The sequence below is a fragment of the Manihot esculenta genome, chromosome 11 (assembly GCF_001659605.2).
Source record: "Manihot esculenta cultivar AM560-2 chromosome 11, M.esculenta_v8, whole genome shotgun sequence".
NCBI classification, from domain to species: Eukaryota; Viridiplantae; Streptophyta; class Magnoliopsida; order Malpighiales; family Euphorbiaceae; genus Manihot; species Manihot esculenta.
Window position 1 is genome coordinate 21,450,085 of NC_035171.2, and position 72,089 is coordinate 21,522,173.

Below are 72,089 nucleotides of genomic sequence, written 5' to 3' on the forward strand. Positions count from 1 at the left end.
AATTTTTTCGAGCTCGAACCAAATTCGAGATTTACTCTTTTCGAACTCGAGCCGAGTATTAAGAAGTTTAAGTTTGATTCGTTTAACTCACGGGATCAAGTCTGTGAGTGCAATTAATATTTAATCATTATAAGTGATGCCAGAATTTAAAATAATTTACGGGACCACAATTGAATATCATAACCCCGTGATTTCCTTTCAGAAGATTTGGAACCTCCGAACATTTTTTTTTTAAAAAAAATATGAGAAATTAGGATAATCTCCATCCACACGAAAATATATCGTTTCTCTGATGAACATGATGTGCCTATTTACCTTAAAAAGTCAAATTTCATGATTTAATATAATTATATTAAACTAATGATAATTTAATTAGAATTAGATTTAATAAAAATATAATTAAAATTTATTAAATTTAAATTCATCATATTTTATTTAATTAGACGATTAAAAAAATCAACTTTTTATTTTTTTTAAAAAAAAAAGATAAAAAGGAACTAAATGTAACCTTATATTAAAAACAAGCTTATATTCAACTATACTTCCATTTTAAAATTAAAATTTAAGGGGAGAAAGTTTACGGCTCTTACCTACTCTTTAGGTTATAATAAAAAAATAATTATCATACCATGTAAGGCGGAGGATACTTCCTCTCAATTTAAATTTTATTTGAATTATAGGTAAAATATATATTTATTTCTTCTACTGATTGAGATTAACTCATATAATTTCTGAATTCAAATCATAATCTATTTATCTTTGAATTTATGAATATTATAATAATTAGATATAAATTAACCATATTTTTCATAATTTATCTAAAAAAAAAATCAGACTTGCTTTTTATATTTATTTTTTTGAAAATATAAAAAAACTTCATTAATTCAAAGAAAAAAGAGAAAAGATATGGATCCAAATTTCTTGATCCGACTAGAATGAGCCGACTGCCATTCATATTTTATTAATTATTGATAATCTCAAGTATATAATTTATAATTCTAGTTGAAAAGAAAAAAAAAAAAACAAAGAGAAAAAGTCATTATTACCCAGACAAGTGGTCCGACAACGAACAAAAAGTAAACCCAATAATGAAACGTCACTGACGCTTAACCGCAGTAATGTATTATTTTACATTATGGTATTTTTTAATGATTATGATTCTGATTTGGATTAACTCTAGTTGAGAACTTCCATTGCCTCGACGCGATTGATTGAGTCCACATGTGAAGATGACGATGGTACGTAAGGAGTAGCAATCAAATCCAAGTTGTTCTTTCTTCCGACAGTTGCCCCAAAGTATTCTGACATGTCTAAATCCTCTGGTCTCATCCCGTTGGGCAATTCCCAATCAAAATGATAAATCAATTTAGCAAGAGGAAGCTCAACGTTAGCTAGCCCAAAAGTCATACCTGGGCAGATTCTTCTTCCAGCTCCAAATGGGATGTAGTTGAAGTTAGTTCCTTTATAATCAATGGAGTTTTCACTGAACCTTTCTGGTATAAATTTCTCTGGATCTTTCCAGTACGAAGGATCTCTTCCTATTGCCCAGGCGTTGACGATGACTTTGGTTTTTTCAGGGATTTCATAGCCATCTATCTCGCAGCTTTCTTTGCTTTCTCTTGGAAGACACAAGGGTACTGGTGGGTGAATCCTCAGAGCTTCTTTGATCACCAACTTTAAGTACTGTAGCCCTTGAATATCTTCTTCGTTAACTGTTTCCTTTCCTTTAAGGGCTTGTCTTATCTCAGCTTGTGCTTTCTTCAGGACTCTTGGGTTCCTAATCATTTCTGATAGAGCCCATTCTGTTGTATTCGATGAAGTATCAGTTCCAGCAACGAACATATCCTGGAGAAAGGAAATAGGGATTACACGACAACAAATTAGACTTTTAATGGGATAAAAATCGATATTAAATTAATAAAATTCGTCATAAAAATATATTATCACTAAAATAGATCGCTACAAAAAATTTAATGGTATTTGTTATATTTAGCAGTGAAATTTTAGTATTTATCTATAAATTCAAATTCATCTTTAGATTTTTTTTTCCATTAAAATTTTATCATAAAAAGTTCAATTTCTTGTAGTGTATCTTGTTAATTATAATCAGTAAAACAATCAGAAACACTGACCCAAATAATAGCTTTAACGTTGTCAGTGGTGATAGGAGTCTCAAGCCTGCCACTTCCCTGAAGCCTGAGAAGAACATCAACTAAAACTTCATCGTCTGCAGGTCCATCTGAGCGAGTTTCCAATTTCTCCTTATGTTCGTTTACGATTCTATCCAAGACCTTGTCCAGTTTGTCACGCATTTTTTCCAACTTGGGCTTCATGTTGGTGATCACATGAAGAAAATTCCTTTTAGGGTATAAATCAGCCAAGTCAAAACCTCCTGATAGAGTTAAACTTTCTCTAGCTATTGTTATAACATCATTTTGATCTTCCCATTTATTGCCAAAAGCTGCTCTGCAAGCTATGACACTTGTCATCCAGAAAATCTTCTCTGTCAAATTGACAGGAGACCCTCTAGCCAACTTGATGGATTCCAGGAGATTTGAAACTTCATCTTCACGAATAGGAGCAAAAGACTTGACCTTCTTCACACCCAAAAGTTCAGTTAAACAAATCTTTCTCATTTGCTTCCAGTATTCTCCTTTAGCGAAGACAAGATCAGTGCTATTATATGACAAAATCTTGGAAGCAATAAGTTCAGGCCTCTGAGCAAACACATGATCATGTGTCTTCATCACCTCCTGAGCCATCTTAGCTGATGAAACGACAACAGCTGGAACTTCACCAAGCTGAAGATGCATGAGTGGGCCATGCTCTTTTGCTAGATCTGTAAGAGTACGGTGGGGAAGTCCGCCTATCAAATTGTGAAGGTTTCCTATAAAAGGCAATTTTGGTGGCCCTGGAGGCAATTTCTTGGTGGTGGTTTCTGCTTCAGTTTTCTGGCAATATACTTTTAGAGGAAGGGCAGAAGGAGCTCTAATGGGGACAGACACAAAAGTTGGAGCTCCCAACTTTGAAGGGGAGAAAGAGAGTGTCATCATCTTCAAGGAAGAAAGCAAAATTCTTGAATTGGATGTGTTTGCTTGGAGCTGCTTCCCATAGGATTGCTTATATAGACTTTTTAATTGGAAAATTAATGAAAAAAAAAATTAAAGAGTTTGAATTTTATGTAAATGCTTGGGAACAAGTGTTAGTTTTTATAATATGGTTATTCAAACGAGTACAATATTGTTTTATTTTAGGGATACTTGTGGAAAAGGGTCCACCAATTACAAGGTAAATACTCCTCACCCATATAAGTATTTAATCTAAAAAATCTAAACACTCAATCAAATATTGTTACTATTTTTTTATTATAAAATTCTTAATCGGATGATTTCATATAATTTTTTTTTTAAAAAATTACTTTTTAATTTCTGAAATATAATCTAATTAAAGAATTTGTTCCATTATTTTTATAACTCAACACTTTCGTTTCTGAGGTTTAATTCTGTCAAAATTAGAGGTCTCTCCATAAAAAATGACGTTAGTGATTGAAAAAATAACTGAACTACCTTTCTAGAACATAACACTTTAATCCTTAAAATTTAATTCCTACAAATTTATAGGTTTTTTTCTCAAAAAATTGAAGAAAAAAATACGTTTTCGTCTCTAAGATATTACATAATTAACAGATTTATCTCTCTATTTTTTAAATTCAACACTTTAGTCCATAAAATTTAATTTCGTCAAAATTTAAAAAAGAAAATCTCAAACTCAATCTCCATAAACAAATAAAATTTCAATAAATTTAATATTTAAATTCAGCAAAGATAATAAAAATCAAAATATATAACATTTAAATTATTAAAAATAAAAAATTAAAATTCAATAGAAATTATTTTTGTGATACCTTTCGTTGTCAATCACTACTCTACATTTGAAATATTTATTAAAACATCACTGATATTTTAAAAAAATTATTAGTTAATTTTTTCATTAATTTTAGTCGTTAAATATTATAAAAAAATCTAAAATACTCCTGATACGGAAAGACTAATTAGTAAACTTTTTAATAATTTGGATAACCAACTAATAATTTTTTCAAAACTATAAGAACTAAATAGTAAAATCTTTAATAACAAAATTAATAGAGAAACTAATTAGTAGATTTTTTAAAATGTCAGGGATATTTTAATATATTTTTCAAAATTAATGGATTAAATAGCGAGTTTTTCTATACTATAGGGACTAAATAATAATTTTTTTATTTTATTATTGATAAGGGTATTTTTGAGATTATATTTATTTTCTTTCCTTTAACCAAGTTGAAATCATTGACTTAACATAAATTTTTAACGGAGAGAACTTAGATTTTGATGGAATTAAAATTCATGGATGAAAGTGTTGAGTTCTAAAAATAGAGAAATAAATTTGTTAATTATGCTATATTTTAAGGACTAAAAAGTAATTTTCTTTTTTTTTTCATAAAAATACTCATATTCATATGTTTTAGATTTACGAACATATAATATTTCATGTATTTTAAATTCCCAATTTCAAATATTTCCCTTTTATTATTTAAATTTAAGGGAAGAAAAGTCAAACAAAAAGGATTTTGGTCCCATCTTCCTCCTCATTTCCCTCCCCTTCTGCTTTCTTTCTTTCTTTCCTTTTCTTTAATCTTTTTTTCCTTTGTTCACCTCCTTAGACAGCCATAGACATAGGTGGGTTTTATCTCCCAAGATCTGTGTACATAAGAACTATGGTCTTAATGTTCTCTCCTTACATCAGTTTCATTTCTCTCCGAGATCCTATTCTTAGTGATGTTTTTTTCTTTTAATTTTTTTATAATTTATTTAACCGTTTGAAATAAAAATAGTTTAATTTCTTTTAAATTTAATAAAAGATTATTGATACAAGAACATGATAAAAAAATTAAAAAAATAAAGAGTTATGGTTGAATTTATTCATGTTTGTAATAAAATTGTGTTGATATATTTATGGAATGTTAATAATCGTCTCGTGTCATGAATTGATTCGTGACATAATTATATCACGATTTGTTATTTAGATCACATGTGGATATATAATTTGTTAATTTATTTTTTTTGTTAATCGTAATTATATTATTAAAAATATATTATCTAATGTAAAATATTTATTTCTTTAATTTCTAATTCATTTATTATAATTTATATTTATTTATATATTTACAAAATAAAAGGATTATGGTAAGTATTAATATTTTTTACTAAATTTCTTAATTATATTATATTTTATGACTTTTTATTATGTTCGTGTTGAATTCGTGCGATTATGAAACACAACTGTGAGCCTAATCTAAAACTCTAGACTTTCAAGTACATGCAACGACTTTTAATAATGGATGATGGTTTAGACTGATTTGCATGTGACAAATATAGCAAATTTAATATTGCATAAAATTTCTTTATTTGTCTAAATGGAAAACGACTACTAACTACAAAGAAGATATTTCCCCTACATTCATATCATCTTCACCACATAAAGCCTAATAGATTTTTTTATTATTTATTAAATTATTTATTTAAATAAAAAAATTAATAATTTCAACTAAAAATATATATATTTAATTTAATAATTGAATATTGCTAATAGTTGGTTGATGATAACTGATTAATAAGAGAAGCAAACTCATTTAGTATTACAAATCAATAACAGACTACCCTTTTGTCTTTTTACTTTCATTTTTAATTTTTTTTTATTAAATAAATGATTTTTTATAATTTTAATATTTTATTAAATATTATTTTTATAAAATATTTTTAAAATATTCTCCCTGTAGTATAAATTTTTATTTACTTTACTTTTTTATAAATATTCAGTTTATTAATTTTTTTAATTATATTCATTTTAAATATATAAAATTTTTAAATATTAAGATATATTTTAAACAAATTTTTTAAAAAAATTAAATTAAATAGAGTTGTAATAGTTAATTTATATGTTATTATAGTTTTAAAAAAAGCAAATGAAGAATAATTTTAAGATAATAAAAAAATTATAGAAAAAAAATAATTAATTTTACTGCATTTATAGATATTTTTATTAAAGAATAATATATTTTTTAATAATGAATAAAAAATAAAAGCTTTTAATGTTTGAAATTTTCAGAGAAAGAGGAAAAGTCGTATAGGTTTGAAATTTTCAGAGATTTTAATGTTCATTTATGTGGTCAATTTTTAATTTATAATGATTTTCTGGGCAGACAAATCTCCATTTAAAAAAAAAAGACAATTTGACAAAGCAAAAATAAAAAATAAAAAATACATGACGCATTTGGTTTTGATGGAATTGCATTTTTTTTAATTACTTTTTTTTAATTAATTACAGTATCCATTTTCTTAGCATTTATTCATTTGACAATTATTAATTAAAATTTTATTTTAATTCATATAGTCAAAATTTAAATCATGATCGAGTCTTGAGTTTGACTTATTATTTTATTTTAATTTAAAATTTTTAAAATTTACTTAAATATATATATTACTTATTAAAATTATGAGTTCATTTCACACTATCTTATGATTTATACTTAAATAAATACCATCCCCCGGTTGGTAATCTCCAGCCGCCAAAAAATTCAAAGGGCTTCTTGCATTCCTCGCAAATCCCTACTATAAAATAAATTTAAACTGTAAATCGATATTATTTAATATATTTAAATTATAATAATAAATTAATTATATTAATTTAAAATTTTTTATATTGCCTCTGTTGTTATAATATAAAATAAATTATTATTTAATAAATTAATGTGATCATATTGCATTAAATTATAACACCAAATAAAAATGGTTAGAAATAAACTTCGTAGAACTTTCAGATTAGGTTGGTGGGAGACAGCCATTATTGACGAAAAATTTTGGGTTCCCTTCTCTTTTTTTTTTTTTTTTTTTTATACACACTTCATTATTTTTTTCTCATTAGATAATAATTATTGTTAATTCATCCAACAATAGAAATCTATGAAATAATATGTATTTCATTAAAATAAGACAGATGTATAATTTTCTTACTTTTGTCTTATTGAAGAAGTAGCGATGATACTTCAGTGTGAATCTTATTGGATGATTATTATATACTATCCTAAAAATAATTATTTAAATTTCATAAAAAATTTTAATTAATATTGTTTGATTAAAATGATATAAAAAAAAAATAAAATAAAAAATAAAAAATTTTATTAAAATTTTATAAAAATTAAAAAGCAAGTATAACCATTTATAATAAAAAAAAATTAATATATAAAATTATAAATATATTTAAAAATAATTAAAATATAAAATTAACCATTAAATAATGAAATTTTCATATTAAACTTTATAATCAGGCTTGCTCCCCTTTTATCACATTTTTAAAAATCGTGCGTTTCGAAATTTTCATTTCGATAAATTATTATGAATTTTTATCGAATATCGATAATAAAAGTTAAATTCGGTCTAAATTTATAGTAAAATTTGATATTAATCGTTCCATGTCATTAGGTAATATAAAGAAATTAATAAAAAATTTTATTTATTTTATTAATTAATGTTTAAAAATAATCAAAATTTTAAAAAGTAAAATTTTAGAAAATCACTCACAAATAATTTTTCTTTCAAATTGTTTTTAAAATTATGAATTATCTTTTAAAAGCTAAAAATATACATATAATATGTTTGAACATTGTTTCTTCAAAACAGTTTCTGAGAATTTTTTTTCATTATTAAAATATTTGATTTTTTTTTAAAAAATTTTGCTAGATTTAACAATTGATTAATGAAAAAATAGAGCAACTAAATGTTTAATTTATTAAATCAAACATAAACAAATAGTTAATTTAATTTTTCAAAGTTTATTTTTTATAATAATTTATATAATTCATTTAATTTTTATAATTTTATTATTGTAATAATTTAAATTATAAAATTTGAATTCAACGTAAATTTAATAAAAAATATTTTATTAATAAACTAAAAAATCAGTAATTAAATATATACTATAGATTCATTAAATGTCACACGATCTCCAGCATTACATTACCTAAAATATATAAATCAGATAATAGGAAAAAGCCAACCAGCCTCCAGGATCAAGCAATTCTTCCCTTCTCCTTCCTCGCACCACCCTTCATTAAAATAATACTTCCCTTCTCCTTTTTCCTTGACTGCAATTTGCAATTCATATATATTTTATATGAATTGGAAAAGATTTGCTCTTCCCGAAGAAAAGCCAAAAGAGAAAGAGAGAGGGAAAGTGTAAAAGGAAGAGCGTTAAGAATTTTTTTTTTTTTTAAAAATCATGTACAAATTAAAAAGTAAATGTAAATTATGGATATTTAAAAAAGTATTATCCAAATCATGGTGGATCAAAACTGACGGTTGAATAAGCGTGTTCAACAACCACTACAATAAATAATTTAAAAACGGTATTAATTTTGTTGTTATATTTTTTTGTAAGATATGATTATTGCTATAAAATCGTGGTTATAGATATTTTGCAATAAAATTATAGTTGCTGTAAAAAAAAATATTAGTAATAATAAATATTACTGTTAAAAATAATATTTTATTAATATTTATAATTTTTATTTATTATTATAGTTTTTTATGCACCAATCGTGATGATCTGAAATTCAGAAAATAGGGTTTTACAAGCGTTATGTAAACTTAGCCAAAAGTCTTGTCTAGAGGAGGTCAATCCTCTTTTTATTCTTTTCCTTTTGTCTGTTAGTAACGTATAACGAAATTCCCGTCATTGGGCCACGTGTCTCTGCCATTCGGATATGGACGTACAAGAAAATCAGATTTCTGCTACATGCGTAACGGCTATTTAATTCTTACTTGGTATGCCAGCGAGTGGACCTACCAGTCGGACGGGTTGGCCCCTTTCCCTCTTCCGGACCGGGCTGGAAGATGGGGTTAAAGCTGAGCCTAGTGGAGGACTGGTTATTGGGCCAGAAGGTTGGGCCGACCAGGTAAATAAATTTTGGTAAACTCCGGTCCTTCAACTGTATTCATGGACCTGGCCTTAGTTCGGAGTGAAGAAATCCAGCGGTTATCAAATAGCAACAACTATTAATGTTGTTGTCATATTAGATCATAGTAGCAAAATTAATACCACCGTAAAACTTTATTGCTGTCAATTTTAATGTTTATTGCAGTGAATTTAACTATCGAACATATAGCTTGTTCGACAGTAAAACTGTCGAACAAATGGATTCCAATGCGTTCCGTGCACGTCCACATTACATGAGATGATCTAGCAGTATTCAACCTTAAAGTGTTGATTATATTCTCTGTATCTAGCTTAAATGATTCATCAATCAACGGGTGTCAAACAAAATATTCTCATTAGGGGTATAGAAACTCGCTAAATCTGTGAATAACCAACGTATTATTTAACATTATTAATGTCGAACAAGATCCTACAGTCACCAATTTATTTATTTCCCTCGATTACTCCCCTATTTAAACCCACAACTATCTACTTCTTTTATTTTATGTAACTGCAACTATTTGCTTCTTTTATTTTTTGTTCAGAGAAATTTTAGGTGAATGATAGAAATTTTATAAAAACAAGAGAAACTTTGCAAGAGGGTTGGGAATAAAATTTTAATGTTCAGTTTTTATAAAAAAAAATTAGAAATTAATTTAGTCCATTTAATATTTTTTTTCCACTACAATTAAGGAAAAACTTTGATAAGGTATGTTTTATTTTCATTAAATAAAATTTTTATTATAGTTCCTTTAGTATTAAAGTTAAAATATTAAAAAATAAATATTTAACAATAAATTATTGTTTATAAAAAAAATTAATAAATTCCACTTTATGGATTGAATCTATTGAAAAAATTATCTAATGATTCATTTGAAAGGTAAGTATATTGAAAATTACAAATTTTTAAAATACATGTACCTTATTTACTTTGATTAGTTAAGTTTGCATCATTTTTATTTTATTTATTTAATTAAGTTTTGAATGGAATTATATCCGATTTATTTTTAAATATAGGCAAACTTCGTTATTTAAATATTCATAGCTCCCTCTCTTTAACTATTTTTGGGAGTGGTAACTAAAAATATTACATTTATATATTATTTAAATTTAAATTCAATTACATATATATTATACTTAAATTGATGGTTTATTTAAAAAATAATGTATAAAATTATTGTTTTAAAAAAACTAATAGTTGTTTAATTTTTTATTTTACTTAGTTGCTAATCTATTTATCTGATTGAAATTATATTTAAACTTCCTAAACTTAGAGAAATAAATTTTAAAATTTTAGAAATAAAAGTGTTTTATTAGTAATATTAGATGATTTAATGGGTTTCATAGACTATCTAAAATTACAAAAATAAAATATAAGTTTAATATGTAATAAAATTTAAATTTAAAAAATTTTAAATAAAAACAAGTGTTATTTTTATGTCTAATAGATTAGACTATTCAAATTTAGGAAAAATAAAATTAAAAATATTGTTATTACGGGTAATGGGTTAGAATATTTAAATTTAGGGAAATTAAATTTTAATATTAAATTATTATGTTATTTTAATAATATTTTTTTTATGTGTTTGCATGCTACCAACTACGGGAGAAAAAACTTTTTCCATAGTAAATATTATTAACAATAAACTGGATAAGATGATTTAAAACAGAGTTGAAATCTTATGTCGTGTTTTTCTTGCTTCAAATTGATTGAGAGGTGTTTAATATTGAGTTTGAGGGTTCCAAAAGTCTTTTTCGAAAAAGCATCATCTTAGATGACGTTGAAAAAAAATACTGTGAGAAAAAATGTTGTCATTATTAAATTATATCAAAAATAATTTTAGATTATTTTTTAATATTTGTTAAATAATATTTTATATTGTATAATAATTTTTAAAGTAAATCATGTGTTGGCATTTAGAGACAAGATTACGTGGTAAGAATCTAATTAGAGTATATTCGATCTCATTGATAAAAAAAATTCAAACACTTCATATTTCAGCAAGACTCACTCTCTCAATTACGGATCGAGACTCCATTAGAAATTACCGTTAAAGAGCACAAATTTAGTAAATCCCTAGAATTTCCTATCAATTAGTTGGTACTGATCGGACTTTTAAGAATTACGATAATTAACTTCTTTTTCTTACAATATAAAAATTAATAGTCACATAGATTAAAATACATAATTCTTACATAATTACTTTTAAATTTTAAATAATTTCTTATTTTCACCATTTTCTTTAATTTATTGATTTGAGCGTTGAAATGACCGGTATAAATGTCAACAACCCCACTTTCTATTCCTTGTAAATTGGCCAATAATATTTAAAAAAAAAATTGTATTTTTCAACAGCAGCTCTAATAGTAATGCCAAATAATATTAGCATTCAATTCATGAAATCCAACTAATCCAATCCAACAAACTTAATTGGTTAAATAATTATATTAGATTATTTGGATATTTTATCCAATTTATATAGTTTTTTATTGGTTAACCAACAAATAACCATTTTATTCAATTATACAACCGAATTCTAACTTTTATCTTCTCTTCCTTAATTGTATTTGGTTTGAATGTAATACTAATTAGATTTTTGTATTTCTATTATTATTAGAAATATAATATTTCAATTCAATTATTTTTATTTTTATTTTTAGTTTTAATCTTAAAAATTTAAAATTAGTCATATTTTTATACTTGTAGTATATTTTATAAATAAATTATTTTATTTTTCTGCAATTATTTCAAGTGCAATAATTTTTTAATTTCTGTAAAATTAAAATTAATCACATTTTTAAAAAAAATTAAAATATTACACATAATTTTTTTTGTTTCTGGAAAATTAAAATTAGTTATATTTCTAAAAAAATTAAATTAATATATAGAAAATTATTTTAATTTTTTAATTATATAAAATTTAAAAATATTTACGTTTCTTAAAAAAGTTAAAATAATATGTAAAATATATTTTATTTTTTAATTTTTATAAAATTAAAATTAATCATATTTCTGAAAAAATTAAAATAATATACAGAAAGTATTTTAATTGTTTACTCTAATTTCTAAAAAATTAAAATTAAAGTTATAATTTTTATTTTGAAATTAACCTTTTTTAGTTCATAAGTTTTAAAAATGCATAATTTATAAAATTAATTAGATAGTTTTTGCTTTTTTATTATTTGAAATGTAATATTTCAATTATTTATTTTATTTTTATTTAATTATTTTGATTTAATTTTGATTATACTTTTTAATTTATATTTTTTATTGTATTTTATTATATTAATAAATTTGCAATTAAAATATGAATAATTTTTTTATTATATTTCATAATTAGTATAATATTAATTAGTAAAATTTATTTTAATAATTGATAAATATGAGAGTATTAAATATTTTGAATAATTAATTAATAAATAAAATATATAAATTTAATTATAAAATAAAATAATTGTATATTATAATGAACGAAAATTATTTAAATCTAAATTTAATATAAACTGACTATTCTAACACCCCTACCAAATAGGTCTCTCATGCAATTCAATAGAATCTTTTACAAATCTAACATTAAAAGTTTTTTTTAATTATGATTTATATTTAATTAAAATTTTGTTTTTTTAATATTAAAATGTGGTGAATTTATATAAAATTATTTTAATTAAATAAAATAATATTAAAAAAAGTTGAAATCTTGTGATAGGTGCGCCGTCCCTTAATTTCAAACAAATTTAAATGCAGTCCAATGGAATCTTTTACACGTCAACACATTTATTTTCGTCTGTTGAATACTGCAATAAAATATCAGTGTTTGAAATTGTGGGTTTCTATGAATAGACTTCACAATAATTTACTATAATTTCAAATCTTTGATTACTCTTCACATAGAAATAAAGAAAAGTATTACTCCTATTTCATCATAAAGATAGCCTTATTCTTCACATCCACTTCTTTTTTATTAAAAAATTTATATAAAAAAATAATTTATTTCAATTATTTAATATAATATTGAAAAATAAAAAATAATAGAGGTTAATATTATATGTAAAATTATGTTAATGAAAAGTCTTGTTGAAGATATATAATTTATTATGATATTTTAGATATAACTGATGAATTTTATTTTAGATTTCATATATTTTACTTATTAATGTAATTAATTTCTTTGATTAGAAAAGAACATAAAGGCATTTAATTGATTTTCAAAATTTAATATTCTTGTTTGAAATTACTTTGGAAATTTATGAATGTGATGAATATTATTCTCAATAAAATAATTTTAAAATATGTACTACTATCATTTTTTTTCCCAATAACACATCATGTTTGGTTATTAACAGTAATATATGGCTTCGATTTTTTTTTTTTGAGTTAATAAACAATATTAATGGAAATATTAAGTGTAATATTGATATTTTATAACCAAAATTATTTAAAAATTATTAAATTCATATCCTACAATTATTTTAAAAAGTACATTATTATTAATGTTGTCAGCTACATCTCTTATATAGATGCAGAATATATATTTTTTAAAATAAAAATTTACGATTAATATGAAATTTTTCAGATCTATTTAGATACACGTACCGCCAGATTAAGTCTGTGAGTGTATACATATATATATATACTTTTAAATTTTATTAAAATAATTTTTTAACATATTAAAATTTTGAAATCATTTCATACCTGAAACATATAAAAATGAAATTAAAATGATTTTGGAATCTCAATTGGAACGTAACATAAATTTGAAACTATTTCATAACAAGTTGAAATATATAAAAATGGAATTAAAATCTTTTACAATATTTTTTTTTTATTGATTTGAATATAAAGATCAATATACTTTTTAGCCTAGAAAATTTAGAATGAGTTTCAATTTTGAAATTTGTGTATTGTGTATGATTATTATAATTTTATTATAGAAATAAGTCCAATTAAGTTTTTAAATTTTTTAAATACAATTGAATTTTTTTACCAATTAAGTTTCAATATTTTTCCTCAATGGCCAAATATGCTTTGATATAATTTTAAATATAAAAATTTAGTATTTTAAATAACATAGAAATTTAAAAAAATACATGAAAATAGTGAATAATTTTTAAAATTATAAAAAATAAAAATTTATTGTAAAAAAATTTTATTACTAGAAAATAATTATGTTAGAAGGGGACTTATTTGGCTTTTGAATAGAAATACATAAAATTAAAAAAATAAATTGAGTTTATTTGACTTTTAAATAAAAATAAAAATATTTAATTGGACTTATTTTCATTTATTATTAACTGTAGAATTAATTTAGGTAATAATTTAGGACTTATGGTTATATAAAGTATATTTATAGTTCATATCACCCTTTAATAAACTTGTGATTTTATATGTGATGTGAAACAATTAGTTTTAAATTTTATAAAAGATTTGAACTGGACTTAATTTCTGTTTATAATGTTTGTTGGTGGTTAAAGTAGTTTTTCGGAAAGAGAATTTTGAAACGTATGATTTTTAGAGATATGAAAAAGACCATAAGTCTGGTAACAAAATTTAATGTCTAAATTCCATCGTTTAAGGGTTAATTTTACATTTTAATTATTTTTAAATTATTTTCATATTTTTTTTGCATTAGGTTTTACCATTATAAATAGTCTTTTTCTTGACCGTCTGTCACATTTTTCAATTTTTGAGAATTCAATAAGAAATTTCAACTTTTTTCTTTTTGAATTTCTTCCTAATAAAAAAATATTAGTTAAAACTCCTAACGGAATCTAAATAGTCTTGTTTCAGTTGATACCCAAGCAAAGTTCATCCATGGTTGACAATGAAAAGGCGCAACTCGCTACAATTGAGGCATCCTTGAAAGAATTAAGAGAGATGATCGGACAGCTAACCCTATAATGGGTAACAACTAATCCGTCGCAGCCGAACGCCCACAGCCAGTTCCAAATCCTATGCTCGCAAGTCCTGTGGTCACAAATCTTATGGTTGCAAATCCCTAACAAGATTATCACGAAGGTTACAAGATAAAGATAAGCCTTCAAAACTTTTTTGGTTTGTTGGATGTAGAATCTGTCCCTAATTGGTTAGTAGAGGTTGATCAGTTTTTTGAAGTTATGAATGTGGAAGAGGATCGAAAGGTTCCGATTGTGGCTTATAAATTAAAGGGTGGTGCAGCAGCATGGTAGAATTCTGTTCAAAACGAATGCTATCGCAGGAGGCTTGAACCTATACGAAACTAGCTATTGATGAAACAAATGATTGAACAGCGATTTTTGCCTAGTGATCACGCTTAGGTTTTATATAATCATTATCATAACTGTATTCAAGGGGGTCAAAGGGTGGATGAATATACAGGTTAATGTGGTTAGGGAGGTTATTGAATTAGAGGAGGAAGTGGATGAAGATGATGGGTCTATTGCTGGTTTTGAAGATGGGAAGTCACCTATGCGGTAAAAAGAAATTTATGCTCGATGAAACAGGAGGACGAGACGCAAAGGAGGAAGATTTTTTAAGTCGAGTGGGAGAAGCGATTTGCAGGCTAATTTTAAATAGTTGCAGTTATGAGAATTTGATAGCTAAGCAATTGGTGGAGAAATTGCAGTTGCCTACGCAGCTTCACCCTTCGCCATACAAAGTTGGATGGATTAAGGAAGGTCCGACAATTGAAGTCAACAGAATCTGCAGTGTGTCTATTTCTATTGGTAAATCTTACACTGAATTTGTTAACTATGACGTTGTGGATATGGATTGTTGTGAAATTTTGTTAGTTGGTTGTTTGATGTTGATGCTTTGAATAAGGGAAAGAAGAATTCATACATGTTTATATAGAATAGAAAAAAGATTACTATTTTGAGTTTTGGTTCTATGAAACATTCTAAAGTGGAAGGGAAAACTATTATTGTTATTTCTACAGGAGTGCAAAAGTTATTAGGCATACTAGCTTTATTGATTAGAGCAAAAGGTGAAGTGGAGGATGCACTATCTTTACTACCATCCGTCAAAGAGCTGTTGAAGGAGTTTTCTAGGGTAGTAGAGTCTTCAAAGCTTCCACCTTTATGGGATATTCAACATCATATTGATCTCATTTTTAGATCCAAATCACCGAACCTGCCTCATTACAAGATGAGTCCAAAGGAGAGCGAAATCCTTTAAGAATAGGTTGAAGAGTTATTGACGAAGGGGCACATTCGGGAAAATATTAGTCCTTGTGGAGTCCCTGTCTTATTGGTCCCAAAGAAAGATGGAACTCGGAGAATGTGCATGGATAGCAGAGCCATAATAAGATTACGGTTTAGTATCGATTTCCTATTCCTTGCTTGGATGACATGCTAGATCAGTTATTAGGGTCTAAAGTCTTCTCAAAGATCAACCTTAAAAGTGGCTACCATCAAGCTCAAATTAAAGAGGGATATGAATAGAATACAACCTTTAAAACTAAGGAAGGTTTGTATGAGTGGCTAGTTATACCGTTTGGATGGGCAAATGCACCTAGCACGTTTATGCGACTTATAAACTAGGTTTTGCGCCCTTTTTTATGCAAATTTGTAGTTATTTATTTTGATAATATTTTGAATTTTAGTTACAGTGAAGAACATTTACGACACATCTGTCAAGTCATGACAGCCTTGTAAAAAATGAGCTAGTTATTAATTTAAAAATATATATTTATATGATGGAGTGCATTATGTTTCTTGGATATATTGTTATTGAAAAAGGGATATATGTTGATGAGAAGAAGGTAGAAGCAATTCGAAATTGGCTCATTCCCAAAAATATTTTAAAAGTTTGCAGTTTTCATAGACTTGCTACTTTCTATCGCCGGTTTATCAGAAATTTCAGCAGCATTGTTGCCCCTATCACAGATTGTTTGAAGAAAGAGAGAGTGCAGAAGTTAATTGGACTAAAACTGCCAACAAAAGTTTTGAGGAGATTAAAGATAAGCTTAATTTTGCCCCTATTCTTACTCTGCCTGATTTTGATAAACTGTTTGAGGTGAAATGTGATGCTTGTGGAGTTGGAATTGGCGGTGTGTTATCGTAGTTTAGTAGACCTATTGCCTTATTTAGTGAGAAATTTAATAATACTAGGAAGAAGTGATCTACTTATGAGTAGAAATTATATGCAGTGTTACAGGCCTTTAAGACTTGAAAACAATATTTGATGGGGCGGGAGTTTATTATTCACACAAATCATCAATCTTTGATTCATTTTAAGACTTAAAAACATGTGAATAAGATGCATGCTCAATGGACACCTTATTTTGGAGCTTTTCATTATGTTATAAAATATAAGGCTGACCATAGTAACAAGGTAGTAGATGCTTTGAGTAGGAGGACTACTTTGTTGATTACAGTTAGTCAGGAGGTCGTGGATTTTGAATTTCTGAAAAATTTGTATACTGTAGATGATGATTTTGCTCTTCGCCTCAGGCTCGTCAACATGTTGATGGATTTTTTATACATGATGGATTTCTTTTTAAAGAGAATAATTTATGCATTTCTCGTTCTTCTCTGCGAGAAAAATTGATTCGAGAGGTCCATGGTAGAGGTTTGAGTGGTCATTTGGGGCGTGATATCACAATTGAAAAAAAATACAGGTCAGATGGTATAGAAGTGCCCAATTTGTCAAACTCAGAAGGGTCATTCGCAGAATATAGGCTTATACACTCCATTACCTATTTCAAAATACCCTTGGGAGGACTTATCTATGGATTTTATTCTTGGTCTTTCACGCACTCAATATGAATTTGATTTCATTTTTGTTGTAATTGATAGGTTCTCCAAAATTGCACATTTCATCCCTTCCAAGAAAATTAATGATACTTCTCATATTGCAAAATTATTTTTCCACGAGGTTGTTCATTTATATAGCATTTCTAAGACCATTATTTTTTACAGAGATGTGAAGTTTCTAGCTTACTTTTGGGTGATTTTATGAAAGTATTTCAGGACTGAACTTCGATACAGTAGTGTTGCTCATTCTCAAACTGATGGCCAAACTGAAGTGGTGAACCGCACTCTTGGCAATCTTTTACGTTGCATCTACAGTGATAAGAAAACTGCTTGGGGTCTTGCTCTTGTTCAAATAGAATTTGTTTACAACAATTCTGTCCACAACTCTATAAAAATGTCACCATTTGCAGCTGTGTGCATGAAAATTTCAGCGCATACAGTTGACCTTATTGTTCTTCCTACAGGTTTTTTAATGCGAAATCCAAGATCAACATGTGATAAAAAATCTCATCACATAACTTGACAAAGAACAAGACAAAGATATCATCCAGAAGATTGCTCTACTACATCCCTAACTAATGAATATGATTAGAAACATAGATAATGGAACGAAGGTTGCTTTACCACATCCCTAACCAACCACTGTGATTAGAAATATAGATAATCAAGTGAAGGTTGCTCTACTATACCCCTAACCAACCAATGTGGTTAGAAACATAGATAATCAAGCAATTTCAGCTTGGAGAACGCCACAAGAAATTCTTGATAAGTTAACTAAATATGGAGAATATCCATATTAGAATGCCATAAGACGTCATTTTCATAACAACATTATAGCAAATAACTTGGCAGATCAACATGTGAACGTTTTCAAAATGTCTTATGGAAGCCAATGACAAGTATAAAATTGCAGCAAATAAATATAGGTGTTTCAAGTCCTTTAATATCGATGATTAAGTTATGATGTATTTATGCAAGGAATGTGGTGGAGAATAAAAAAGTTTGACCCAAAAAAGATAAGTCCATTTCGGATTGTTCAAAAGACTACTGATAATGTATATATTATTGATCTCCCAGATTATATGAAAATTTTTAAAACGTTTAACGTAGCGGATCTATTTCAGTTCTACTCTGCTAATAACAATTTGAGATCGAGTTCTTTACAAGTGAAAAGGAATGATGCAGAGCAATTAGCCTTAAATTTTATAGAAAGCTTGAATCAAACTTAACTTTTGCTTACGACGTCCAATAGAGGCCAATGATAGCTTTTTGAAAAAAAAAATTCGAGACAGATGACTTTAAAAAATGTAATGATGGCAACAAGTCAGTCATAAAGCTCAAAATCTAAATTCTATCGCTTAGAGAGTCAATTTTAAATTTTAATTATTTTTAATCGATTAAATTAATTAATGAAGGGAATAAAACGAAGAAGAAAAGGGAAATTATTTTTAATTTTTAATTATTAGTTAGTTGACAGCTGTTATTATATTGACTGTAGTCACCAAATGATTTAAATTTCGGGCTCCATTTTATCGTATTTTATAATAAAAACAAAAAATTATAATAAAAAAATTATTTTTTTATAAATCGCGAAATATAATGCCAATTACGTTTTTTTCTCTTCCAATTTGTCGAACATCATCTATCTATCAAATTGTAAAACATAATGTCGACATTTCTTTTTGAATATATAATTTCAGCACAGACTTTAATCAATTAGCATCTTAAATTTTTTATTATTAACCTTTAACACTTAATCTTTATAAAAATATAACTATTTGATCCCATATGATTTACATATATTTTAAATTTTTAAAAATTAAATAGTTATATTTTATAAAATTTAGAAATTAAATAAATAAATTTTATAAAAATTAGATATTAAAAATTAAACAACAAATCAAGTTTCCAACTAATTTTTTTCGCATAAAATTAGGATTTTTTGAAAAAGTCATACACCAACTAAAGAATATTGAGTAGCAATCTGCCATTAAAGCTGGAAAGCAAGCCAATCCCAAACAAGAATACCCCGCCGTAATTTTGTAAGCTCATATGCGTCAGAAGAAGAAAAAGAAAGTTACATACATGAGCCTTGTGTTATTGTCAACCATCTAAAGTAAAATCAGAAACTATTGATATTTAAATATGAAAAAAAATAATTAAGACGCCAAATAATTTTTTACATAAAAATTATACGCTAAATCATATATTTAGCTTAAAAAAATACATTTATTATTGATTGTATTCTAAATTCATTAATTATATTTTCAATTTTCATGAAATAGCAAAATTAAACCTATTTTTGAAAAATAATTTTATCATTTTATAAAAGTTTACAACATAATCAATAATTAAAAATGACGTAGTGCAATATTTGACTAAATAAACCAGTTGGAATAGATAATAGAGTGATTGATGAGGCGCCTAATAAAAACAAATATGTAATTAGAAAATGAATCCATTATGTCATTTGCTGTTGAAAAATCAAAAGAGGTTTTTGTTTTTGAAGTCAGTGCTGATAATTCTTTGTGTGGAAAATAAGCCAAATGCTTCCTAATTAATGATGATTGATGCCCTTTTTCCCCAAGTAAGAACCCCTTGTACATATGATTTTTTTATTTGAAATTTAATTGTCAGATTTATTATAATTTTAATTAATATATTAATTTAATTATAATGTATTAAAAAAATAATTTTATTGTCTAAAATTATAAAGTTAAGTTATAATGTGAAATATAAATTAGTAGTTTGACTACATTTTTACAAAAAAAAAATCATTACTAATAAAATTATAATTCTGTTAAATATAAATTAATCTATTTATTAAAATTTAGTTATCATATATAATAAAAAATTTAAATTAATTTTAAAATAATTTTAAATTATTGTTAAACTATTCCGTTGCTATGTTGGATATGTGTGTGTAAGACAACATAATAATTGTAAAATAAAGTTGATTTGATCTCTTGCTTTCCAATTCTAGACATCACGTGGAATTTGAAGTCATGTAATTTAATGGAAATATGAATTTTAAATAAAAAAAATTAGATAAAGATATTAAATGTATTTTTCTATATGCTGTCTCTTTTTCTCGTATAAGACAGTTTCAATCCAACCCAGCGAAAAAAATTAAACAATAATTTTTTTTCATCAACATAAATTATATTTAAATAAAGAAAATAATAATATTTTAAAAAATAAATATCTTTTATTTTTTTTATGGTACAATACGACATCGTTACTTTTATTAGATTGTCACAAATTACAAACAGTTCAAGTGTTCGATATCCACGATTTCTATATAGAATGACAATAGAAAAACCTTATAATCATTTTAAGGGATTGAGAAGAGAAAGATTTTTAGTGCTAACTTTTTGTCTTTCTTACAAATATTTTAAAAACTCAATCTCTCATAAGGTTTTTGTCAGGAGTTGCACAACCTCTCATACACACAAGTTATTTTTCATATAAATAAAATTTTCAAACGAGTCAGTTCAGTGCACTTATTTATATAATAAGCACCTATATATTAGTTCTAGATATCTCACATATTTCAATCTATAAAATCCGTTACTTCTTTTAATAGAAAAGAATATAATATATATCAGTTTCAACAGTTCTAATTATTATCCAATCATGATTGTATAATTTAGTTTATTATTCATATAAACACTATTTGATTTTTATATGTTTGAGACTTAAAAAATAAATATATAATTTAATTTGCAACTTATTAAACTCATTTTTTCTAGATTTATTTTTTTAAATCTAAATTGTTTATGAAAGCTATTAAATAGTTTAATCATTACTTAAAATCCTTCTTTTTCTAAAAATTTAAAATTTATTTTTATAAATTTAATTAAATAGTTTTAACATATAATTTCAATTGTATAAATAGAGGTAAACAAAACTACTATTTTTTAATAATAAAAAGTGATTGTATAAAAAGATAAATTAAATAATAAATGAATAGCTTATCTTATAAATATTTGAAAAGAAATAAAATAATTAAGATTCTTGAAGTTGAAATCTTAAAGATTAGAAGCAAATTTTTTAGATTTGAAAATAATAACAATAATATTTGAGGTTGTGATTTTTATATGAGAAGATTATTATAAATTCCTAACCTGTTATAAAATTTACTAGTTTGTTTCTATATCAGAATCACTTGAGTAAATCATGTTTTATTTTATAAAATTAAATTATTTAATAATTTGTTAAAAAATTATTATCAATTTATTTAAATTTAAATTAGATAAATTAACATGTATTTATTTTTAAATTTATAAATATTAAATAATATGTATAATTAAAATTATATGAATTAAATAATATAAATATTTAAGATAATTTAATAAATTTTTTGATAAAAAAAATTAAAGAATTTGATTTTATGAAGTATAAAAAGACATTTTAAATTATATAATTTTCATATAAGGACGAACTAATAATTTTTAAAAATTTAGAAACTTAATAGTAATTTTTCTCTTATTTATTTATAATTGAGATAAAATTACTTAATAGTCCTAGAAAATTAAAAAGTTAGAGGGCCATAGTCCCCTTTGTGTCAAAGACCTAGAGTTTTAGGATACCAAAATGTAATTTTCTTAATATAATTTTCGAGAAACAATATTGGGGAAAGTAAGTATAAAATAGTAGTATCAAAAGAGTTGCGACAGTGTTTTATAATTTATTTATTAAAGGGATATTATCTCAAACATATTGATGTCTCTTACCACAATTTTATTTGTTCTTAAGTCTTTTTAAGAGGGAGTGACTGGTTGGTCACTAGTGAAAACTATGCCCAGCTGGCAATTGTGGGCTTAAAGTGTTGTCGAGTTGTAACTCTACTCCTTGTAAATCATTCCTCTTGTCTACAAGCGATGTGAGGATTACTATAACAGTTGTATTGATGTGAATGTATAATTATGATTTTGCTTTTGGAAAAAAAATAAGTTGTCTGATCATGAGTTTTCATGATCAGTTCTTTTCTCTTATAGCTGTTGTGAAGCTTGCGACTGTATATCGCCTGAGAGCTTCATTGGAATCTTACATAACCTTGATGATCGAGATTGTTTGAAATTACATATTATCGAGTGATTCTTAAGGCTGGCTTGGTTTGAAGGCGTTCAAATCAAATGTCGAATGATCCCAAATGGGTGTTAAAATACGGGTCCGTAACATTTGATATCAAAGTAAAGTTTCGATCAGCAAACAATTGGAATAATAGGATGAGATCCTACTGGAATGTCTATTACCCAAGAGAAAAGGGTTGAGGAGCTTCGTGCTTGGGTCAGTGAATGTCCCACCTTAAATAGGCTAACATGAGAGGTGGAGTCGGTCCTTTTCATCCTAGAAAAAAAATATATGATGAGATACGCACAGTGTGGCGTTAAGAAGGGGTGTGTGCATTTGGCTATGGTGAACATGTCAACCAGAGGTGCTGCACGCTCCACTGTGTACACTAATTGGAGAAAGAGTAATGATCTAGTTCTGCAGAGTCCATTTGATCCGTCTTTTGGAGAGGGGGTAATGACTAGGTGCTGCATACTCCTTTTAAAGGCCTTTGGAGAGAGAGTAATGACCTTGCGATATAAAAATAAAGGTGAGAATGAACCAAGAGAGCTTGATGCCATCTAACGGTCCCAAGTTCAGCACCTTCAAGAATGGAGGCAGTGGCCTCCTCTAATAAAATTAAGACAAAAGCCTCCTGTGTTAAAATTAAGGCAGAGGCCTCCTTGTTAAAATTGAGACAGAGGCCTCCTGAGATGAAATTAAGGTAGAGACCTATTGAGAATGAATCGAGGCAGAGACCTCCTATGTGTTTTGCAGGAGTTGTGCAGAGAGGTTGAATGTGATAGAAGGGAGACTATGTTCATTACTCTAAAAGTGATGGAGGACCAAGTATCAATGGAAAGAATTACAAGCTAATTCCTATGAGAAGGCCCATGAAGTGGGCAAGGCTGAAATAAATGGGTGCTGCTAGTTAATTCCAATGTGGATGCCTATGAAGTAGACAATGTTCGAACTTAGAAAAATAAATTTTACTATGGTACTTGTGACGTGGTGGAGGAAAATGATTTCCTCTTCACTATAAATTTATTTTTTGATATTATTTAAAAAAAATATTATTGTAAAGACAGGTTGAGAATAGTATTTGTGTGTTTGATCAACAATGCTAAAACTGTGATGGGAAGTTGAAAGAAAGATTCTATAGATAGGGGAGTTCAACTCATTCCCATGAGATAGTGAAGAGAGAATTGAAAGTCAATTTTATTTTGCGAATGTAGCATTTGACTCGAAAAAGTTTAGGGGAGTGCTGATAACAAATTCAAGATACATGATGAAGCTTAAAACCTTTCTAAAAAAGGTTAAAACCTAAGAGAATACAATGTGGAGCAAGGGGTGACCAAGATTTAATGGGTTACACTAACAAAGAGATTGAAAGAAGTATAACTCTCCATATCGTATAAACAGTCGGCCCAAAACAAATAAGCCAAAAGCATTAAATGGAGGAGTAAACAGAAGTGGTAGATATTACCATAATAGTAATGATGTGTTAAATGCAAGTCTTGGAAAAAATAGTGAAAAAATGCATGGAAGTCAAGTAATCTAATAATTGTGCAGTTGAGCACAATGTGATGTTATCCGCATGAAAGGCCCCATCAGGTGTTGCAAGATGTTAAAGGAATGAAGGAGATAAATTTTGATGATGACAACACAAACTATTTCTAAGGTGATGGGTGGAGATGGAGCTTCAAAGTGATACACTTGCGAGATAGAGTATGAGAGGAGACCCTCTCAAGTCAATCTAAATCAAGTCCAATTTCAGCTATATGGTTGAGTAGAAAAGCAATCTTAGGAGCCAAATAATTGAGAGGAGGATGATAGCAAAAGGAATACTAGTATGTACGTTAGAGAGGGGACTTGAGATCGAGGCAGTGAAATGCTACGACGTTGGTAGCATCCCAATGAGAGTACCCTTCCGTAATCTATTATTATGGCACCAATATAATGTTAACATTTGTTTCTTGTGTAATTTATTGTAATAAGTTATTTTGAGTATAACCTTGCTACTACAAGTTCCTTATGCATATGTTGCAGATTAATAGCCTTGATATCTTATGTGTAGTGTGAGTCTTATACAAGCAGATATAATAACCTTATGGTTTGGTAAGGAATAGAAGGAGAAAATGAGTACAAGTCAAAGCTAAGTAGAGTTAGGCAAGTCATTTGTGCAGCAACGCCACCATTTTTCAATGAAGATTCAATCAGTTTCTTTGTAAGCAAATCAAAGTTCCTTGATTGGTTTCCATTTACACAACTACTTGTGTGAACAGGTTGGAGCAATATGCCATTTGTCGAGGAGGAATTCTACAAAGCTATCATCACTCGGAAGTAGCGGTCGACATAGAGGACAAAAGAAACACACCAACCAACAAACAAGTTCGTGACGAAAACTGAAATGCCAACCTCAAGTCACATTTGCAGAAGATTGAAGATTTCTAATACCTTAGTTAACAAGATAAACGATTCAACAAGTACAAGACTTTTGATATGAGTATTCGAGTAAACAAATTTTATGCAAAGAAATAGCAGCGATCCTCATAGAGCTAGTCAAAATGAGGAAAAGAATCAAATATCCAAACAAGTAAATGAAGATCCCGGATGAGCTCAATCAACGAGGATGTCGACCATTTAAGTGGGGAGTGGGCCTAGAGTTTTGGGTACTAAAATGTAATTTTTTTCAATAATGTAATTTTCAAAATGCAATGTTAGGGAAATTAAGTATGAAATAATAGTATTAAAAGGGCCGCAACAGTTCTTTGTTATTCTTTTTTATTTATTTATTAAAAGGAGTAGCATCTCAAACATATTGATATCTCTTCCTACCATAATTCTATTTGTTCGTTCTCAATACTCTTTAGAGGAGAGTGACTAGCTGGCTACCAGTGAGAAGAATTGCGCCCAACTGGCCATCATGGACTTAAAGTGTTGTCAAATTGTGACTCTACTCTTGTAGATCATCCCCTGTCTATAAATTATGTGAGGATTATTATAACAGTTATATTGATATGAATATATAATTATGATTTTGCCCTCATAATTAGCCTGTTGAGTTTTCATGATCTGTTCTTTTCTCCCTCTGCCTATTGTGAAGCTCCGGGGTGAGCATTCGGTCGGTTCGGTTCAAAACCGAACCGAACCGAATAAACCGAAAATCGAAATTTTAGTTTTTATGAAAACCGAACCGAACCGATTTTGGTCAGAAATCGAATCGAACCGAACCGGTCTGATTCGATTCGGTTCGGTTTGATCGATTTTGATTTTTAATATTTTTTTAATTTTTTACACTTTATTTTTAGTATTTTAAAATTTAATTAAAATATTTTAATTTTAATATAATTTAATTTCTCTATATTATTGAAAAAACATATTATTATCCCTAATCGGTTCGATTCGATTTTTTCGGTTTTTTTCTGATTAAAACCGAACCGAACCGAAATAACTAAAATTTCTGAAATTTAAAACCGAACCGAACCGAAATATATAAAAAACCGAATCAAATTTTCAAATCGGTTCGGTTCGGTCGGTTTTTTCGGTTTGAACCGGATTCTGCTCAGCCCTATTGAAGCTTGCTACTATATATTGCCTAAGGGCTTCATTGGAGTCTTATGTAACCTTAACGATGGAGATTGTCTAAAATCACACTGTATTGAGTGATTCTTAAGGTTGTCTTATTTTAAAGGCTTTCAAATCATGTGCCGCCGCACAGTCTCAAATGGATGCTAAAACACAGGCCCGTGATACTTTGTACCTAACGTGACTCCGCACCGGCAATGGCTCTTGGTCCATTTGGAACGCAATGCTGGCTCTGACGGTTCTTTACTTACTGTCATTGTGGGACTGGAGGTTTTTTTTTTTTATTCGACATGCAAAAGCTTAGTGTTGCAAAACTAGATATGTCTTGTGTTTTCTAACTATTGCAAGGTTCAATAGTGTAGCCAAACCGAAGGCTACCCCAAAGTAAATCGATTCAGTTCAGTTCAAGAACTCAGTTCTCTTCATATCTCAAGATTTCTTGTTAAGCCTCAATTCACAGTTAGAAATATATTAAAAAATAAAGGAAAACAAAAGGGGCAAGTGGTGCTTCAGGTGTTCTTTGGGTCTGCAGGCTATTGGCTGTTCTTCAACCGTAAAGAGCGTGAGGCTATTGTGGTGCTGTGGAGCGGGCGAGACAGTTGTGGACTGTGCCGTGGTGGAGCGCGCAGCTGCTGCTACGGGCAAGATTGTCTTGCAACCAACATTCACCGGGAGGACAATGGTAAGGAGAAGATCATAGAGGAAAAGATGGATAGAGATGGAGAGAAAATAAATAAAATTGATAAAAGGAAGATGGTATAGGGAGAAGAAAGATGGGTGGCGGCAAAAGATGGAAAAAGAAAAGAGTGGAGAAGAAAGATGGGCTTTAGGGTTTTGTGAAATGATTGCTTAGATCAAGAGTAAATGGATGGTCAGACCTTGAAAGGGTTACTGCCCTTAATCCATTGTACCTTTGAGTTTAGATTGATATGACTTTTTTTTTTTTTAATTGAATTGAATTAAATTAAATGGTATATTAAATATTTTAATAAAATTAAATAAAATTTTTTTAAAAATTAAATTGAAGATTTAAATTTAATAAATTCAGTTGATTTTTTTAATTTAAATTGAATATTATTGGTGTTATGCAGTGACACGTTGGGCTTCGTTTATTTATTGGCAATTTTCGTTTGTGAGCTTCAGATTTTCTTTTATACTATCTACAACTTTCTCTTTGTATTAGATTACACCAAACCCGTTAGGCCTTTTGATACAAAAACTTTTGCATTATCAAAAAGAAAAAATAGTGGACAAACCCAAACCTAATTTATTCTAAAAATGGGAAAAATGTTTTTAATTTAGAGAAGAAATTATTCTAACATAAAAAAAATATTCACAAACATTGTAAGAAAATAAAATTAAATAAGGAAAGAAAATTATACCTACATGGAAAGAAAATAATTCAAATATAACATATATAAATTAAAATATGACGAGATAAATTAAAATTAACAAGAATAAAATTAAATAAAACAAGAAATAATAAAAATAAGCTAAATTATAGCAATTAACAAATCCATTCAGATATGAAACTTATAAAAATTAAATCTACAACACCAAAAAAGGAAGTAAGATTTCTCATAATTTAGAGATGCATAATTCAACTAACTCTAGCCTTCAATGAAGAATCCTTGCTGCGTCTATTCTAACACTTGATAAGTTAATAATATGAAATCAAAAATCAAAGCACAAAAAATTAGAAAAAATAGTAAAAACACAAAAATACGAAAATTGCACTTACAAAAATTAAAATTAAAATTTCAAAATTACCTCTGTAATTTTAAAAATTTATAAATAATTCAATATAACTCAGAAAAATAAAAATAATATATAAATTGATTCTCCATGAAAAAAATATTTAGATAACCATAATTCTTTCTAATAAACATACAAAACCCGAATAGATATGATTGTTCACATAGTTTCATGCGAAAATTTGTATTACTCTTAAATTTCACATCAATAAAAGGTTCACAATATACTCAAATCAATTCAAATACATATAAAGAAAATATTTTTATATCATATAATAATTTATTTTAGTAGATTACCCTAAAATGAATAAAAGAAGAAGAAGAATACAGAGGTTAGCGGTTTGAGGCTTAAATAGGGAGGCCTTTTGATCTTTGTTAGAGTAATTGAGAGAATTTTAAGAGCTTTTAGGAGAGGGAAATTTGGAGGCAAGAGGTTGTAAGAGAGAAAAAAAGAAATTATTGCTTCGAGTTTTAGGAGAGAAAAATAAGTTTAAATAGGTGAGAAAGTGAAAGAGGAAACAAATCTCCCTTTTATTTTTTTATTATTTTTAGTTTTTTATTTTATTATTTTATTTTATTATTTTTTTCACGACTATTCTCTAACCTATAATGATGGGTGTACCTGTAGTTAAGGTTTAGACACAATAGCAAATCTCAACATTGAGCTATCTCAAATTGGCTATAATAATTGACATAGCATAGTGCTTTAACAGAAATTATATTAACTAAAATGCAATCAATTTGGCAAGACCTTTAGTAACCAATATCATTATTTTATGACTTTCAATGGAAATAATTTTTACCAATTTATGGTTTACAAACCAATACAGATCTCACTAGTATGCCAGTATTCTACTCTGAGTATATGCAATCAATTTGGCAAGACCTTTAGTAACCAATATCATTATTTTATGACTTTCAATGGAAATAATTTTTACCAATTTATGGTTTACAAACCAATACAGATCTCACTAGTATGCCAGTATTCTACTCTGAGTTTCATTTTGGAACATTTACAAGACACTCACAGCAAAAGTACTAAGCACCAAGTACTAAGAAATAAACAAGAGAAATATTATAAGTGCAGTACAATTTACAGCAAAGTAACTAAAATGTATGGTAGAATTTCTTCCAAGTGCCCATGACCAACAAATGTGAAACTAATTTGCAAACTATCAATTCACTTCACCATTAATAATACCTAAAAGCAAAAATTTAGAATCTTAACCACTAAGATCCAGCTTACAACAACTAAAATAGAACGTTGTAGGGTTAATTAAGGAATAATCAAAATAAGAAAAATCATAAATTGAAATATAGAAAATATTGGGTATGGAGAAAAAAAAAATGAAAATTACCAATATTAGCCACTTACAAACCGATTATCACCTGCAAGAATGAAGGAAGGAATGAGTTTTAGTCTGATTTAAGCTTTTACACAGAGAGAATGTCGGTGAAAAGAGAATGAAGCAAATGGGTCTCAATCAGTGCTTTGGAGTCAGAAAGAGAGAGCAACTTGTGATCTGCAACACGACAATAGCAAATGGAGAGGAGATGTGAGAGACGAGCAAATGGGTTTTGAGCTTCTTGTGCATACAGAAAAAAGACGGTGAGGGAGCTACCATCGCTAATGGAACCAGATGGGTATATAGAGGGAGGAGCAATTTTTCAAAAATGTACAGGTCAAGAAGATCTGGCTGGATTTTGAGATAAAAATTCAAAGAAAAAAGAAGAGGGGTGTTTTGGTGGCCATGGCAATTTATTTTGCCCATTTTCCCTCTCTGTTTCCTAATTCTTCCTTTCCCCAAATTCTCCTCTCTTTTGTTTTTAATCCCCCAGGCGGCGATGATGCCATTCTATGGGAGAGGAACTGATGCCATTCTATCTTCTTTTTTTTTGTAATTACATTTTAATCCCTCCGCTCTAAACCAAAAATCAATTCAGTATTTCTTTTTTTTTTTTCAAACTTTTATTATTAAGTTAGGTGCTATGATTTTTATTTGATTTTATTATTATTTTTTCTTTTTATTTTTTTATTTTTTTATACCATAAAATATTCTTTTATAATTTTAAAAATTAATTTTAAGCTTAATGAAATTGTAATGTGATTTTCATCACCGCGACTTTACACATGATATAAAAAATAGAGATTTTTTTTTTAACTAGAAATTAAATGAATGGTATCTTATAAAATCTAATATTTTATGAATTTATGTTATGATATATAGAATATTAATATTGTTATAATTTTAAAATTTCAAATAAAAGTCAATTTATAATGAAACTGAAAGCGACATCGAATCAAAATAGTTTTAAAATGAAACTACTCCAAATTATAAAGTTAGACAGACAAGGGTTCTCGCTTAAAAAGTGAAACTGACTAGCTATCATATCTAACTACAACCTTTTAGTCACATCATTACGTTACCTAGCAAAAGTTATTGCAATCACCGTTGCTATCATCACTATAGCCACCATCAATATTATAATTTATTATTATTAATATTATTTATGCCATATTTATTTACTTATAAATCTATAAAATAAAAAAGAAAATCGAGTGGGTTGGTTTAACAACCTCTTCGATGTTTAAATTAATATGAGTACTCAATAAATAATCTAAGTATTAATATTTAGAGAATAACATATCTGATTATAGAGGTTGTAAACTACTTTTACAGTGTATTGGATAGAGTTTTGATATTGTTAGAAGTGTATGAGATGATAGAATTATATATACATTCTATATAAGATAGGATAAGAAATCCTAAATAAGATAAGATAATGAATCATATATAAGATAGGCTATGGAATCCTATCGGATAATAATAATATTCTGATATAGATAATATCTTATTGTAATTTCTACCACTTTAGGACTTTGACGTGATTTGGGTTACTGAGACCCTACATATTTTAATATTGATCTACATCAGTAATCTTCTCTTTAGTTTTTGAATCTTTAGGTCCGATACTAGATGGTGCCCTTTAATGAACTTGTTGTTAAATGCCTCAGTGGTTCCATTTGACGAACTAGTCATTGTAACGACCCGAAAATCGGACCGCTACCGGCGCTAGGATTCAGGTCGACTTAAGGCCGCCGGGACCCGTAGCAAGCCAAACATACATCCTGTGAACCTGCTTAATCCCATACATGATCAACCACATATATAAAAATTAAAACTTTTCTTTCATTCATTTTCTCATACACCAAACTCAACCTATGCATGTACTGAACATAGCCATAATCATAAACTTAACCCCTCTGTGGGATCTCATCAATGCCCCCAATGGGTGGCATAACATGTGTTGAGTTGGCTAAACATAGTCATCAATAAACATTAAGATCATGTATCAAAAGGGATTATAATGTAATACCCGGCTAGAGTCAGACATCGGAAGTCCTACCGTCCGGTGGACTTCGAGGATGTCAGAGGTCTCTGGAAGGGTAAGAGAACGTTTTTCTAAAATGTTTTCAAGTGTGTTACAGGTTTAGAATGGAAAGGGATTGAGTTTTGAAGAGACAAGGCCAAGGAGGCATTTAGCCATGTTCGGCCGCCGAAGGTAAAGTTCGGCCGCCGAAAGTGCCCAATGTTCGGCTCCCGAAGTTCAAGTTCGGCCCCCGAATGTTGCATGGGTTTGCATGCGATTCGGCAGCCGAAGTTGAGTTGGTCAGCCAGCTATTGTGCACTCATCAGTCGACGACATGGCCAGGTGTTACCTCCAGATCATTGCCAGAGGGTTAGGCCACGTCTCCCATGAGTCATCTGCAGGGTTTTATCAACTTATGCAGAGGTTTGGTTGTGTTTAAGTGGTTTTGAAGGTTTTTGAGAGAAAAGGTGAAGGTTGGTGGTTTGGAGAGATTGAAGGGAAGTTGGTGCATATCCTTAGGTTCAGATCATTCCTCTTCTGGTTTCAAGAGGTAAGGGAAGCGTTTAAACTTGTTTTCATGATTTATACCAGCTTTTAAAGAGGTTAAGGGTAGAGTTTCATATATCGGTTTAAAGTTGAGTTTTTGATGTTTTAATGGTGTAAGTATGTTATGTATTATGATATGTTGTTGTGTTGGGTTTTTTAGGTAGTTTTGGACCCCTTTGTTCATATACTTGAGTATATGTGAGTTGAGGAGTTGATTTATGCATGTTTAGAGAGGTGGGAAGGATGAAGGAGGAAGGTTGCTGGTGAAACTGAGTTCTTGAAGAACTCAGGTTCGGCAGCCGAAGGAGCATTCGACCGCCGAACCCCTTGGATGGTGGCTTTGGCTGCCACAGCTTGCCCCTGAGAGTTTTTGAGGTTCGGCTCTGGAAGGGGGATTCGGCCGCCGAAGGTGTCGCCGAAGGGTAGAGACTTTCGTCTCTAGAGTGTGTTTCAGTCCCCGAACCTTGCCCCCGAAAGGGTTCGGCAGCCGAAAGTAGAGATTCGGCCGCCGAAGGTGCTTGAGTTTCAGCTCTGGAGAGGACATTCGGCCGCCGAACCTACCGCCGAAAGTGTTCTGTCCAGCCTTCTTTTGCATGCTTTGTGTGTGATTGTTCTAGGATGTTTTAGGGGGTATTTGGGGCGTTATTAATCAGTTGTATAGAGGTTATTTGGTGCCTCATTTGCATCCTCCATTGTAGGATTGGACCCGAGGACCCGAAGAGTTTAGCAGTAGTAGCTGCTTCAGAGTTAGAGTTGGCCCAGAGGTAGCCAAGCAGAGGCTACAGGTGAGTGGAACTAAACCTAATATTTGATCTTGAGAAATGACACGATTCTAGCATGATCCATGCATCATAAACTGCCATGTTATGTATTAGGTTGTGTTGCATTAGAAGTCACGAATATGATGCATTGCATATGTTGTTGTTCCTATGGATGAATGTTGGATGATCCTTAGCCCTTGATAGAGATCAGATACAGAGTTATGGCATGAGATAGCCATACCAGGTCGCCCCTGGATAGGCCAGGTCGCTCCTGGTACTATGAGTGAGACAGCTAGGCTGTCAGATCAGAGTTAAGTGTAGACCAGGTGAGGCCTCGTCTCCTTGGCACAGTTGGTCATGTTATGATATCAGAGAGATAAGTGTAGACCAGGTGATGACATAGTCTCCTTGGCACAGTTGGTATTAGTATAACATGTGGTTGAGGGCTATTGGTGACAAATTCATCCTTGAGATGATATGTTTGTGATGTGATGCATTTCATGAGAGCATGTAATTAATGAACTGTTTTTATTATTCCTCCTCACTGGGCTCTAGAGCTCATCCCACTCCCTTTAACCCCAGTTTTGCAGGGTCCGAGGTCGCTATGGGAAGTCAGAAGTCCGAGTCAGCAAGAGTATAGAGGAAAAATATGCATGAATGTATGGTTGTAAGAGAATAGTGGACGTGATGTAATTAAAAGCTTGGTTGTAATGTAACGTATAGATATGTACTGTCATATACTGGATAGACTTGTGCTTTCCCTAGTGTCTTTGCTGTCGTGTGGTGTATGATTACTCCCTTTGTACATGAATCCTGTTTTACGTTTCTTGATGAGAAATGTGTGAGTTAGGCTTAATGTATGGCTTCAATGAGATACCAGTGGGATGTGTTACAGATTAAAAGGGTTTTAATCCCTTGAACCACAGCAGATAGTAGTCCCTGGTATAGGCCCTGAGGGCCATTTCAGATTGACATATCTGAGTAGCAGTAGTTAAGCCTACAGAGTTTTACAGGATTGTTGAGTCGTTTTGTATCATGTATGGGATTTATCAGTTACGCAGAGAGTATAGTTGGCTTGCTACGGGTCCCGGCGGCCTTAAGCCGATCTGGATCCTAGTGCCGGTGATGGTTCGGGCCGTTACAGAGGGGTACCGGTTTCCGAATCGTTACAACAATATCCATAGGGTCAAGCACAACTTCTAAACCTCAATCTCATAATCAACATATACATGACATAACTATTCATAACTTTTACATCATCTTACAATGTATCATGTCCACTTTCTAACTATTACAATTACAAGACTTTACTCTTCTTGACTTCTCTGTCTAGCCCGTACCTGCAATCCTGGGGGATTAGGGAAAAGGGGTGAGCTACTAGAGCCCAGTGAGCAGAATAATAAAACATTTGAAACATATGATAACATGAAATGCATCACATCACAGCTAATCACATCAAGGATGAATTTGTCACCAATAGTCCTCTACATGTTCCAACTGTGCCAGGGGCGTAGAATGGGCCTCACTGGTCTTTCTCTTACATAATCATAACATAGCATGACATAACATTCCATAATGCCAGTGGCGTAGAATGGGCCTCACTGGTCTTTCTCTTACATAGTGCCAGGGGCGTAGAATGGGCCTCACTGGTCTTTCGTACCGTATCATCATCATATCATAACACACGAGGACTAAAGGATCATTCAACATTCATCCACATCATCAACATATTATGCAATGCAACATATTTATGATTTCTAATGCAAACAACCTAAATATCTCATGTCATTCGTGATGCGTGAATCATGCTAAAACGGGTTTATTATTTAAAAGCATAAGAGTTATTCTACTCACCTCTAGCTGAAGCTCTACTGACTCAGAAGCAGCTGAACTCACTGCTAGGGTCCTCGGTTCCTCGGGTCCGAACCTACACAGGTGGACTCAAATGAGGGACCAACCAAACATGAACATAACTCTAAACTACTCCCCAAAAACCCCCTGAAACATCATGAAACAATCATGCAAAACATGCAAAAGAAGGCTGGACAGGGCACTTTCGGCGGCAGGTTCGGCGGCCGAAAGTCCCTCCAGAGCCGAAAGTCAGGCAGGTTCGGCGGCACCTTCGGCGGCCGAAACTCCCAGACAGAGGCGAAACTCATGCATGTTCGGCGGCATCTTCGGCGGCCGAAACTCCCAGACAGAGACTATAACGATCCGAAAATCGGACCGCTACCGGCGCTAGGATCCAAGTCGGCTTAAGGCCGCCGGGACCCGTAGCAAGCCTAACATACATCCTGAAAACCTGTTTAATCCCATACATGATCGACAACATACATAAAAATTTAAAACTTTTCCTTCAAACATCCAACTCAACCTGAACATACATGTACATAGTCATGATCATAATCGTGATCCCTCTGTGGGATCTCATCAATGCCCCAACGGGCGATACAACATGAGATGAGTTGGCTTTCATGAACATTATAAAACATTTTTGATCATGTAATAAAAGGGATACCTCATACACAATGTCAAGCACAATATCTAATCCTCAATATCAATACATGACTGAAACTATACTTTTACATAACATTAATACATTTATCATGTCCACACTATCTATTACATAAACCAGACTTCATTACTCTTGTAAACCTCATGGTCTACCCTGTACCTGCAAACCTGGGAAAATGGGAGAGGGGTGAGCTACTAGAGCCCAGTGAGCAGAAAATAAAAACATTTAAATCATATGGATCATGGAATGCATCACATCACAGCTAATCACATCAAGGATGAATTTGTCACCAATAGCCCTCTACATGGTCCAACTGTTCCAGAACGTAGAATGGGTCCTGGTCTTTCCCTTACATAACATATCATAACATAACAGTGTCCAACTGTGCCAGAACGTAGAATGGGTCCTGGTCTTTCCCTTACATAGTGCAAGCGAACGTAGAATGGGTCCCACTGGTCTTACTTTCCGTACCGTACATATCACATCGTCATATCATAGATCGAGGGCTATGGATCATCCAACATTCATCCACATCAACATAAAAATATGCAATGCAACATATTCGTGAATTCTAATGTAAGCAACCTAATTCATCACATGGCATTCATGATGCGTGAAACATGCTGAAAAGTTCATTCTTTGCTTTAAAACATAATAAGTTATTCCACTCACCTCTGGATAGCTCTGACCAGACACTGGGGCAACAGACTCACTGCTGGGGTCCTCGGTTCCTCGGGTCCGAACCTACACAGGTGGACTCAAATGAGGGACCAAACATACCTGAATATAACTCTAAACTATTCCCCAAAAACCCCCTAAAACATCATGGAATAATCATAGAAAAACATGCAAGAAATGGCTGAACAGGGCACTTTCGGCCGCAGGTTCGGCGGCCGAAAGTCCCTCCAGAGCCGAAAGTCAGGCAAGTTCGGCGGCACCTTCGGCGGCCGAAAGTCCCAGACAGAGACAAAAGTCTCCTTTCGGGGGCAACTTCGGCAGCCGAAAGGCCTGCCTCCCCAGCCATGTTCGGCGGCCGAAAGTTCCTTCGGCTGCCGAACCTGGTTTCTGCCAAAGGGCAGAAACTTGGCTCCCTTATGCATTTATGCCTCCAATCTCATCCAAACATGCATAAACCTATTCTACAACATTTCCAACCATACACAAGCAAACATACAAGTTCCTAGGGGGCATCAAACCAACAAAACCCCAACTACAACACACAAGCAACTCACATTATTCAAAAATCATACCAAAAACCCATAAACACAACTATGACCTAACATGCATTTTCTACCCCCATGAACTTCATAAAACTTACTTAAAACATAATGTAAGCTAGAGATCGACTCTTACCTCTTGAAGATCGAGGGTGGAGGCGATCTAACTTGAAGTTGGGAGAGATTTGAGTTCTTGAACCTCAAAGCTCCAAAACTTTGCTCAAAAGCTCAAATATTCAAAATGAAGTTAAAACAAGTGAAAAACTTGAAAGATCTAGAGGAAAAATATCAAAGATCGGTGAGGGGCGGCGGAAAGCTCACCTTGGCCGAAAATGGGGAAAAGCTCGCCCGTTTTATGCTAAGGGACCCTTTTATAGTGGCTGGCCAGGCCACGTTCGGGGGCCGAATGTGCCTCCGCATGCATGCCATGTTCGGTGGCCGAACCTGGGCTTTCCTCACTTATGCTTTCGGGGGCCTAAAGGTGCTCCCGAAGGCATGCATGTTCGGCGGCCAAACTTGAGGTTCGGCGGCCGAACCTGAGTTTTCCTCCAAGGTTATTTTAATGCAAAAACTCATTTCCATTTTACTTAAAACCATGAAATACCTTAAAACATTTTATGAAAACATGATTCTACCCTACTAGAGGCTTCCGACATCCGAGATTCCATCGGACGGTAGAAATTCCGATACCGGAGTCTAGTCGGGTATTACAGAGACGAAAGTCTCCTTTCGGGGGCAAGCTTCGGCAGCCGAAGGCTGCCTCCACAAGAGGGTTCGGCGGCCGAAAGTCCTTTCGGCTGCCAAACCTGGTTTCTCCCGAAGGGCAGAAACTTGGTTCAAACATGCACAAATGCCTCAAACTCATGCCATTATGCATTTAGCTCAACCAAAGCATGCATACAAGCTCCTAGGGGTCTCAAACTACCTTAAACCCCAACTACAACACATCAAGCAACACAAATCCAACATACATTGCTCAAAACATAACATAAACTCAAAAACCTAACTATAAGCTAAACATGCATTCTACCCCAAAGATCTTCATAAAACTAACTTTAAACATGAAATGAGCTTAAGATCGGCTCTTACCTCTTGAAGATCGAGAGAGAGACGACCTAAAACTCGGAGGTGAGAGAGAGTGGGTTCTTGAACCTCCAAGCTCCAAAACTTTGCTCAAAAGCTCAAATCTTCAAAACAAAGTTAAAACAGATGAAAATCTTGAAAGATCTAGAGGAAAAACATCAAAGATTGGTGAGGGACGGCGGAGAGCTCACCTTGGCCGAAAATGGGGAAAAAGCTCGCCCGTTTTCGGCTAAGGGACCCTTTTATAGTGGCTGGCCAGGCCACGTTCGGGGGCCGAACGTGCCTCCGCATGCATGCCATGTTCGGCGGCCGAACTTGAGGTTCGGTGGCCGAACCTGGACTTCCCTCACTTATGCCTTCGGGGGCCTAAAGCACACCCGAAATGCATGCATGTTCGGCGGCCGAACTTGAGTTTCGGCGGCCGAACCTGAGTTTTCCTCCATGGGTGTTTTTATTCAAAAACTCATTTCCTCTTTACTTAATATCATAAAAAACATTAAAACATTTCCTGAAAACATGGTTTTACCCTTCTATAGGTCTCCGACATCCGAGATTCCACCGGACGGTAGGAATTCCGATACCGGAGTCTAGCCGGGTATTACATTCTCCCCCCTTAAGAACATTCGTCCCCGAATGTTCCTCAACTAGCACATGCAAGGTACATAACATAACGTACACATAAAACATATGAAACATATAAGAAACTAACCTTAGAAAAGATAAGGGTATTGCTGGAGCACGGACTCCTGTGTCTCCCAAGTGCATTCTTCCATATTGTGGTGGTTCCACAAGACTTTCACCATCGGGATTTCCTTGTTCCTTAGCTTTCTGATCTGGGTGTCTATGATCCGCACTGGCTGCTCAACATAGGTGAGATCCTTTTGGATCTCCACATCAGGCTCACTAAGAACCTTGTCCGTGTAATGACCCGAAAATCGGACCGCTACCGGCGCTAGGATCCAGATCGGCTTAAGGCCGCCGGGACCCGTAGCAAGCCTGACATATAACCTGTAAACCTGTATAATCCCATACATGATCAACAACATACATAAAAATTAACACTTTTCTTTCCATATACATCAACCAAACTCAACCTGTGCATAAACATAAACATAACTTTGATCCCTCTGTGGGATCTCATCTGTGCCCTCAATGGGTGACATACATACGTTGAGTTGGTTTACATAAATGACATAAAATAACCAAGATCATGTATAAAAAGGGATACAACATTCTATGGTCAAGCACACACTAATCATCCATAAACCTCATTACATAACTATACTGTACTTTTACATTACAATTTGATCATGTCCATTGCTAGCTATTACATAATCATGACTTCTTTACTCTATCCGGACTCCCGCACTATACTGTACCTGCAAGCCTGGGGGTAAAGGGAGAGGGGTGAGCTAAAAGCCCAGTGAGCTGAACTATAAAACATATTAACACTATGCTTTAATGAAATGCATCATAACACAGACAATTCACATAAGGGTTGGGTGAACTTGTCACCAATTAGTCCAAGCTAACATAGTGCCAGGCCGTAGCATGGGGTCCTGGTCTTCCTGTCATACATACATTACTTACCATTATTCCAGGGCCTCCTCTGGGCTCCTGGTCTTCGAGTCCACAATCGTGCCAGGCCGTAGAATGGGGTCCTGGTCTTTCATTTCCGTGCCAGGCCGTAGAATGGGGTCCTGGTCTTCCTGTCATGGACTAATTGGGTCATCCAACATTCACCCACATCAACAACACATGATGCAATGCGGCATATTCGTGAAACTAATGCAATCACCCTATTGCATAATCATGATGCATGAAACATGATAAAACATTTAATTTAAAAGATTAAGTTTAGTTCCACTCACCTCTGGCTGACTCTGACAACACCGAAGCAGCTGAACTCACTGCTGGGGTCCTCGGTTCCTCGGGTCCGAACCTACACAGGTGGACTCAAATGAGGGACCAAACATACTAGAACATAACTATAAACTACTCCTCAAAAACCCCCCTAAACATCAAGAAAACATCGCATAAAAACATGTAAGAAATGGCTGAACAGGGCACTTTCGGCGGCAGGTTCGGCGGCCGAAAGTCCCTCCAGAGCCGAAAGTCAGGCAGGTTCGGCGGCACCTTCGGCGGCCGAAACTCCCAGACAGAGACGAAACTCATGCATGTTCGGCGGCACTTTCGGCGGCCGAAACTGCCCGACAGAGACGAAAGTCTCCCTTTCAGGGGCAAGCTTCGGCAGCCGAAAGGCTGCCTTCCCAGCCATGTTCGGCGGCCGAAAGTCCTTCGGCTGCCGAACCTGGTTTCTGCCAAAGGGCAGAAACTTGGCTTCCAATGCACATTTCGCCTCCAAACTTATCAAACATGCATCAAACCTATTCTACAACACAGAAACACAAGCATACATGTTCCTAGGGGTCTCAAACAGGCATATACCCCAACTACAACACTTCAAACACACAAAAATCAGCATACATTGTTCATCAAAACATCAAAACCCATAAACTCATCAACAAGCCTAAGCATGCATCTCTACCCATAAAACAACTTAATGCTTGTTTAAAACACATAACAAGGGTGGATCCGAGCTTACCTCTTGAAGAAACGAGAGGAAAGGCGATCCTAGCTTGGAGGTGGAGAGATTGAGCTCTTTGAACCTCCAAGTACCCAAAACTTGCTATTTACTCACAGATCTTCAAAACAGAAGTTAAAACCCGTGAAAATCATGGAAGATCTAAGGAAAACACTCAAGATCGAGGGAGGGGTGGCGGAGACTCACCTTGGCCGACAACGGGGGAGAAAAAGCTCGCCCGTGTGGACCTAAGTGACCCTTTTATAGGTGGCTGGCCAGGCCACGTTCGGGGGCCGAATGTGCCTCCGCATGCATGCCATGTTCGGCGGCCGAACCTGGACTTCCCTCACTCATGCTTTCGGGGGCCTAACGTGCCTCCAAAACGCATGCATGTTCGGCGGCCGAACTTGACTTTCGGCGGCCGAACCTGGGTTTTCCTCCAAGGACTTTTCATGCAAACACTCATTTAATTCATACTTAAAACCGTTAAAAACATGAAAACATTTTACAAAAACATGATTTTACCCTTCTAGAGGTCTCCGACATCCGAGATTCCACCGGACGGTAGGAATTCCGATACCGGAGTCTAGCCGGGTATTACAGTCCGGATCTGACACAAACTTCCTCAACATTGAAACATGGAAAACCGGATGGATTCTTGCCATTGAAGCAGGCAAATCTAGCTTGTACGACACATTCCCAATCTTCTGCAAGATTTCAAAGGGTCCGATGTATCGTGGGGCTAGTTTACCTTTCTTCCCGAAGCGAACCACTCCTTTCATTGGAGACACCTTGAGCAATACCAGATCCCCCTCCTGAAACTCTACTTGCCGTCTGCGGATGTCTGCATAACTCTTCTGTCTGCTTGCAGCAGTCTTGATTCTCTCTCTGATTATGGGTACCACCCTGCTGGTAATCTCTACTAGCTCAGGCCCTGCCAAGGCCTTTTCTCCAACTTCTTCCCAGCAAACAGGTGACCTGCACTTCCTTCCATATAAAGCTTCATATGGAGCCATCCCGATGCTAGCATGATGGCTGTTATTGTAGGCAAACTCCACCAAAGGTAGATGCTGTCTCCAAGAACCGCCAAAGTCCAGCACGCACATTCTAAGCATATCCTCGATAGTCTGGATGGTCCTTTCGGACTGTCCGTCCGTCTGGGGGTGGAAGGCAGTACTGAAATCCAACCTAGTACCCATGGCATTCTGCAGGCTCCGCCAAAACCTGGAGGTGAATTGGGGCCCTCTATCAGACACTATTGAAACAGGAACCCCATGCAGCCTGACGATCTCATCAACATACACCTGCGCCAACTTATCCACAGAGTAGCCACTCCTGACAGGGATGAAGTGAGCAGATTTGGTGAGTCTGTCCACAATCACCCATATGGAGTCCAATCTGTTGGACGTCGCCGGTAACCCCACTACGAAGTCCATAGCTATATTCTCCTATTTCCATTCTGGAATAGGTAGCGGGTTAAGCATTCCAGCCGGCTTCTGATGTTCCAGCTTCACCTTCTGACACACTTCGCAGGCTGACACAAACTGTGCCACTTCTTTCTTCATCGCTGGCCACCAATAAACTTTCTTCAGATCTTGATACATCTTGGTGGCTCCGGGGTGAACGCTGTATCTTGCATTATGAGCCTCCCTCATAATGTCTCCTTTTAGCCCTATGTCAGCTGGTACACATAGTCGACTCCCATAGCGAAGGATCCCCTTGTTGTCAAATCTGAACTCACTATCTTTGCCTGACTAAACAGTCCTGGCAATTTTCACTAACTCTGGGTCCTCATGCTGTTTCTGAGCCACTTGCTCCAGAAACACAGGTGTCACTCTCATCTGGGCCACTAAAGCACCTGTACCAGACAACTCCAACTGTAGACCTTCCTCAACGAGCTTGTAAAACTCCTTCACCACTGGCCTCCTCTCTGCCGATATGTGGGATAAACTGCCTAGTGACTTCCGGCTTAGGGCATCTGCCACAACATTCGCCTTACCCGGATGATACTGAATCTTGCAATCGTAGTCACTCAGCAGCTCTACCCATCTCCTCTGTCTCAAATTCAAATCTCTTTGACTCAGGATGTACTGCAGGCTTTTATGATCTGTAAAGATCTCACATTTTACCCCATAGAGGTAGTGCCTCCACATCTTGAGTGCAAAGATTAATGCTGCCATCTCAAGGTCATGTGTGGGGTAATTCAACTCATGCTTCTTTAGCTGCCTAGAAGCATAAGCAATCACCCTCTCATTCTGCATTAGTACACAACCCAGTCCCACACGGGACGCATCACAAAAGACTGTAAAGTCCTCATCACTAGATGGCAGAGCTAACACTGGTGCTGAAGTCAACCTCTTCTTAAGCTCTTCAAAACTCTCTTCGCACTGGTCGGTCCACACAAACTTCTGATTCTTCCTGGTCAACCTGGTTAGAGGAGCTGCAATCTTCGAGAAGTCCTGAACGAACCTCCTGTAGTAACCTGCCAAACCCAAGAAACTTCTGATCTCTATCACTGAAGTGGGTCTAGGCCAGTTAGCCACAGTTTCTGTCTTCTTGGGGTCCACCTCTATTCCATTTTCTGACACTACATGCCCCAAGAACGAAATGCTCCTCAGCCAGAACTCACACTTAGAGAACTTGGCATACAAGCCATGTTCCCTCAAGGTCTGCAAAACCAACCGCAGATGATGGGCATGTTCCTCTGCATTCCTGGAATACACTAAGATATCATCTATGAAGACAATAACGAAGTGATCCAGGTACTGGCTAAACACTCTGTTCATAAGATCCATGAATGCTGCAGGGGCGTTGGTTAACCCGAACGGCATTACCAGGAACTCAAAATGCCCATATCTGGTCCTGAAATCTGTCTTTGGCACATCATCTTCTCTGATCCTCAACTGATGGTACCCCGATCTCAGATCTATTTTGGAGAAACAACCTGCTCCAGCTAGCTGGTCAAATAGATCGTCGATCCTTGGCAATGGGTACTTATTCTTGGTAGTGACTTTGTTCAACTGCCTATAGTCGATACAAAGCCTAAGGGATCCATCCTTCTTTCTGACAAACAAGACTGGTGCACCCCAAGGTGAAGTGCTCGGTCGGATGAAGCCCTTTTCTACCAGCTCTTGCAACTGTTCTTTCAATTCCTTCAACTCAGTTGGAGCCATCCTGTAGGGAGGGACAGAGATCGGTCGGGTTCCAGGCATCAATTCTATCTCGAACTCTATCTCCCTAGCAGGTGGTAAACATGGCAGCTCGTCTGGGAAGACGTCTAGAAACTCTCTAACCACTGGCACCGAGGCGGGCTCTCTAACCTGACTGCTAAGCTCTCTCACATGAGCCAAATACCCCTGACATCCCTTCCTAAGCAACCTACGAGCCTGAAGAGCTGATATCAGACCTCTAGGTGTACCCCTCTTGTCTCCCCTGAAGACAACCTCTGACCCATCCTGACCTCTGAACCTGACTACCTTGTCCCTGCAGTCCAAGGTAGCACTATGGGTAGATAACTAGTCCATCCCTAGAATGACGTCAAAATCCGTCAAATCTAGAACCACAAGGTCGGCGGAAAGGCATCTTCCCTCAACAAAGACTGGACTGCACTGGCAGACTGACTCTGCCACTAATGGGTCACACTTGGGTCCACTGACCCAGAGAGGACACTCTAACTCAGAGATCATCAACCCCAACCTCTGAACGGCTCTCGGAGCAATAAAAGAATGAGATGCACCAGGGTCCATCAAGGCATACATATCTGAACAACCAATGACTAAGTTACCTGCCACCACGGTGTTAGATGCATCTGCCTCCTGTTGAGTCATTGTGAAGATCCGTGCTAGAGCTGATGGACCTTCACCTCTGAAACCCGCTGAAGAAGAGGTTGTCCCTCTCCCTCTGCCTCTGCCACTGGCCTGAGTCATGGCTGGAGCTGCTGGCTGAGCTACACTACCTGAAGCTGTCTGCTGAGACTGTGCTCCAAAAGCTGCCATAGGACACTCCCGAGCCATGTGTCCCTCCTGCCCACATTTGAAGCAGGCTGTCGTCCCAACCAGACATACTCCCTTGTGCGGTCTCCCACACTTCTTGCATACAGCATTATTCGCACCAGAACTCGTGCCACTCCCCAGTCCCAGACTGGACTTGACCTTGTTCCAAAACTTATTCTTCTTCGACTTCTTGGTGGTACTGCTCCACCTCTTGCTGCCTGAAGCTGCTGCACTAAAAGAAGAAGAGCCTGAGGTCTTAGAACTAGAAGGCTGTACCACTGACTGCTTAACTGTCCCCTGAACGATGGCACTGGCCTCCATTTTCCGGGCCATATCCACTATGGCATGGAAGCTCTCCCTATCTGCTGACTAGATCAAGGAGGAATATCTGGAGTGGAGTTTCATGATATACCTCCTTGACCTTTTCTGATCCGAGTCAAGATTTTGCCCTGCAAATGGCAACAGCTCCAAGAATCTGTCTGTGAACTCCTCTACACTCATATCATCGGTTTGCCTCAACTGCTCAAACTCTATCATCTTCAGCTCCCTTGAACTATCGGGAAAAGCCCATCCTGCAAACTCGTTTGCAAACTCTTCCCAAGACATGCTGTCTACCCTCGGGTTCACATAGTTCTTGAACCACTCTCGTGCCTTCTTGCACTTAAGAGTGAACCCAGCCATCTGAATGGCTCTACTGTCATCAGCCCCAATCTCATCTGTGATCACCTTTACCCTTTCAAGATACACAAATGGGTCATCCCCTTTTTCATACTGAGGAGCACCCAATTTTATGTAGTCGGTCATCTTGACCTTACTCCCACTGGCTGGGCTAGGTCTAGAAGGTTGGGTAGCTGGGGCTGCTGGTTCTGTAGGTGGTGGAGGTGGTGCAACATTTTCTGAGGTAGGGTTTGCTGGATTTGGATAGTAAGGTGGGGGTGGATACATTGGGTATTGTGAATATGGTGGGTAGTAGGGTGGGTATGGCATCTGTGTGGGATAAGGGGTGAAGCTAGGGTAATCCGATGTACCTCCCATCAAATATCCGGGATCTTGTGAGAAGGGTGGGTAGTAAGGTGGCTGAACAAATCCCGAGGCCTGAGTGCCTCCTTGGGATTCCCCCATTCCCTCTTCTGACATGCTAACTCCCAAATTGCCATCCCTCCTCTGCTCTACATCCATATCATCCCCCATGTCTTCTGACATTCCTCCCTGAACTGTTCCCCTCACTGATCTGCCCCTACCCAGATCCAGAGACCTTCTAGGGTCTCTTACTGCACTTTCTCTGTTAGACCTACTAGACATTGCCTAGGAGGACGGGCGCTCATGCCCTCATCCTCAGGTGGCACTCCAGTCAATCGTGCAGATCGACGAGTTCCTCTCATCCTGTTTTCTGAAAGTAGCACATAACAAGCAAACATCAGCATCATATGGTTCATGTGGGCACACATGAACCCGCATCACACATCATAGCATATCATTAATGCACATGCATATAATCATGGCATTTCACATCATCAAACAAGACAGGACTCCACATCCTATCCTAGTGGACATGATCTTCCTATTGTGCTTGACCTTCTATAACATCTATGAGCCCGACACTCTAGGTCCGACCATATGAACCTAGGGCTCTGATACCATTCTATAATGACCCAAAAATCGGACCGCTACCGGCGCTAGGATCCAGGTCGACTTAAGGCCGCCGGGACCCGTAGCAAGCCAAACATACATCCTGTGAACCTGCTTAATCCCATACATGATCAACCACATATATAAAAATTAAAACTTTTCTTTCATTCATTTTCTCATACACCAAACTCAACCTGTGCATGCACTGAACATAGCCATAATCATAAACTTAACCCCTCTGTGGGATCTCATCAATGCCCCCAATGGGTGGCATAACATGTGTTGAGTTGGCTAAACATAGTCATCAATAAACATTAAGATCATGTATCAAAAGGGATTACAATATCCATAGGGTCAAGCACAACTTCTAAACCTCAATCTCATAATCAACATATACATGACATAACTATTCATAACTTTTACATCATCTTACAATGTATCATGTCCACTTTCTAACTATTACAATTACAAGACTTTACTCTTCTTGACTTCTCTTTCTAGCCCGTACCTGCAATCCTGGGGGATTAGGGAAAAGGGGTGAGCTACTAGAGCCCAGTGAGCAGAATAATAAAACATTTGAAACATATGATAACATGAAATGCATCACATCACAGCTAATCACATCAAGGATGAATTTGTCACCAATAGTCCTCTACATGTTCCAACTGTGCCAGGGGCGTAGAATGGGTCTCACTGGTCTTTCTCTTACATAATCATAACATAGCATGACATAACATTCCATAATGCCAGGGGCGTAGAATGGGCCTCACTGGTCTTTCTCTTACATAGTGCCAGGGGCGTAGAATGGGCCTCACTGGTCTTTCGTACCGTATCATCATCATATCATAACACACGAGGACTAAAGGATCATTCAACATTCATCCACATCATCAACATATTATGCAATGCAACATATTCGTGATTTCTAATGCAAACAACCTAAATATCTCATGTCATTCGTGATGCGTGAATCATGCTAAAACGGGTTTATTATTTAAAAGCATAAGAGTTATTCTACTCACCTCTAGCTGAAGCTCTACTGACTCAGAAGCAGCTAAACTCACTGCTGGGGTCCTCGGTTCCTCGGGTCCGAACCTACACAGGTGGACTCAAATGAGGGACCAACCAAACATGAACATAACTCTAAACTACTCCCCAAAAACCCCCTGAAACATCATGAAACAATCATGCAAAACATGCAAAAGAAGGCTGGACATGGCACTTTCGGCGGCAGGTTCGGCAGCCGAAAGTCCCTCCAGAGCCGAAAGTCAGGCAGGTTCGGCGGCACCTTCGGCGGCCGAAACTCCCAGACAGAGACGAAAGTCTCCTTTCGGGGGCAAGCTTCGGCAGCCGAAGGCTACCTCCACAAGAGGGTTCGGCGGCCGAAAGTCCTTTCGGCTGCCGAACCTGGTTTCTCCCGAAGGGCAGAAACTTGGTTCAAACATGCACAAATGCCTCAAACTCATGCCATTATGCATTTAGCTCAACCAAAGCATGCATACAAGCTCCTAGGGGTCTCAAACTACCTTAAACCCCAACTACAACACATCAAGCAACACAAATCCAACATACATTGCTCAAAACATAACATAAACTCAAAAACCTAACTATAAGCTAAACATGCATTCTACCCCAAAGATCTTCATAAAACTAACTTTAAACATGAAATGAGCTTAAGATCGGCTCTTACCTCTTGAAGATCGAGAGAGAGACGACCTAAAACTCGGAGGTGAGAGAGAGTGGGTTCTTGAACCTCCAAGCTCCAAAACTTTGCTCAAAAGCTCAAATCTTCAAAACAAAGTTAAAACAGATGAAAATATTGAAAGATCTAGAGGAAAAACATCAAAGATTGGTGAGGGACGGCGGAGAGCTCACCTTGGCTGAGAATGGGGAAAAAGCTCGCCCGTTTTCGGCTAAGGGACCCTTTTATAGTGGCTGGCCAGGCCACGTTCGGGGGCCGAACGTGCCTCCGCATGCATGCCATGTTCGGCGGCCGAACTTGAGGTTCGGCGGCCGAACCTGGACTTCCCTCACTTATGCCTTCGGGGGCCTAAAGCACACCCGAAATGCATGCATGTTCGGCGGCCGAACTTGAGTTTCGGCGGCCGAACTTGAGTTTTCCTCCAGGGGTGTTTTTATTCAAAAACTCATTTCCTCTTTACTTAATATCGTAAAAAACATTAAAACATTTCCTGAAAATATGGTTTTACCCTTCTAGAGGTCTCCGACATCCGAGATTCCACCGGACGATAGGAATTCCGATACCGGAGTCTAGCCGGGTATTACAGTCACCTTGCAGGATTTTAGTGACGAAACGCTTAAGTGATTCCTTTTGATGAATTTTTCACCTTGTAGGATTCTAACAATGAAACTTCTTAGTGGTTTTTTATGACGAACTTGTCGTCTTGTAGGATTTTAGCGATGAATTGCCTTGACAAGCCTATCGCCTCAGTAGATTTCTGGTGATGATTTGGCTTGATTTTTCCCTTAACGAACCTATAGCTTTGTGGAATTCTGGTAATAAGTTGCCTTGATTTTTCGCTTAATGAACTTGTCGCCTTGTAGACTTGGCAACAAATTGCCTTTCAAGTTGTCCTTAGCGATCACGTCGCCTTACAAACTTATCCTTGATGATCCTGTCAGACTTGGCAATGAATTGCCTTTCAAGTTGTCCTTAGCGATCACGTTGCCTTTTGGACTTGTCCTTAATAATCTTGGCACCAAATTGCCTTTCAAGTTGTCCTTGATGATCATGTTGCCTCGTGGACTTGGTAACAAAATGGCTTTCAAGTTATCCTTGATAATCCTGTCGCCTTGCGGACTTGTCCTTGATGATCCTGTCGCCTTGCGGACTTGTCCTTGATGAACATGTCGCCTTGCGAAATTAAGAATGTATTAAATATTAAATCGGGATATTTGTGATGAAATGATATTAATTATACTGATAAACTATATACTAAAAAGTTAAGTCAAACCACTTTTGACATTCTAAATATTTGGATAGTCTTGACATATTGTTAGAGAATGTTCTTAACTTTCAAATTAATTAATTAGTTAATGATATTTATTGTCAATATATTTTGAATTTAATGGGTTACACATATAAAGTATTGTATGAGAAAATAAAGCGAGAAATTAAATCAAGTAATACTTGATTGCATATAAATTAACATTGGAATAAAATTTTAATTTGAAAGAAATATGATTTTTATTTAATTAATTAAGTAGGAACTTAATTAAAATTGTTTAAAATTTATGTGGTCTGTTTATTAAAGTTCTGGATTATAGTTGTAATTTATTTATTAAATTAATTTAATACATAAATAAATAAATATTATTATAATCAAACCCTATTATTACTTTCTTCGTTTACACGTGATCCACGGTGATGAAAAGTTCTATTTTTTTATTTCTTCTACTGCGTTTAATCAGATAGAAAATCCAACAATTTATTCATAGTAACCAACCACCATAGGAATCCATTATGTAGCTTCAACTATCCCTTTAGTATAGTCAGTTAATGTGGGAAAAATTTCAACATAAATATATCCATCACCACCATCAGATTATAAATGAGCCCAAAATGTTTGCATGCACCTTGAATGTCTTTGACCACAAGTTCATAATGGAGGAGTAACACGAGCATACCTGTTACAAGATTCACGTGGATTGTTGGGTGATTGAGGGAATGAGAGATGTGAGAAGGAAGAAGATAGAAAGAGAATTGACTCCATATTTATAAGAGGTAAAACTCGATATGTATTTACAGAACCTTAATTATGCGATTGTGTAAGTAGTAGAGTGAGTTAGACCATGGGTTTTTATTTATTAATATGCTAAAAAGTATAATTTTGAATGGATGTCATCTTTGATTAACATAAGTTAATTATAAAGATATTTTAATTCAATTTACAAAATATAAAAACATTTTAATTAGTTAGATAGGAACACATTAGTAATTATCCTTAATTTTATAACAAAAATAAATTGAATATGGAAAAATTAATGGTAAATTATAATATAATTGTTAAAATTTTATTTTAATAAAATGTAATTTTTTTAATTTAAATTTTATATTGAAAATAAATATACTTAATACAAATGCATGAATTTTTTTATCGGCTATATTAAAATAAATTAATCTAAATAATTTAAATGTTTTGGTCAAATCACATTTTTATTTTAAACTTTTAATTTTGGATAATTAAACCAAAGGTTTAAGATTTGTAATAATTTTATTCATGATCCCAAATTAATTTTGATTAAAAATTGAGATTGCCACTTGTTATCCTACTTGATATTTTTATTATTTTTTTTAATTTATATTTTTTACTTATTGGCTAAAGTAATTCAAATTTTTTTTTTATAAATCTACCTTTATATCTTAACTTTTTGGTTTGTTAGACAAAATAATTCAAACTTTTTAGAAAAATTATATTTATATTATAATTTTTTAATATTGAATAATTACAAAAATAATTATGAAGATACCAGAAAATTAGTGGTCGCATCCTTAGGCAAGGTACTAATAGAGAAAGAAAAACCAAATTGCTCAGTGAACTTTTTCGCTGTTTTGATGGTAATGGAGATGATAGAACCTAAATGAATGGCAATGAAAGGAAGAGTAATGAGTAAAAGAGATTAGTTTGGAGAAGAAAACGGTTAAGAAGAGATAAATAATTGTTTTGCTCTCCAAACTAATATTCCTTATCTATTATTTTTTTCTTTATTTTCACTCTATTTATTTATATTTTATCATCTCTCTTGTAACTAGAGCTGCAAAGAAAACCGCTGACCAATTTAATTTTGTTTTTAATATTTTAATAATTATATTCCAACTCTTCTTCAAGGTTTAATATTAGGATATAAATATAAATTTGTAAAAATATTTAATTTATTTTATCCAATAAATAAAAAGATTAGGATACAACTGTGATGTTAAAAAATATTTAGATTATTTCATCTAAAAAACTAAAATTTTAGTTAATTAAAAAATAATAAAAAATTATATGGGATGATATATGATATTTTTAAATTCTAGATAAAATTTACTTGAGTTTATGGATAAAATCGTAATAAATATTAAAGATTTAGATTAAGTGTCGAAAATTGAAAATATAAATTTGACGAAAGTGTTTGAATTATTTGAATTAATCCGTAAAAATAAAAACTACCATTATTTTACATATGTATTTTTTTTTACTATTAAGCATAGAACGTAATAGTTGATAGCACCATAGAACTTTTTAGTCACCATCGTCACAACTACGAAGCCAAAACTATCAACATTAGTGTTGCTGCTACCATTATAACCACCGTCAAATCACTATAATAATATTACTTACTTTTACCATCACAAGTAAACTATATAATAAAGGCATACTGAATAATAAAAAAATCTAACTTTTTATCTTAATTTAAATTTATATATAGGATTTTTAAATTTTGGATTGAATAATAAAATTAAATATTTTTTATTTATATCAATTATAATTAAGAGGATTAAATTGAATTTAAAAAGTTAATGATAAATTACAATTTAATCCCTAAAGTTTTTTTATTAATGAACCATATATATAGTCTTTTAATTTAAAATTTGTATTCAAGTAAAAATATTTATATTTATCATATATAATAATATATTATATGTAAAACATAATAGTTGATGCACCATCTTCCCCAAATTGAAAATGAAAGCCCATCATAGCAGCCATTGCTATAGAAATAAAATAAAATCAACTAAGGAAACTAACTTAATGACTATGGATGGAAGAAACTTGGAGTTGCGAATAAAGGGAAGGCCTCAATGACATGATGGACTTCTCCAACGTATCTTACAGTGTTGGCGGCTAAAGCTAGCCTCTAATAGAATATATTTCCATTCCTTGTAGGTTCTCTCTTTACCAGAGTTAGTATGAGCCATCATCACCATGTCCAGCATCAGTCTAACCAACTCAAGCTTGTTGTCTTTCTCTTCGCCCACCTCAATTTCAACTATTATCACCTTTCCTTTGTCCTTTGAAATTGCTTCTTTGCATCTCTTTAGGATTTAAATGCATTCCTCGTCGTTCCAATCGTGTAGAACCCATTCACACAAGTAAATGAAACTTCTCAATAACTATTTTTAAAATTATCAAACATGGAGTCAAGTTATTATCCAATTAAAAGCTAAGTAGATGAAATACTTACCATGAAGAATGCAGCATCAGCCTTTGGAACATTCTTAAACATGTCCCCACCAACGTGTCTAACGCCATCACATTCTCTTGCAATGGAGATCACATGAGGGAGATCAAAGTTAATGCCTTGAATCCAAGGAAAAGCTTTAACCAACATGCTCAGAATAGTCCCACTACCCCTATCAACATCCACCAGAGTATTTACAGTTGGTTGATTAAGGTATAAAACAGACAGAATATTTAATCATAAACAAATAAGGAAAATAGAGGCAATACATAATAAATTAATAAAGATAATGTCCTTAAAAATTTATAAATGATAAAAATTTAATTATCCGCTAATAATAATAATATAAAACTATGAATTAAATATTTAAATAAATTTAATTTGATACGATTCAATTCCTAATTTCTAATTCTTTTCAATTTCAATTCAAGTTTTTTGAATTAAATTCAAGATTTCAAAAAGGGGAAAAAATCCTATGATAATCTTGTTGACAATGTTATGACCACTATTATTACCACTTAGTTATTGTAACCATCAATTATCACTATTAATTATTATAGTATAAATAAATTTAATAGTAAAATAAAAATTTTTACTGTATTATATTACTTATATTTTATTTTACAAATTATATTATATTATATGATTAATTATTTTACATTTCATTACATTGTATCAAACATTATCTTAGAATTTTTCGCGTTATTTGGATAAAGAAGAGGACAAAAATAAAAAGGAAAATAAATTTTATTTTTCCTTTTGTTTTTCTATCTAATCTTAGAATTTTTCGCGTTATTTGGATAAAGAAGAGGACAAAAATAAAAAGGAAAATAAATTTTATTTTTCCTTTTGTTTTTCTATGTTTAGATAAATAAAAAATAAAGAATAAAGAATAAAGGTGAATCGGTTCAGAAAAAAAATGAATGAAAAGAAAATAAGTGAAAATACAACTTTATTCTTATTCTATAAATTATATTTACACAATAAATTTTAAAAATTAAATAATAATTTGCACTCAAGAAATTTAATTTAATATTAAATATATTTAAATAAATTTAAGAGATTTTAAATTTTACTCCACTAATTATAATATCATTTTATGAGAAAAAATAATGCTACCCAACCTATTAAATATTAAATCTAACGTAAAAGGTAATTCTTATATAAAATTATTTAACGAAAAATAGAACTACTATGGCCTTTGGAAAGAGAAAAAGAAAGTAAAAAAAATCATTAATGCAAGAATATCAAATTATTTAAAAAGATTCAAGTGATGAGAAATAAAAGGACAAGGAAACCTAATAACTCAGTTTGTCCTCGAACTGATTGTGGGCCAAAAGCTAGAATAAATATTTGAAGTGAAATAATATTTTAATATTTATATTATTATAAAAATTATAATATATATTTATAATTTAGTTTTATAATAAGACATTAAAATTATAGTATTATGATATTATATATGAAAATTTAAAATATATAACTAACACAATTAATTTTTAATTTATTATTTACATATATAAACTAAATTAGAAAATGAAATTAAAAAATATAAATTAAAATAGAGAAAACTATTTCAAATGTAGTATAAAATTATATTATAAAAATATTTTAATGTTTATATTTTTATTATAAAAATCATAATATATATTTTATAATTTAGTTTTTCATTTCTATGTACACTGATGAACACTACACCTAACACTTTTTTCATTTCAAGAAAAAATTATTTTTTAGTTTCTAATTTTTTATATAATTAACTGTTTCTATAATTTTAGAAATAAGCATTTTAGTCTTGAAATTAAAATGATATAGAAGGCTTAGGATTTCTTTGGATCATGATAACATAATTTGGTGAGAAAATGAAAAAAAAATTAGGAATTTGAAGGATTTTCTTTTTGTCGGGTACAGATTTTTTACCAAGTCATATACTTTACTTTAATAAACGATGTATAAAATCTTTGCAAACATAGTGTTGTGAGGACACCTTTTTATATGGTATAAGAGTATTACCTTTTCCCATAGTATCCTTTAGTCGTTTGAACCTTGCATGATTACAAAATTTGTATCTGTTTAGTTCTATATCAATTCCCCAATAAATCATACACTCATTAATACAACAATGTATCTTTTTTATTGGAAGTTTCAATCCTTGCATTAGTTTATTTGTTAAGTAAAAATTGTCCGTCATGACATTATCACTCGGTAACATCTCCTTGATAAGTTCATAAATCTGATCAAAATACCGATATGAGAAATGATGTTCTGCTTTCAGATTTAGCAAATGTGAAACCGCTGATAATTGAAAGTGACTTTCACATTCAGCCCATAGTTCTTGCTTAACTGCATTTAAAATATCATACAGTTTTTGAGCAGTGAAATTTGGCATCTCACACGTCTCATTATTTATTACATGACAACATGTTGCATTCATGACCATATCCTCCAACCGATTAAAATTTGGATGATTAACACTATTAGAACCATGAGATATGTGTAATAGTGCATCATCAGAACCGTCATGCACTTCAGTTTCACTGTGCAAGTACCAAATAAGGTAATTTTGCACAAAACCATGCCTCATTAAATGATATTTGACTATATTTTTATCTTGAAAGTTACGGTTTTGACACTTAAATCGATTGCAAGGACAACGAATTTGATCACCATTTAAATAATCTGGACAATTCTTAGATTTCTCTATAAATTCATTTATTCCCTCTAAAAATTTGTGGTTCAGTAAACCCTCTCTAAGACGGGCATGTTAATTATGTAATGCCTTTTCCTCAAGAAAATTAAAGCCTGCAATTGAAAGTAGCACCCAAAATTTCCCAAGCCATGATTCCTCAAGCAGTGTGCTAGCAGACACATAGGGCATATTAATAAAATTTCCCATATTTATGTAACTATTTTAAGATTGAAACATAGAAATTGATTTTAAGAACTTGCTCTATTAAGGGGTTTTAAAATTGATTTTAAGAAGTTCGTAGTAAAAAAAAAAAAATTCTTAACAATCTAATAGGACAAAATCTATCTCTTTTAAACAAAAAGCAGTCCTAAGTTATAGGTCAAAGTCAAATACCCATAACTAGAAGTAGACATGTTCTTTTATTGACTTGCCTTATTAAAGGGTTTTAAAATTGATTTTAAGAAGTGTGTGGTAAAAAAAAAAAAAATTTAACAATATAGTGGGATAAAACTTATCCTTTTAGACAAAAAGCAGTCTAAAGTCATAAGTATAGGGATGTAAACGGGTAGGTATCCATAAAATTGATAGGACTTAAATCCGAACTTCATTATATATAAAATTTTTGAATTCGAATCCAATTATATATAAAGTGGAATATCTATAATTAAGTATATTGATCACGTTTCTGACTATAAATTAACTTAAAATTAAATTAATTAAGTCTGCAATTAGATTCATCAATCAATTTTAATTTCTAAATCAAATCAGAATTTTAAATTAGAGACTCAATTATGGTTTTTCCTATTGTGAATTAGAATTGAAATTGAACCAAAAATTGATATGTTGGAATTCACAATTCAATTTGATTTCGATTTGATTTTTTATTTTTAAATGAATCATTTAAAAAATTTTGTCACTTGTATAAAAACATTAAATTATCAAATACTTAAGTTTACATTTATTTTTAACTTGTAAATAATATTGTTTATATAAAAATATAGTTTTATTTTATTTTTATATTATATGTATATTATTTTATTTTTTATATCATGTAAATGAATACATTTTGCAATTTATTTATTTAATAAAATACATATTTAATAATATTTAAAATTATGTTTATTTCTTTACATTTTATTTAAATTTTTATTTTTAATTTTTTAAATTAAAATTAAATTAACCGTTTATAATTTAAATTTAATTGAAATTAAAATTAAAACTCATAAAAAACTGAAATTATAATCACTTTAAAATTGAATCAAATATTAAAAAACTTATATTATTTTGAACCATTTTAATTTGAGTTGAATTCGGTTTAATTAAACCGTGGATTCTGAATTGAAACCGGCTCATGGCTATGTCTAAACCAAATCCCATTATAATAACATATATTATTACCCAAGCTAAATGGAAAACGAGAAAAGAGGCCCAGTTAAACAAATGCTACCAATCAATAGCTCAGATGGAAATTTTAGCCCATAAGATCTTATCTCCTTTGAGCAGTTAGCCCAGATTGCCTTTTGTCTAAAAACATAAAAATAGAAAATAAAAAGGATGCTCAAGAGCTTCCAAGAGACGAAGCACAAAAATGCTTGGAAGCACTTAGCGAGAGCCAAAAACCAATCACACTCCTATGTGATTATTTAGACTGGCATAAAAACTTAGATCGGCATGTGACTTCCGAACTCATAATTGGCTTTATTATTAATTAGATTTAAAATTCAGCCCAACTTAATTAATAAAATAAATGCAAATAAAATTAATTAAAATTATACAAAATATTATTAATTAAATATTATAATTTACGGAGTTCCACTAAATCTAATATACCACTCAACAGTGAAGGGAGCCTAACTTAATTTTATTATCCATTATATTCATAAATTAAAATGATATTTTAATTTTATTAGTGCCCATTTGTCCATGTGAGCTATATATATATATATATATATATATAGCCTACTGTGATACATTCTAATAAATCATTATCACTAATACACCATCATGATGTCATAATTTATTTTATCAAATGGCAGTTGCATCATCTTTTGAGAAGACTATTTTAGTATTTGCAAAAGAGTTTATGAGGTTTTTCAATCCAAAGAATTATTAAGGCACACTAAATCTTCTCTTACTATTATTATTAAATCAGGTAAATTTATCTCTTATTTAATCTCTTCTTCTATATTTTAGAATGTAAGTCGAGTCAGTTTGCTGAATAGAATCATTTATCTTTTATAACTATAATCAATAAACGAACATACTGCTACTAAATCAGGTAAACCCACCTCTTATCTAATTTCTTCTTCTACATAGTATTAAAGCTCATTAATGTAAAATTTAGAATGTAAGCTGTGTCAGCTTGCTGAATATCATCATCTACCTTCTATAACTAGAATCAATAAACGAACATCATCTAATTTTAAGCTAATACATTCTGATTTTTGGGGTGTGTGTCTTGTTTTTAAATATTTTATTGTTTTTATTGATGATTATTCTAGTGTTACCTAAATTATATTTGATGAATAATTGTTCAGAATTATTTTCTATATTTTGTACCTTTTATTCTGAAATTAAAATCTAGTTCAATATTCTTGTATGAGTATTACGAAGTGATAGTGCCAAAAAATATTTTTTTTAGAAACCTTTCAAACCTTCATGACACAAAATAAAATTTTGTATCAACCTTCTTACGTGGATTCATCATCTCAAAATAATGTTACCAAAAAAATTAGCATCTTCTTGAAGTAGTTCGATCTCTTCTGCTTCAAAGAAAGTTTCAAAAAATTTATGGGTAAATGTAGTTTTTATAATTTATTTTTTAATTAATTGATACTATATATCTTATGTACTTCATAATGATATTTATATTCTATTTTATTCTCGTCTAAATTATTATTTCATGTTAAACCTTATACAATTTGTTGTGTGTGTTTTATATGAGGTGTTTGTTCACAGATCACTAAATTAGATTCTAAATCTCTTAAATGTATCTTTCTTGGTTATTCTACACTTAAAAAAGGTATAATTATCTCTTTCTAATTTTTCATCGTTATTTTATTACTACAAGAAAATAAAAAGTAATGACAAAATTTATCGATCAAATTAAAGAAAAAGTTTATGCTAAAGTAAATTACTGGCCATTTATTGACTATTTAAAATACCAATGATGAAATTACTAACGGTTGACTGATGAAAACTCATAGCTATATTTCATTTTCTTGTAATATATATCCGTTGATATTATATTCTAAGTTCAATCCCTGTTTTTCTCTATCTCTCATTAGTGAAAGTCAGGAGAAGGAAGATGATTTACTACTATATTTTGTTAAATAAGTGTCTATTCCTCAACATCCTGTAGGCCCTTCTGTCCTATAATTGTTTGTCCCCCTATTGTTTAAAGTAATTCTAAAAGTTTAGAGACTATTGACTCAGACCATCAATCAATAGTTACCATTATAGCTCCTAATTTTGATTTAGACCTGCCTATTACTGTTAATAAAGGTAAATGTGTATGTATTTATCTCATCTCATCTTTTGTGTCTTATAATTATTTTTCTTCCTCATCTCGTTGCTTTATCACTGCTCTAGAATTTGTTCTATTCCTAAAATTGTTTAGGAAGTCTTATCTCATATTAGGTGGTGTGCTGCACTACAAGAGAAAATGATGGCCTTAAAATTATGGGTGTGAGGGGGGTGTGTTGAATCTCACATCGGTTGTGAAAAGGGATAATATGCCCCTTATATGGACCATAGGCACTCCTTTCTCTTGAGCTAGCTTTTGGTGTGAGTTAGGCCTCACCCAAATTTAACAATAACTTTACCACTAGGAACACTGCGTAGTGAGTTCGCGACAGGGGTGGCTCTCCTAGTGTGAGGGCTACTTTTATCTTACTTTCCACTGCAATCAGGTGTCCCCTATCCTTTTGACTGGGGCTTGGTCCCTGACGAGCTACTCTTTGGGTATTTCCATCTGTTGGAAAACTTGGTAGGATAATAGGTTCACCTTACTTGTAACGACCCGAAAATCGGACCGCTACCGGCGCTAGGATCTAGGTCGGCTTAAGGCCGCCGGAACCCGTAGCAAGCCTGACATACATCCTGTGAACCTGTTTAATCCCATACATGATCAACAAACACACATAAAAATTAAAACTTTTCTTTTATACATTCTCTCATACACCAAACTCAACCTGTGCATGCACTGAACATAGTCATAACTATAAACATTGACCCCTCTGTGGGATCTCATCAATGCCCCAATGGGCGATATAACATATGTTGAGTTGGTTTACATAAACATCATAAAACATCTAAGATCATGTATTAAAAGGGATAACAACATTCTATGGTCAAGCACATCTCTAACATCCATGAACATCATTACATTACATATCTATACTGTACTTTTACATTATATCATTCTACAATTCGTCATGTCCACATTCTATCTATTACATACACAAGACTTCATTACTCTTGCTGACCTCCTGGTCTACCCTGTACCTGCAAGCCTGGGGGTTAAGGGAGAGGGGTGAGCTACTAGAGCCCAGTGAGCAGAATAATAAAACATTTAAAATATATGATAACATGAAATGCATCACATCACAGCTAATCACATCAAGGATGAATTTGTCACCAATAGTCCTCTACATGGTCCAACTGTGCCAGGGGCGTAGAATGGGTCTCACTGGTCTTTCTCTTACATAACATAGCATAACATAACAGTCCAACTGTGCCAGGGGCGTAGAATGGGCCTCACTGGTCTTTCTCTTACATGGTGCCAGGGGCGTAGAATGGGCCTCACTGGTCTTCCGTACCGTATCATCATCATCATAACATACGAGGACTAAAGGATCATTCAACATTCATCCGCATCATCAACATATTATGCAATGCAACATATTCGTGAGTTCTAATGCAAGCACCTTATTATATCTCATGGCATTCATGATGCGTGAATCATGCTAAAACTGATTTATTTATTTAAAAGCATAAGAGTTATTCCACTTACCTCTGGCTGAAGCTCTACTGACTCAGAAGCAGCTGAACTCACTGCTGGGGTCCTCGGTTCCTTGGGTCCGAACCTACACAGGTGGACTCAAATGAGGGACCAAACAACTAGAACATAACTCTAAAAACATCCCCCAAAAACCCCCTAGAATATCATGAAACAATCATAGAAAAACATACAAAAGAGGGCTGGACAGGGCACTTTCGGCGGCAGGTTCGGCGGCACCTTTGGCGGCCGAAACTCCCAGACAGAGGCGAAACTCATGCATGTTCGGCGGCACTTTCGGCGGCCGAAACTCCCAGCCAGAGATGAAAGTCTCCTTTTGGGGGCAAGCTTTGGCAGCCGAAGGCTGCTTCCACAAGCATGTTCTGCGGCCGAAAGTTCCTTCGGCTGCCGAACCTGGTTTCTCCCTTAGTGGCAGAAACTCAGCTCTCCTATGCATACACGCCTCCAAAACTTCCCAAACATGCATAAACCTATTCTACAACACACATACACAATCATACCAGCTCCTAGGGGCTTCAAACTATCCTAAGCCCCATCTAAAACACATCAAACATGCATGGGCAAGTCACATTGTTCAAAAACACCACATAAACTCATAAACCTAACCATAAGCTAAACATGCATTCTACCCCATAGATCTTCATAAAACTTACTTAAAACATGCAATGAGCTTAAGATCGGCTCTTACCTCTTGAAGATCGAGAGAGAGACGACCTAATCTTGGAGATGGGAGATTTTCAACTTTCTTGGGTCTCCAAGCTCAAAACTTGCTCAAAACTTGAAAATCTTCAAAACAAGATGAAAACTTGTGAAAATCGTGAAAGATTTGAAGGAAAGGACTCAAGATTTGTGAGGGATGGCGGAGAGCTCACCTTGGCCGACAATGGGGAGAAAACTCGCCCATTTTTTGCTAAGGGACCCTTTTATAGTGGCTGGCCAGACCACGTTCGGGGGCCGAACGTGCCTCCGCATGCATACCATGTTCGGCGGCCGAACTTGAGGTTCGGCGGCCGAACCTGGACTTCCCTCACTTATGCCTTCGGGGGCCTAAGGCACACCCGAAATGCCTGTATGTTCGGCGGCCGAACTTGAGGTTCGGCGGCCGAACCTGGGTTTTCCTCCAAGGTTGTTTTCATGCAAAAACTCATTTTCTTTCATGCTTAAAACATAAAACACATTAAAACATTTTATGAAAACATGGTTTTACCCTTCTAGAGGTCTCCGACATCCGAGATTCCACCGGACGGTAGGAATTCCGATACCGGAGTCTAGCCGGGTATTACATTACTGCTTTCATTGACTAACACTTTGCAGACTCTAAAGTTATGGATGATTGTTTCGATGACCAGGGCATCGTCATGAGGCATTTATATCCCTTGTGCATCTTTAGTAGAGAAGGAGATAGTTAGTGGGGTGTGCTTGGCGGCTTGTATATACTTCCGCGCCATTCTCTCCTTTCATCCTTCCTCTCTTATTCCCTCTCTGGCTCATATGTCCTTCGATCCCTCCTATAACCATGTTAATTGTTCCACTGGAGCCGTCATTTATTAGCGCTCAATCTGCCTCCTAGGCCTTTCCCCAGCTACTCCTTATTATTATCTTTGTCTTTCTGACTTCTTTATAAAGTTTCAGAGATGGTATCTCTTAATCAGCCTTTCTATCTCATTTATTAGCTCATAGCAGTCATTCGTGTCATGGTCGTGTGTTCTGTAGTATTCGCAATATTTATTTAGGTCCCCTTTGCTTGCCTCTGCTCTCATGGGCTTGGGCCATTACACGAAATCTTTATCCTGAACTGCTACGAGCACTTTAGCTCTAGATATGTTCATGGGAGTGACTTCAGCAGGGAGCTGGGGTTGGTAAGGTTTATGTTCCCTTCTTTTCTATCGGTGTTTGTTCAATGCCTCAAGTCTCCGATCCTGTCTCCTTTCTGACCTGTCTTGCCTCTTGTCCATCCCAGCCCTTCCTTTTTCTTTTTCATCCCTAGAAAATCGGCTAGTCATGAAGGCATCATCTTGTCTTATGTATTTCTCTACCCTTTTGATTAGCTTTGACAGGGTAGTGGGAGGCTTTTTGCATAGCAACCCAAAGAATTTTGGGGAAGTTGTGCCCTTTTGCATGGCCTCTACTGCTCTTCCCTCATCCAACTTGGGTAACTATAAAGCTTTAAAGTTGAACCTCGCAACATACTCTCTCAAGGATTTATTCCTCCTTTGTCGGACGGTCTCTAAGTTACTCGTTTTTCTCTCCGCAGGAACTCCGACAATAAATCTGTTGATAAATATGTTGGCCAGGTTTATGAAGTTCCTAGTGCTCCCCGACTCCAGGCTGTTGAACCATGCTCAGGCTGGTCCTGCTAAGGTGGTTGGAAAGACCTTACATATGAGGGCATTTGAATGAGTCTGCAACTCTATGAACGTCTTATAGTTCAAGACATACTCTTTGAGGTTTTCCATCTCGTCATAAATTGCCAAAGTTGGCATCATGAACTTCTTTGGTATTATTTCCTGCTGAATCCATTTTACAAATGGTGATGAGGTTGACAACATGGGACTATTGTTGTCTCGCGCCCCCAGCTCCATTAATAGTTGCTCTTTCAATCTTTCTAACTTCTGGTCTATGTCAATGTCTTCTTTTCTAGGCCTCTTCTCCAAGTGGTAGTTTCTTTTTAGTTCATCACTCTCCGACCTTTCTGCGAGCTCAGAAGAGTAGCTCTTGGCCCCATCATTCTCAATGAATTGCCTCACTATCCTTCCTTTCGTTCGAGTTGTTGGCTCGTTTTTATGGCTTGCTTCTCTGTCTCCATCTTCTGTCCTTTTACTACTTTGTTGGAGGATTTGATAGTTCAATGTGGGTTGAGGCTCATTGAGATTGAGCCCTTCGACTACGAGAGGTCAGCTCAAGGGGATACTAAGCCTCTCTGCTATAACATCTAGCTTAGCCAGTGGGCAGTATTCTGTAACGAAGAGCCATACTCTGCAATTCTTGGTTAGACAGAAAAGTTCAGGGCATGGTCCCGGTTGAGCTTGGTGGAGGGTTAAACAACACGGGTGGTTGATTTACTGAGGCTGTTGGGCTAGAGAATGAGAACTGCGGACCTTCCTGAGTCGAGGTTAGGTCGTTTGGGGTGATTCCTGCATGATTTTCGCCGTGATTGGGCATGTGAATTTCAGTGGTTGAATGGAAATGAGAACTCCAGTGATGAAAATATCTCTTTTATCCCCACAGACGGTGCCAATTGATGTTTGAGATCCATGAATGGGTCTATATTCAAAGTATATTTTGGTAAGCTTGGTTCATCTCTCCTTCTTGTTCCCTTTTATTTCTTTTTTCTTTTGTCCTTTTATGACATATAACCGCAGTCCTGCGCTTATACCTTCTTGTCATATTCACATTATTCGTAGGTAGGGATATACTGCGTTATTTTCTTTTATCAGGTGACCATTTAATTCCATTTGGCACCACTTGGACATGATCTCGGACGTCACGGAGTTTATTGCTCTATGTGGACTAACGGATATTTGAGGTTAGAGCCCTTACGAACAAATTTCTACCTGGTCAGACTTGCCTAAATAGACCTAAACTCGTATAAGGCGTAGAGCCGCGCACTGGGTCCTAATTAAACTTTAAGTCCGGTCTTTCTAGTATGGAATTTGCCAAGACCCGAACGTTTGAAATTCGAAGGTCATCAGTACCAAAAGAGTGTCCATATGGACTAATAATATATAATTTAGTATTATTTAATATTTTAAAATTTTAAAAATTAAAAGAGAAAAAAATAATACAACTATATATATATATAAATTAAGAGAGAATTTAATATAATATTACTTATATTACGATTGAGAAAATATTTATAATTTTTTTATTAAAGAGTATTTATAGTGTTATTTAATATTCACTACTGAAAATATCTAGTATATTATTTACTTATGTTATTATAATATTTTTATTAAAAAATATTTAGTATTTATTATTTTATATTAAGAATGTGCACTCCAAGGCTTAGCCTGGTGGAAAGTGCATCCTGTAGCCTTGAAAGGTCTAAGGTTCGACTCTCCCAATCCCTATTTCAAAAAAAAAATATATTAAGAATGTATTTATTATCTAAAAGACCAAAATTCTCTCGTGTAGTCATGTATTAATTATCTTTATTCTAAATTTAAATAAAATTTTAAATAACTATATTTTCTAATAATTATAATATAATTTCAAATAATATTGTCTTTAATAAAATCAAAATCTAAAATAAATACAACTTCAAATTTATAGAATGTAAAATTAATATAAATATTTTAGCAAAATCACGAATAATCTAATTCATGAGCTTATTTATGAATTTATAAATGAGTCTGTTGTTAAATTTGTTTATGAATTTGCCTAACAAACCAATTTGTGAGCATACCCATAAATTTAAAATTAAGATAACGAATCAAATATTATTTAACTTAAATTCAAGTTGTTTATTAAATAAATTTAAAATTAAATTTAAAATATAAATTCGATTGAATTTTTATTAAGTTGAATTTAGTCCTGAAAAACTATTAATTCAATAGTTTGATATCTTTTTAATTACTCTAATTTGTTTTTTAAATAAAATTTTTAATTTATTAAATTTGAGAGGATTTGTAAAGTTATTTAATTGCTTATTATATTTAACATAGATTATAAACTAGATCTATCAAAATTAGGCAACACAATCTTATGTTTGTATATGCTAACCATAAATTTGAATTAAATATTAGAAATTATTTTATAAATATTGTTATTATTATCCACTAAAAAAGAAAAAACTCGAATTTGGATATATATATCTCACAAATCCCACTTCAATAATTACACATAGTACATCACACCAACATAATAATTGATAGCATCACTTTCGTCAAATTGGAAAAGAAATCCCATTGTAGCAGCCATTGCTAGAAATCAAATGAAAGGAAATTAAATTAACTAAGCAGAGACAAAACAAGGCACATCGATTAATGACTATAGATAGAACAAACTTGGAGCTGGTGATCAAGGGAAGGCTTCGATGACAGAATGCACATCTCCAATAGATCTTATAGTGTAGCGGCTAAAGCCAGCCTCTGGAAGAATATAGTCCCATTCCTCGTAGGTTCTCTCTTTGCCAGAGTTAGAATGAGCCATAAGCACCATGTCCAGCATCAGCCTCACGAACTCAAGCTTGTCCTCTTTCTCTTTGCCCACCACAACTTCAACCATTATCACCTTTCCATTTTCCTCTGGAATTGTTTCTTTACATTTCTTTAGGATTTGAATGCATTTCTCGTCATTCCAGCCGTGCAGAACACACTGCAAATTCACACGAGTAAATAATGTTGGAAGTCCATAAGATATTGGACTTCGATGTAAACTAGTTAGAAGCTAAGCAAATTTAATCAAATATAGTTACCATGAGAAAAGCAGCATTAGCCTTTGGAACACTCTCAAACATGTCACCGCCAACATGTATAATGCCATCACATTCTGATGCAGTGGAGACAACATGAGGAAGATCAAAGTTAATGCCCTGAATCCCTGGAAAAGCTTTAACTAACATGCTCAGAGTTGTCCCATTACCCCCACCAACATCCACCAGAGTTTTTACTCCATCAAACACTTCTGGGCACTTCTCAATCATCCTAGGTACAGCAATCCTAGCATGACAAGTTATTGCATCGTTGAATAGCTTGCTGTGATCAGGAAATGCAGCACCATATTTCCATATGTCGTCGCCGTGAGCCGCCTCAAACGCTGCAGTACTTGCATTCTGGCGAACGCTTTTGCTTAGAAAATGCCATGGCGCTAGCATCACCGGGCTACTTTCTAGCCAAAACATAGCTTGAATGCTTTTCTCTCCCCGTCCGAGCAAACGGTGAGAGAGTGGTGTATGAACATAGCCGACGGTGCCATGGACTGTGGGCATCTCCTTGAAAATATTGTGATGCACCAAGAACCTCATGATCCGACTGAGAAAGGATGAAACACATCCAAGCTTGGATGATAGCTCAGATAAGGTAATGGGGGCTTGATGATTTTCAATGACGTCAGCTACTCCAAGCTCTATTGCACACTTCACTGCTGCAATATTAGAGAATCCAAATACGTATTTCCACATTTCTACATCTGCTTGTGCCTCTTCATCTTCTATTTCTCTCATCTTTTGAATCTCCATTGTGTTTCAATTCTCCCTATCAATGTTTATTGGATTTGGTAATCTATGTTTGGAAGCTTCAGCTATATATAATGAAGAATCTATGTATTATGATATTCTATTGAAACATTTGGACCAAATTAATTCAAACGATTAATTTAAATTATTTAATAATTTTATATTAATTATTATATATAATTTTAATTTATTATTTTAATTTTATTATATTTTATCGATGTGATGTAATATATTTTAATATTATAATTTATTAATATTTCAAGCGATTTTATCTATTTTATATGGATAGCTTTTTCTCTATAAATTTATTAATTTTACATAATTATTTTAATTTAAAAAACTGTAATACTAATAAAAATAGAACGGTATAAATTAATATAAATAATTTTTAAATTTATTTTTTATTTATAATTAAAATCATTTAATAATTTTAATTAATTATTATAGATAATTTTAATTTAAAATAACATGACAGTTCTCCCATTCTATTCTCCAACGTAATGCCTCTTTTAGAAAAAAAAAAAATTTCGGGACGTCACAACTGTCCTTTCATATATCAATGTGGACGGGTTCACACTTGCATGAATTTAATCATTCAGTGTACATAAATGCTTTTAGATCGAGTGGTACTAGTTGGATGATGGGATTTTTTTGTATTCTTATGTATTTTGGTTTTTTACAATATTGTCTTCCCACAAATAATTTTGAAGGGTGTTTTTACAAAAATATTAGATAATTGTTTTTCCAGTTTACAGTTCTCATTCTCATTCTCTTCCTACTTCACAATTTTAAATTTATAATTACGTTGTAATACTCTAATTCTCTTGAAACAAAATAATATTTATAATTATTGATGACCGTTGAATTTCTCCAATCCGGTCTGGAGCCAGACCTATGACAACAGCCCATTATTTAGAGACCCTTAAGTCTCCCGCATGAACCAGGTCCAGCCCGCTCAGCCTTAAGATCAGGCTCCACCTAGATTTCTCAGTCAGGCCGGCCCGGCCTTTTCGGCCCAATGATCAGATTTCCTCTGGACTCAGCTTTACTCTCATCTTCCAGCCCAGCCCGGAAGAAAGAAGGTGGCCAGCCCATCCGCCTGGTGGGTCCATCCGCATGCGTGCCAGAGGAGAATTAAATGGCCATTACGCATGGAGCAGAGACTTGATACTCTCGTACGTCCGTATCAGTAGAGCAGAGACAGGTGGCCCAATGGCGAGAAATTTGTTATACGTCACTAGCAGACAAAAGAAATGGATAAAAGGGGAGAAACACTCTATTTTTTCTAAGTTTACAGAACCCTTGTAAAACCCTATTTTTTCTGAATCTCAGATTATCAATTGGCGCCGTCTGTGGGAACGAAGGAGATCTTTTCATCGCTGGAGTTCCACTCTTACAACACCCACTGAGATCCACAATGGCCAACCATAACGAAAACAACATTCCTAATACCCCCCATGATCTAAGCTCTACTAAGGAGGGGCAACAGTTCTCTTTCTCCAGCCCCATAACTCCCAATAGCCAAACACCAATCCCCTTCAACCCCTTGGCGACCCCGGCAGGAAATACACCTGGAGTTGCCTTATCCAACCAAGATCTCCAAGCTATGGCCCTTCAACTACAAAACATGGCTCACTGGTTGGGGGCAGATGATGCAGCAAAGGGGACTCAATACCCCAATGAACGTGTTGCCGGTGGTAGAGGAACCTCAAACCAACGAGCCCCATCCTACCTTCAACCATCCTCAAACAAACAGTAGAGAAACCGGAGAAAGGGGGAGGAGAACCGAGGGAGGTGACTCGCGGTTGTCGAAGCCGGTCAAAAATAACCTTTCTGGTTACCAACAAATTTACACTTGTAGATAGCGGTGAAAGGATCGAATCCACAGAGAATTGAGAACTCACATATTTCTCTTTTTATGACCAAGAAAATAAACTGAAACAATAATAAACTAAAAACGAGATAAAAACTGAAAGCGGGATAAAACGAGATAAACTGAAATTGGGATCAAAACTGTCAGCGAAATAACAGGGGGAGTTTGGGATTGATTGTAGTAAACTAATAATGAGAACAATAATGGAAAGCAAATAATTAAATAAAGAGTAATCAATAATGAGAAAGTTCTAGTTGAAGTATTGGATCCACTTTAGTTGTTGGGATTGATCACAGACACTTTGTTCTTTTGGGTTGACCTAATAGATTAGTTATGGAGTTGGAATAAGATTCTCACTACCATTATCTCTCCTTATTATCAAATTAATTAGGGAACGTCCTCTAATCAATTACTAATCAACAAGTTGCCAAGGAACGTCCTTGGACCTCAGGCAACAAACAACTGTTAATTGCATTAAGAAATAGAGAGATCCAATCCTAGCTACCCAAACGTATGGAGATAACGCTAGATCATGCAAGTTCCTTGGTTTTTATGCCAAGTGTCCTTATGTAAGAATAATCTAAGCAATTACGGACTTAAATCATTCAAACTAACAAATAATTATTTTGCAATAAAAAATCAACGTAGATCTCAATAACAAAGTAATATGAAAATTAAGTATGAAATTGCATGAATATTGAACACCCAAAAGTTAAACAATGTTTGATCAAGTCTCACAACCCATTAAACAACTAAAGCTTCAACCAATATTCAACTAGATTAAAAGAATTCAGCCACTCATGGCTGAATTAAAAGCAGAAAATAAAAGGAAAAACAAAGAAGGAAGAAGAACCGAAGATGGATGGTGGAGAGCTCCTTGTGCGCCGATCCTTGCAAGAAGAGAAGGTGTAGCTTTTGGCCACTTAAGGATCCTTTTATATGGGATTTGAGATGCTGTTTTAGGTCTTCAATTTTCTGTCCACGTGAGGGTGTGAGCTGCTGTCCATGTGAAAGTGTTCCCACGCCACCTTTGCACATGTGAGGCGTGTGGCTTGGTCCATGTGTGCAAGGTGGGGCTGCCCTTCACTAACTTGCTGCCCAAGTGTTTCTTGGCTGCCCTTGTGCTTCCAAAAGGCTGCCCAAGACTCAAGTTTCTGCCCTTCACTCACATGCTTTGCCGCCCAACACTAATAAGGAAGGTGGGGCCTTCCTTCACAATTTGAATTTTGAATGTGCAAGGCATGTGGTGTGAAGCATGTGATCTTTGGATTTGGCTTCGATTCCTTAATAAGCTGAATCTTGAAATTCAATTTTTGAATATGGATCTTGGAGATTTGGATTTCAAAATACTTTCCTTGTTTGGCTCCTCATTTATGGCAACTTGTGACTTGGCTTCTTGAATAAGGAAAGGGCTACTTGGAGATTTGAAATTTGAATTTCAAATTGCCTTGGCTGAATATTCTTTCCATATTTGCCACTTTCCTTATTTAAAACTTTCCTTATTTAGAACCACTTGACTCCAACTTGGCAGGCTTGCTCTCTTTTGCTCCAAATAAGGCACTTTTAGGGGGATTTTCTCTAAAGTGTCCTTTTACACCATTTTCTGCAAAATAATATTAAAAGCACTAAATTAAGCAGAAATCATGTAAATGATCATCAATAATATTAATATAAAATGGACTAAATTATGCTCTATCAAATACCCCCACACCTAGCCTTTTGCTTGTCTTCAAGCAAATAAACATAGTCAAATAAGCTTTCCTTGCTACTTGATCCTTATTACCACTTAAGCTCTTACTCTAGACCCCTACTTTGAATCATTGTAGTGAAGAATATATGCATCAAGGTTACTCACCTCCTTTCCTTGTTTCCTTTTACTTACCATGGCTAGGATTTGTTTTCCTCAAGAGAGACCATACATGCACATATTTTTTGATTAGGACTTTTCCTAGCTTTCAGAGTGACTTGCCCTTACCTTGAAGTACTTTATTCAGGCTTTTGCACTTAGATCTTGCTTGAACAAGTCACCAACCTATTGAGATGAAAGTTTATATTTTCAGTTGGTCACTTGTCCAAGTGGCTACTAGCTCTGTTCATAGTCTTTTGACCATTGGAATAGTTTTTTTTTTTATTTATGCTTTTGAGGTCTTTGCCTTTGCTGAAATTCTTTTCTTTCAATGATTTGGGCAAATCAACACTAATTGCTAAATCAAGTCATATTAAGTTCATTCACACAAATTTCAATTTATTCTCTCTAATGAGGGTCATCAATATATTTTTCACCATGGCAAGCTCAAAGATTCAATTCAGAAAGCAATTCCCAAAAATGAATATAACTCACTGCAATTGATTCAACTTAAGTTTAAAGAGTTATCACATCAATGGGGTCATGGAAAGAAAGCTCATCCAACACAGTCTATATGATGAGTAAAGCAACTCAAAAACGGAAACAAAATAAATAATAAAAAAAACTGTGGCTATTTGTGTGTGTTATTGAAAGCAAAAAAAAAAAAAAAAATTCAACTGTGGCAATTCGGATCAAAGCAAAAATCGCAGGAAGGAGACTGAAACAAAGAAAACGCAAGACTGAAAGACTGAAAGGAAGGAAAAACGCAAAACTAAAAGGAAAATGATTCAGAGATATGCACCCCAACACCTAAATCATGCATTGTCCTCAATGTATAGAAAATATAAAAATGCAAGAGAAACTGAGTACTCCCCTTAGGTATGGAGTACAATCTGCGATCTCCTAGGCTGACTGAGATGGATGGAGTAGTGGAATTTCTTCCACCACTTGCACTGCAAATCCTTCATAATATGGTTTCAGACGATGTCCATTCACCTTGAAAATCTTTCCAGTCTCTATACTTCGGATGTCTACAGCTCTATGGGGATAGGCATGTTCCACAATGAATGGCCCAATCCACCTAGATCGTAGCTTTCCTGGAAACAATTTTAAACGAGAATCAAAAAGTAAGACTTTATCACCAACCTCAAAGTGTTTTCTTGAAATCTGATTATCATGGGAGGCTTTGGTTTTGGCTTTGTAGTTCCAAGAAGTCTCATAGGCATCTCGTCTTATCTCTTCTAGTTCTTGCAGTTGCAATTTGCGATTGTGGCCAGCTTCTGTGAGATTCATGTTGCAACTCTTGACTGCCCAATAGGCCTTGTGTTCGAGTTCAACTGGCAGATGACATGCTTTCCCATAGACCAATCTATAAGGAGACATACCTATAGGAGTCTTGTAGGCTGTTCTGTAGGCCCATAAAGCATCTTCCAATCTTGTACTCCAATCCCTTCTGTTGGGGGATACTGTCTTTTCAAGGATGGCCTTGATCTCTCTGTTGGACACTTCAGCTTGCCCATTTGTCTGAGGGTGGTAGGCAGTGGATGTTCTATGTATGACATTATGTTTTCTGAGAAGGTTTTCTACTACTTTATTGCAAAAGTGAGTCCCTCTATCACTGATGATTGCTTTGGATACTCCATGTCTGGCAAGAATGTTGGTCTTTAAAAAGTTTACTACTGCCTTGGCATCATAAGTTTTTGTTGCTCTAGCTTCAACCCATTTGGACACATAATCTACTGCAAGAATAATGTAGGTATATCCAAAAGAAGGTGGGAATGGTCCCATGAAGTCTATGCCCCACACATCAAACACCTCACAGACCATGATAGGATTCTGTGGCATTTGATTTCTATTGCTCAGATTTCCAGTTTGTTGGCATCTTGCACATGATCTGCAAAACAAGAAAGCATCTCGAAAAATAGTGGGCCAAAATAGGCCACTTTCAAGTATTTTGTGAGCAATCTTTCTTGGGCCAAAGTGCCCACCATAACTGTAAGAATGGCAAAAAGTAAGTACTGAAGCTATTTCTTGGTCTGGGATACATCTCCGTATAATTTGATCAGAACAGTGTTTCCACAAATACGGCTCATCCCAAACATAATATTTTGCATCTTTCTTTATTTTATCTTTTGTGTGCTTGGGCATATCAGAAGGCAAGTTACCTGTGGCTAAGTAGTTTACTATGTCTGCATACCATGGCTCATCAGTTTGAGCATGAAAAATTTGCTCGTAGAAACCATTCTCAACTTCCTCAGATTCAGAAAGGGATGTCTGTGTTGGACTTTTGTTAGAAAGGGTTTCAGATTGCTTACCTTGCGCAGGACTGGACTCAGAGGACTCCTTGTGCGCAAGACTAGACTGCAGAGGAAGACTGGAGGAGCTCATCTGCGATGGAAGTGGAAAGGGCGCGCAAGGATGGGTTTCAGATTGTGCAAGGCCCTTTCCCTTTTCCTCAG

At 33.6% G+C, this 72,089-nt stretch overlaps 2 protein-coding genes and 1 long non-coding RNA gene across 3 annotated transcripts; all 3 read right to left on the reverse strand.

The window, feature by feature from the left end:
- Window positions 1–1,011: 1,011 nt before the first annotated feature.
- On the reverse strand, window positions 1,012–3,105 carry LOC110625955 (premnaspirodiene oxygenase). Its single transcript, XM_021771666.2, has 2 exons — window positions 2,133–3,105; window positions 1,012–1,845 (listed from the first exon to the last, which is right to left on the reverse strand). Exons 1-2 carry the CDS (start codon window positions 3,051–3,053, stop codon window positions 1,177–1,179), a joined length of 1,590 nt encoding a protein of 529 aa, XP_021627358.1. The 5' UTR covers window positions 3,054–3,105; the 3' UTR covers window positions 1,012–1,176.
- Window positions 3,106–28,510: 25,405 nt separating this feature from the next.
- LOC110626253 lies at window positions 28,511–30,043 on the reverse strand. The gene is made up of 2 exons (XR_006352492.1): window positions 29,029–30,043; window positions 28,511–28,893 (listed from the first exon to the last, which is right to left on the reverse strand). It is a non-coding gene; the product is annotated as an uncharacterized LOC110626253 (long non-coding RNA).
- A 34,501-nt stretch (window positions 30,044–64,544) lies between these two features.
- On the reverse strand, window positions 64,545–65,936 carry LOC110627190 (acetylserotonin O-methyltransferase). Its single transcript, XM_021773460.2, has 2 exons — window positions 65,153–65,936; window positions 64,545–65,052 (listed from the first exon to the last, which is right to left on the reverse strand). The coding sequence occupies exons 1-2, from the start codon at window positions 65,912–65,914 to the stop codon at window positions 64,756–64,758; spliced, it is 1,059 nt and encodes a 352-aa protein (XP_021629152.1). The 5' UTR covers window positions 65,915–65,936; the 3' UTR covers window positions 64,545–64,755.
- Window positions 65,937–72,089: the final 6,153 nt, after the last annotated feature.

Excerpts from the sequence above, each read along its gene's own strand:
- LOC110625955 (XM_021771666.2), bottom strand. The coding sequence starts at position 3,053 with ATGATGACACTCTCTTTCTCCCCTTCAAAGTTGGGAGCTCCAACTTTT. Across the intron at positions 1,846-2,132 it reads ACGTTAAAGCTATTATTTGG|GATATGTTCGTTGCTGGAAC; the intron begins GTCAGTGTTTCT and ends TCCTTTCTCCAG.
- LOC110627190 (XM_021773460.2), bottom strand. The coding sequence starts at position 65,914 with ATGGAGATTCAAAAGATGAGAGAAATAGAAGATGAAGAGGCACAAGCA. Across the intron at positions 65,053-65,152 it reads CTAATGCTGCTTTTCTCATG|TGTGTTCTGCACGGCTGGAA; the intron begins GTAACTATATTT and ends GTGAATTTGCAG.